The 72,089-nt window shown below is 40.7% G+C and overlaps 1 protein-coding gene across 6 annotated transcripts; it reads right to left on the reverse strand.

The window, feature by feature from the left end:
- Positions 1-42,475: 42,475 nt before the first annotated feature.
- On the reverse strand, positions 42,476-59,177 carry LOC107218267 (netrin receptor UNC5C). Of its 6 annotated transcripts, XR_006904413.1 has the most exons (13): positions 58,580-59,177; positions 55,438-55,640; positions 51,907-52,120; positions 46,992-47,288; positions 46,745-46,912; positions 46,266-46,433; positions 46,143-46,178; positions 45,777-46,074; positions 45,394-45,566; positions 44,235-45,315; positions 43,931-44,032; positions 43,295-43,698; positions 42,476-43,100 (listed from the first exon to the last, which is right to left on the reverse strand). XR_006904413.1 is itself a non-coding variant. In XM_015656092.2 (12 exons), the coding sequence occupies exons 1-12, from the start codon at positions 58,638-58,640 to the stop codon at positions 43,527-43,529; spliced, it is 2,949 nt and encodes a 982-aa protein (XP_015511578.1). In that variant the 5' UTR covers positions 58,641-59,177; the 3' UTR covers positions 42,476-43,526. The 6 variants fall into 6 exon arrangements, 4 of the variants coding, with proteins under 4 accessions (XP_015511578.1, XP_046596023.1, XP_046596032.1 ...); XM_015656092.2 differs by having other exon boundaries at positions 42,476-43,698; positions 45,777-46,050; XM_046740067.1 differs by having other exon boundaries at positions 42,476-43,698.
- Between the last annotated feature and the right edge of the window lie 12,912 nt (positions 59,178-72,089).

Below are 72,089 nucleotides of genomic sequence, written 5' to 3' on the forward strand. Positions count from 1 at the left end.
GCGGGTACATGCTTGAATCCGTGCGAAATGGTTAACGCGCCGGAATCGGTTTCATCCGATAACCTCGGGAAAACGAGGAAACGAGGCTCAAAGACAGGGAGGCACGTAAACACCCTGAAGTGCTTACTAATGGGTTGTTATTCGGATCATGCGGGCCAGTTTTCCGGTGCCTACAGCGAGTCCTGCGAAGTAAGACGTCGTTTCTATTCCCAGCGCAAAGGCCATCCTATAGAAACTTTTTCGGCATAGGGACGCCGGCCGACGCGACGTGAGGCTCGCGAAAATCGCGGGGGCGTAGCCATAACCTGAAGCGTAACCGTAACCTTATCCATGCTCGGCCTCCCCCCCCCCCCCCCCCCCCCACCCCCGGGACTATCCAACCCCAATTCCGTGCCGACCCCTTATCGAAATGGCAAATCGAAGTCGGCATAAAGAAATCCGTACCATTGAACACGGAAAGTTATGTCTTGACTGTATTAAACCGTTGACCTAGATGTATCGGAATTGTATGATATGCGCACATTCGGATCTCTTTATGGGAACCGGAGTCTACTTTGCTCGGAAAATATTCCCGTAGCTTCAAATGCATGATTAATTGTAAGAAAAGTTGTACTTCGAACAGTACTGTAGATAAATAATTAACTTCACGTCTTTGTAAAAGTAAAAGTGAAAGAATTTTCAAGTTATGCATTTTTCTTTCCTATCGTATAATAAGTTATAAAATCTTGTCGATGTCCTTGATATTTTCAGCAACTTTTTTCTCGCCACTTTCACTGCAACAAGTCACAACGGGGGTTAACGTTCTGACGAATTAACGTGAAACGTGAAAAAGGCTCTTCAACTTCAAACTCGCCGGTCAAAACTTTTATTTGAATAAAAAACATCACGTCATCGGATTCTGAATGGTTCGTTCCCCTTCCGACGGTGGTTTCGAGTTTGAACCCCTCGTCAGCACTTTACGGGTTCATCGTGCAATAACTTCATCTTTATATCTCTTTGAGATCTTGATAATTTCGCGGGTCTTTGTGACCCTGAAGACAGGGAGAGAGGGTTCCGAGTCAACCAGATTCTTTTGCGGCTTACGCAGATTATAATTACTCCATAAATTGTTTAAGTCGGTCTTAAGGAATCTCCTTAAGGGAGCTATTAGGGCTTAATGAAGGGTGTGGTGGGGTGCGCAAGATGCTTCTCAATGTTCTAGATGTACGCCTTGTACACCCTGTCCTGGTCGTTGTACGCCGGATGATAAGGTCCCATGTTATACACGAAGACTCATTTTGATGCGGATCCAGCACCCGCGGAATTGACGGTATTAAAATGAAAAAGAGGGGGAAAAAATGAAATGAAATAGCTACCAAAATTCATGAGGTACAAATTAGTATTAATTTCGTCGTAATATATTTTTATAACTCAACAGTTTGCTAGCAGTGAAAGCAACGCTCGCTGCCATAACTATTATGGCGTTTCTCGGACGGTTCGAACTACCTATGACAAAAATGGCGAGTATGCAGTTCAAAATGAAATCCAACGTCATCGCGTATATATGATCCACACGAGTTAACCACATCTCTGGCAATTAAACGTCAGAAACTATCTGGAACTTGCAGCAAAACCTAATAGCTTCGACTGAATGCTCACCATTTCCCGACTGCAAATGGCTCTATATAAATTTTGTGATAGCTGCGTCAAACTGAGAAGTTGATATGAATTTGTTCTCTCAAAGTAGCATATTGTAAACCGGTTGATCGAATGATTAGCATAACAGATGAATTTCGACTGAATCACACCCCAACCAGGTTATTTTCTAAATCTAGTTGGAATCGAACCCTAAAACGAAATCGACTGTCCTTAGATTATACAACGTCTCGCGCAGTTCGCGAACACGGTACAAATATCTGATTTGATCGGTCTGACCCAGAGCCTGAAACTGTAAATTAAGCTACAGTAGGAGAAGAGGTGGGTTGGCTTGATTGCCTTACTTTTTTCTAGGTCCTGGAAATTACGATCCGAGGTTATTACGGCGGTTCAGAAGTTGCAAACATCTCGGGTTAAGGAGCTGGTTAGCCTGCAGAAGGTGACCCAGCTTAGGTAAGCTAATCCGTTTGAGCCAAGCCATTGGTTGATTTAGCGAAACTGAAGTGTTACGTAGTTAAGGGCAATTTGACAAGTCGAACGAAGCCTAATTACGGTCCGTTGAAGAGATTGTCGGGAGTTTACGCAGGTGGCCGTCAGACGCAGCATCGAATGATCAAAGAGTCCTGGATTTTTTAATAATCCTTATATCTCCAAAGGCGATCGTGTGCACCCGGAGTATGCGTATATATACGGGCGATGAGGAAGCCGAAATGCGAAAGCTATTTACCGGGGCAGGCCGGTGAATGCGAGAAAATCAATTGGGTATGGAGGGGTGCTTTTTAACAGTAAGCCCGATCCTATTCGTCCCTTTAAGAAAAGAAGGCCTGGGACAAAAGTACCCGGAGATTAAAGCCAGGGAAAAATGCACTCTTGGCGAAATCGAATTTCTATTGTCGCTTCCTTCGTCTGCTAGCATTGGGCTCAATTATATTCTATCAAGACGAGGTGCTTCGTATACTGAAATATGCAAACGAAATTATCGGCCCTCACTAGAGTTTTCCGTTCGAAGCAAAGCGACCACCTTGAGATTTGTCGTGGAGAAACAATTAGAATCGGAAAAACGAAATTCATTTGAATCCTTTTGGTAGGTACTCTCAAATCAATTTCTTCGAGTGGAAAACCGTTTCTATCCTTGAACTGCGGCCGGTAAATCAGAACCCGAATGACTCGCAGACTCCGAGTTAAGTATGAATCAACGACTTATATTCTGTTTGGAGCGCAGAAGAGGTCACGAAGTGTGGTAAAACGGATCGTTCAATTAGAGCATAGCTTAAATTTAGACGTAGCATTAACCGCAACGCATATCTGCCTTCTTGTCGTTGCCAAGGATCCTCATGGCGTTATTGCGGCGCCTAATTCCTCTTCATATATTTCACTTGCGACCAAGAATTTTTGTATTAAACTCCCCCGCGGAGTGCTTTGAGGTGACAATTAAAATATCTCCGGCATAGTTCAGTCCGCGCGGTACGTACGACTTGGCACGCTGCTAATTGTAAGTGAACTTGAAACCCTGCCGTTGAGCATGTAGTTCAGACGGATTAGGTGGATGCACTTCAAATGTGCTAATCGGAATGTATTACTCGCATATCTTCTGCGTCATATTGCTGCAATGAGAAAATTGAGGTGTATTTTATTCAGCTAGGCTATTAATTCAAGTAGAAATTAATGTTTGAAAATATTTACAGCATTTCTACATTGAATTAACAATTGCGGACAGTACTTATTGTATTTTTTATTATATTTTAAAATATTTTTCATGCTTTTAATCCGCCAAACTCCTTGTCAGTTGAAAAAGTTTTCATTTAATAGAATGAGAATTCAGTAGTTTAAAAAGTCCGTGTGAATAAACTAACCATGGTCAAATAAGCTGTATTTATTACTGATTTTGTATTATCGTTTTTCTGAGAAAGCTTTGCCGCAACAAAGACAATCGTTGGAAAACGGCAGGAGGTTTAAAGCTGCTCTCTCAATTTTTCACCGCTCCGACAGTGTATAAATTTCTTATTCCATCTGTAGGTGTTATACATATTATTCAGTAAAAGATATATCTGACTCTGTAAGTTGTTAATGCTTTTAGAGTTGATCCTCAAAGTTCCATATTTTATTATTTATATCCTTGGTGGACAATCTCCTTTGTTTTCGTAGACTCGGTCGCACGTGAAGCTTGACTATTAATCACGCACACAGGGGGTGGCTTGGGTTTATAAAAACCCGTTTCACTTTGCTAAAAAACGTATCCAACGTAGGCTTCACAATTGAAATTACGTTTTGGTTATATTTCCATTCCCAGATAATAGATTAGGTACATCATTTTCATCTTCACTATCACTCGTGTACCGAGGTTCATTACAAACGTGTGATCACGCTGAAGTTGCATCAAATTAACTAAACGTGACTCACGATAAGACAAAGAATGGAGAAAGAAGCTTTCACTGTCGTTGATAGTGAGAAATCAGGATTCAACAGTGCTGTGTCATCAATTCGGTACCGGGGACTTGTTATATCTGCGGCTGGCAATTCAATGCGGACACGGTTTAGAACGTCAAACTGTCAAAATTTGAATAACAAATTTCCTAAGCTTCCCGCGTCGACATAAATCATAAGGCATTGAGATGTTCCAGCAGTGATATCTTGGAAATGCTGGGCAGCCTTATGTTCCTTGTTAACGTATTCCTTGCTCTTATGGGTACAATGTGTGCACACTGTATATATCCTACACCGAAATAACGTACGTATTATACTTACAAAATATATAAGCACACAAATACGTAGATATACATCATATACATGTATACGTAGATCGCGTACCTCGAAGCTGTCAAATGTATTCAAGGCACGAGGCAACTCTGATATGAATCTTGGGCTTCAAGTGTGAATAACATACTTCCACAAATTTGTGCCTCTGGAAAAGGATCCATTATACACATGTAGGTAGATGCGTTCTATTTCATACCATTCAAAGCTCGAACAGACGGAAGAAAAGATAAAGAAAACAAAAAAAAAAATAACATACGAGTATGCGATGCAAAGCAATGAAAAACTGGACAATTATACGTAATGAGATCACGTGACCTAACGGTGATAGAAAAAGGCGATTGCATTCGTGATCAGATTAGTGTAAAAAATTGCCTCATGATTTGCATAATCGCATGGAATTCGACATTTTAATTTATATGACACTCATTTATTCAAGCTCGCGATAAAAATGTAGATCTACGTTTTTTAGGCATAAAATTTAATCATCGATAAAAAACAAAAATTTTCCCCCGCACCATTTTATGTGGTGGTAAAAAATGAACACAAATTTTCCTATTTTTGTTATTCAACTGTCTCAAAGATTTTTATGACTTCTTGCATTTTTCTTTCTCATGTATTGCTCAGAAGTACAAACCACGAAAGCTTCTCACACGTATTTCAGTAAATTCAGTGAAACGTATACAATTTTGATGGGGGCCCGACATTTCACGCGAACGGATTGAAATACAGAACTTCTATACAACATTATTGATTCTCTAAAGCAACAAAACTTCCCTAATATATTTAAAATTTTTTTCGACCTGTGCAATTGCTTTGACTAGTTACAGATTTCGCGACCATCTTGAGTATTCGACTTTTTTTTAACAATACTTATTGCGATAATAGATATTTGATGATACTTCATGAAATGTAAGAAAAGTAACTTGGACTAATAGTGTAAAATGGTTCCGAGCTGCCGTAAGTCACTATTGTAGTAAAGGGCCTGAGGTTTACGCTTTCTAACAATTCTGTTGAGTTTAGTTATCGCTTGCACCTGTTTCAGGTATGAAAAAAGCTGCTATCAAACTTGCTTACAAACTAATTCAAAGCATCTGTTAATTATGATGCCGTGTCGGTGCTAATTAACGCCGGTATCGCGCGACGCTAAAGTAGAAACAAACGAAGTAGCGCGGGAAACGAGGGATGTGTAAAATGTAAGTATAACCTACCCGCGGGAAAATCGTTTTACATCCCTGAGTAATTTCACAATATGTAGTGTGTGCGTCCTGGCAGGTCGAAGAGACGGAACGTTATATGAGGCATTTCTTGGCGGAAAAGTATATTATATACATATATATATATATATATATATATATATATATATATGTATATATATATATACATATATGTATACATAATATTTACGTCATAAAGCACCTGACTGGGTGGAAATTGTGTGTCAATACCAGACATGGGTGTCGCGGCAAATAAAGGTTTCCCACACTAGCGAATGAGCCGGAGTTCTGCTGGCCATTGCCGGTAAAACATGTCAGAAGCGGCGATTGCTACGAAATGAGAAAACTACTGCAGGTGGCGGTGGGTGGTTACGTGGCTACTCGGGCAGTTACTAACCACTCCGATGCCAAACTTAAATCGGTTTTTATAGAACAGTTATTTCCGGTTCCGAATCACCCAAATCCTCCATTCATATATCTAGACACTTCGTTCTTCCTCCTCCTCGACATCTCTTCTCGCAATAACCATCAGATTCCTGCTTTCGTTGTCGCCATTCCGAAGCTGAAGGAGTCAACCGGTCGGAGAAAACATCAAAGTTCAAGGCTTCACGAATTCAAGTGACTGTGAATTCAAAAGCCTTTCAAGGAACTTCAATCGCATTGACTAATTTCAAATTAATTCACATGAACTGAAGTAACTTGACGAGATACCGAATGACTTGCAGTGACTTAACTCGGTTCCAAATAAATTTAAATTACTTCGAGTGAATTCGAGATTCTGTAAAATCACTTTGGACAGAAAGTATACTTTCCATTCGAAGTACGCTCAACCCTTCAGAGTCGAAAGTGTGGTTCTAGTGAGGGTAAAAACAGTGCAAAGCTCAACATATTCCGTAGGCTTGACTTTAAAGTAGATATCAAGAAACTTGATGTTCTACAGAATCCGTGCGTATTCCGGTGTTCTCTGTGCTGATGTGTGGAAGGATTAAGGCTCCGCTTTTAATCACTTTTAGCCACAGGGGTAACCTTGTAAAGTGTGTCTCGAAGCGGGATTACGCTGCGCAATTCAGCAACTAGCAACGTTACCACGAGAGTTAAGGGAAGTACGTACTGAGAAGGGAAATCTTGGTCGCGTGAATCACCGTGAGTCGAGCTCGAGGCGCGTCTGACATAAGACGCCGCGAGGGCGTCGCGTCGCGTCGCCGCGCCATCTTCTGACACTGTCGTAATTGCCTCGCTTGACTTACGCGGTACCAACCTACCGGTTTCTCTCTGTATATGCCTCCCTCAGACATTACGGGTTATATGTATGCAGATATGTAAATGTACGCACGTATGTTCTACATGAGTGCATGTAGCCAGGGTGCGTCGCCGGTCCCGCTTCCCGTTGTATGTACCTCCTTTGTATTGTCAACTACACGCGGATGCGATCTTGTCATTGTTTTTCACGGAAATAACCGTTCCCCTTTAACGTCACGAGGGACTTTTAGTTATTAGCTTTATGTCTCGCGTAACTTTCAGCTTTATTTTCACAACGGTGTTCTCGAGTTGTACTTGTATTATACATTTTCTCTACCAACTCTGACATACGCCCGTGGATAGTTTAGTGTATTATAGGGCACGTTATTTTCATTGAAATTATTAGGGCGTCTATGGGGGGTGATATATTGAGAGTTCTAGGTTAGAATACGGAACACTGTGGATACCCTTCTTATTTCGATGTTCCTTACGATACTTCACAGCACCCGGAATAGTCTGGTATTTTGTCCTGTTCTTAGTGTCACAAAAAAACTTCCCTATATTTGATTTTGATTACTCTAAAAGCGTTCTATTATGAAAGAATTGTTTACTAATATTGAAAATTTCGCTCTCTGGCTTATTTAAAACTATCACGATCGAACTATATTTTCGCAATCGTAATACAATATGTAACGATCGCAATGTTTAACAATTACTGAAAGAATGTAAATTCGAAAAATTGTTGATTTCGAAAAATTAACGACGGAGCCAGGAATCGAACCTGGCGTCTAGAGATGCTTGACCGGAGCCTTACTCCACGTGAATAAGAAATATTATTAGTTAAATAAAAATTTCACAATTACTGTTAGTGAGTAACAATTCGGATAGTCTACCGGTATAAACGAATATTTGTGCGTTTCTGCATATCGCCATTTTTCCCCGCGTTTTCCACTAGATAAATAGGTATGATTGTAAAATGTAAAAAAAAAAACCAGAAACGCGTTTCCATACCGATTTCTTTTTTTTTTTTTTGCCGACGCAGAGTATAGTAGTAAAATTTCATTGACAGGAAAATTCAGCGGAAGATTGATCCGTTGAGTATAATACGGGAGATATAACGCGCGGTTGCCGATCGATTCCCGTTTTCAAATCAAGGTGTTTTAGACGGGAAATTCGGAGGCGGTGACATCCCTCTGAAGAAAAGGGGCTCTCGCCTGTATACGAAGACAAAAGTGCAAGGATAATTTGTTAAACGAATCTTCGTCGCGAGCGCCCTTTCGCCCCAGGTGTACGGTGCTGGAGGGTGGCGTCGACGAGGTATTGGCGCCCGCTTTCGATTTCCCTAAACGAAGATAAATACCCGGGCGTTCAGGAGTCGCGGTCCCTCGTGTCACGTGATAAAGGTGGAGGCGACGGGGTCGCGTATTCGCGATTCCCGCGGGGAGAAAATGAAAAGAGGCCATTGGCGTGCGGGGATGGGGATGGGATGGGGAGATTTTCAACTCTGCGAATATATACCGCGACAGTCTAAGGAAACTGAACAACCCAAATGCGCACGTGCCGCGAGTTTTTCGTCCGATTAGACAGGCTAGCCAACTTTCGATACGCCCAAGCGTTTCGGGGTTACGTTCAATCAAGATGGTATTATAGGTACACTCGGGGACAATGAATCTGAGACGGCTAATTTTTGACACTAGACAATTATGTTGGCAACACAGAGAAACCTACAGCGCCATTTTCGGCCGATCGCGAAACAAACTCGATCTCAATAAACATAATATAACCCATGACCGTCGTCGACGTGTCAATCCAACAAGTCATTATCCCCGCGGTATTTTAAGACTAGATTCGACGGTCACGGGTTATGTTATGTTTATTGAGATTGAGTTTGTTTCGCGTTCGGCCGACTGTGGCGCTGCAGGTTTCTCTGTGTTGCCAACATAACTGTCTAGTGTAAACAATTGATCATCTCAGATTCATTGTCCCCAAATGTACGTGAGTAGACAGTTGAGAAAGTGGGTGACTTATGAAAATTTATACTTTGACAACGAATTGTCCAGTTCACAATTTGTTTTTTACAATAAAATCGATCAATAGGAAGAATAATTATTGACAATAACGTGAACTGTTTCGCTTGGTGAAATGTTTCCACATTTGCACGTAATTGAGTTGGTCAACCTGACAATCAGACGAAAATCACGATGTGATTCTGTCGAATTTGCCAATGAAGTGACACGATTTGGCGCATGCGTGTTCGGGTATTCAGTTTCCTGAAACTCCTACCGAACACGGAGGGTGAATTTTGTCGCGAATTGCATCGGTGGGTGGATTGACCACCCTTTTCTCGACCCAGGTGAAGAAGTCCGTATAACTTCCATATATCTCGCAGGCTCTCAAGTGGGTCTGCAGTGCGAGTACCGGATATTGGCAAGTCGAAGTGCTACTCCAACTGGCATATATAATCAACTGACTATTCGCGCACTCGCACGGACACCCACGATTCGATAAAACCGAGGGACGAGGGGACGCAGCTGCGTGATTTAGGCGGCCAGGGGAGCTTCCGACTCAGAATTGAGATATTACCACTCGCTAGTGTTCTTCGCTCCGCGCACGGATTATTTTCCAAGCTCTATCGCCGGAGCTACGCATATACTTCGTGAAAAGGGCGTGAAACCCGCTCCTATTTTATACGGTAGCGTGCTCATTGTGTGTCCGATAAATTCGCACGCACGAATTCTCACTTGATAGATACTGGTAATGAGAATTCGAAACGTAGGAAAATTTTCTTGGCATACTTTGTGCTTCGAATAAATAGATTACGGCATCTGATTTTAGGTGGCAATCATGTTGTTTTTTTTTTTTTTTTTCTTTTGGTTATTGTTTTTTAAAGATCAAACACAAAATATAACTGTTAGATAAGATTAAGTAACTGTATAAAATTACCTACCGAGGTTTCCACGTCTGTATTTATAAGACATCTTTGTTGTACTAGGAAGTACGATTAATCGTCGACTCCGATGGATTTTAAATGTAAATATATTTTTAATAAATCGATTGATCGATTCTTTGATCAATCGTCCAATTAGTATTTTACGTAAAGGGGTCCCATCACCTTCAACTTTTTGAAAATCCGATTCTAAAAACTCCACCGGACGTGTTGACCACCTACTTATATGCATAAATCATACCTCTAGAAAATATTGAATTTTAAGGGAAAAATACCGGCCTTCTAAAATTTGATTTGTTTCTACCGCACTGTGCAGTGCTCCGTATGCGTCCTTCAAGGGCACAAGCAAATCTTCACGAATATCAGCATAAATCTGAATTTCATACACACGTGCAAAAAGCAATTTGCCCTGTTTGCGAAGCTCTCGCTGACTGAGCTTTGCTGAAACGGTGTTTAGGAGGATATAATCAAAACTGTAACGAAAGCATAAACGCTATGATATGGAATATGAGTTCGCTACATGTATTTATAATGATTGCTACAGTAATACCTTTTTAATATTACACGTATTAAACATAACCATCCTAAGTAATTGTTATGACATCTGTAATGACGAAGGCAACCACCGTATATCGCTTGCTGAAAAACCCGCGCAAGACACTACAAAAGAGGCCAGAACAGCTCGGAGAAAGTCAAGATTATTTCTCGAGGACCAGAAACTTGCTGAAGCAGGACCCCAGTATGGAGCAGGAATCGCCGGTCAACTATACAACAAGGTAAGCCACAAATTTTCAATGTTTTATACTGTTGAAGCCGCGTCAAAACCTTAAACGCGTTTTTCTCGAAACGACATTTTTTGAATTTGCGGGAAATTTTACTCAACAACAGCTATTCAGTTTGATTTGAAATTTGTACCACACATTTGTAACATAATCCTTTTAATCCGTACGTAGGATTTTTTTTTTAATTTTGAGCGTTTTTGTTTGATCAATGCTTTTAAGTAGAAATTTGATGAGTAAAACAAATGTACATTTCTCCGTGATACCAAAAATCCATTTTTTACAGAAACTCCTATGTAGCGCCGTGTATTTGATCCGACTTAACAAAATATTTTTATTCTGTTGTGCTTAAGATCAACCGTGAGGCTGTTAGGATTCCCGCAGATTGGAGGTGGAAAAAAAACTTGAATGTATCTCCATCAATTATCAATATTTTTAGATGCATAAAATACATTAAGGAAGCTAAAAATATGTACTAAAAGTGTGTAAAGATAGAAATAAAAAATATGAATTAGTTTAGCTACAAAATATTCGTGAATACTGAGTTTTATTCTAGCCTCTCAGGGTGGTGTAACCTCATTATTGTTTTCACCACTAGGTAACTGAATAATAATAAAAAAAATAATAACAAAACAGCCCGCTCAATCATTGGTTTTTTCGGTTCGTAGATTAATCCATCAATTGTAAAACAAGGAATCGTAAGTGCGCGATTAATCCTTGGTAGATACAATTTTTTCGATACAATTACGAAGACTGAACAAGGTGATCCTTGCATCAGACCAAATGCTTTTTCAGCTTTCTTTAAAACTACCAGGCTAGACTCGTCACGTGGTTATTCTTAAAGATTAGAGATTTTTTGCTCCGCAGCATCATGTAGATATCGTGTAATCCGAGGAGCGGAGTGTCGAGTACAATCTGGCCACCGTGTATCTCTATTGAATTATGTAGCGGTCTGGGAAGGTGGGTGGATGAGTCGGGAGAAGAATTGGAAGAAACGGTTGAAAGTCTTCGGCAAAGGATATATATTCGAGATATCAACGTCGACGAGAACAGCTGCGCCTATACACATCTGTGTGGGTGTCGGTGAAGGTGTAGACCCATACTTTGCACTTCTGAGATGTATATTTTACCTGCAGATTACGCTAGTATTTTAGGGGGAACAGTAGGTTGTCATTTTCGGTGGTTCCCCCTTTTGTCTTCTTCCCGCGTTGTATACCGTATAATTTATGCACCCCTATAGCGCGTTCATAAACCCGAAATATTTTAAAACAAACATAAAAGCTCGGGCTGTGAAAAGCTCGCTTTATGGTAATAAGTCTATGTTGCCGTTTATATGGAACTTGGCAGGGCTTATACTAAGTGGAATCGCGTTGGGCGTATCGGTTTTTTTCACTCTACCCTCGCGTTCCTCGGTTTACGTTTGATTTTATTTTTTACTTCGTTCATCGTGTTTTTCAAAAGAGACAATGATGACTGCGGGAAGAGACCGTAAAGGGGACGAACAACGAGGAGAAAAAAAATTTGAATCTATGCCAAAAAGTTTTCACTCTTAAGGCGATGTCCTTGTCGAAATCACGGATGAATATCTACAAAACGGTACATCGAAATCGTTATTTCCGCGGCCTTGGATGTTTCTTGAGGAATAGATTCCGATGAAATCATAAAATCAGTGAAAATCGATAAACTTTTACACTGAGAGAAATTTTTAGTTCCGGTTACCGCTCAGTCCTTAACTATTTTCATTTCTTACCACAATCGAAAAACATAGTTCTAGGTACGAAATGAAAATTAGTTTTGTAGCTGTTACCAGAAAGTCAAGTATCCGTTACTATTCATTCTCATTACGATCAATAATAATAATAATAATAATAATAATAATAACAATAACAATAATAATAATAATAATAATAATAATAATAATAATAATAATAATAATAATAATAATCACTGCCGTTACCCGCCATACCCGGTAGAGTATCACTGTTACTATATTTTTTTGTGGCTGTTGCGAAAATTTAATACTTGTGCAACAATAAATTGAGGTTAAAGCCTTATTTAACTAAAAAAGTAGAGTAAACCGAACAAACTAATTTTGCGTTGCAATTACTAAAAAAGGATCCACAATAGCGCAAAATGGTTACGTGTATCTCGTTTTTCGTAATTCCAACAACATTCAAACAGTTTTTTTAACGACAGCTGTTTTACTGAATTTTTCTAGTTACTAGAACAAATGAAATGTTTCTCGGTGTATGTTGTGTGAATCGTAAAATGTCAACATGTCAATTATATCGATTGAAATCTTAGCCTAGGCATTTTTTATCTAAACAAGGGCACACCCCCATTCTACGTGCAGTTCCAAAAAGGTAGGCCACAAAACTTACCCATAATCGTAAGCAAAGCAATTACAAGTTGAGTCAGATATCCATTGCCGAGCGTTGTTTTAAGACCTCGGAAAAATATGCCTTTGTTTTCATTCCAACGGGCCAGCTTATATATAAACGACCACGTAATAAATATCATTCCGCGCAGTGCAATGTGGCCGCTGGAGGATTACGTCCGTAGCGCGAATAATGTTACTGTTTTTAATCCACGCATTGTTTCAACTTCGCTTTATACCTTTTTTTTTAGAAATAGCGAGTTGGGGGGAAAAAGGCGTCCGGTGACAATAAAATTTTCCATGGAACCAAGGCTTTTGTTATGTACGTACACGTATTATACACTCGTCGGGCAAAACGAAGTTAATAATTCTGGTCAACGGACCGCATGAATATTCCATGCTTGGATCGAGGAACAATGTTGCTACTCATGGACCATTTAAGGGGATTTCGTATCTCGGACGTAAAAAAATACAGTTTTACTACTTTCGGCATGGCCGAGATGCCTGTATACATCGAAGTTTTATGATACTTTGAATGTTCGTTTGGTAAAACATATTTAAAACTCTTTATACACCGTGGTTGCAAGTCTCCGTTATCACTTTTGGATTTTCATACCCGTTAAGCGAGTTTCCGTAATGCCTTAGATTTTTATAGCATTTTAGTAATACTGGGATTACTCGAATAGATTAGCATTGTTTTGATCAATGTGATTTCAATTCGATCTCGTGCGCTACCTTACTAGTTGTCAGTGTTTTACCATATGACACAGTTGTAGGGAAGACTGGGGCACGATGGACTCCCCAAAAATTCTGGTATTTGCTTCACAGTATACAGAATGAATACTGTCTTTGTGAATGTGACGCAAACCGAATCTGCTCGTAAGATTTTTTCTATATAATGTTAAAAATTACGTTTACACATTCATGTAAGTATAACGTATTGTGATTTCATGACAATAAATTTTGTCAAAAAATACCACAGAACAATCAGCTAAGTGCTAACAGATTTCAAACACCACGCATAGCAATTTTAGCTCTAATTTAACGACGTTATTGTCAAGTATTCCTATGTATACTATGCGAACTACTCACCAATTGCAATTTGTTGATCCTGGTCGTTCAGTTTTTTTTCGGAATCAAACTTTCATTTGACGCATGCATATTGCTTTGATAGTACAAAACATGATATTTTCAATAATCAAACTTGTAAACTTGAAAATTAGTCCAGAAGGTCAAAAGTTACCAAGTCAAGGACCTGAACAGCCAGAACTACGGAGCGCTTGTCTTGGAAGTCGAGTTTCACCAGGTAGCGGACCTGGAGCACAGGAACCACGGAGCGCTTGTCCTGGAAGTCGAGTTTCATTAGGTAGCGGACCTGAAGCGCAGAAACTACGGAGCGCTTGTCCTGGAACACTAGTTTCACCAGGTGCGTACCTGGAGCGCAGAAACCACGGAGCGCCTGTTCTGGAAGTCAAGTTTCACCAGGTAGCGTACCTTGAGCGCAGAAACTACGGAGCGCTTGACCTGGAACTCGAGTTTCACCAGGTAGCGTACCTTGACCGCAGAAACTACGGAGCGCTTGTCCTGGAACTCGAGTTTCACCAAGTGCGTACCTGGAGCTCAGAAACCACTTGGCGCCTGTTCTGGAAGTCAAGTTTCACCAGGTAGCGTACCTTGAGCGCAGAAACTATGGAGCGCTGGTCCTGGAACTCGAATTTCACCAGGTAGTGGACATGGAGCGCAGGAACCACGGAGCGCTTGTCCTGGAAGTCGAGTTTCACCAGGTAGCGTACCTTGAGCGCAGAAACTACGGAGCGCTTGACCTGGAACTCGAGTTTCACCGGTAGTGGACATGGAGCGCAGGAACCACGGAGCGCTTGTCCTGGAAGTCGAGTTTCACCAGGTAGCGTACCTTGAGCGCAGAAACTACGGAGCGCTTGACCTGGAACTCGAGTTTCACCAGGTAGCGTACCTTGACCGCAGAAACTACGGAGCGCTTGTCCTGGAACTCGAGTTTCACAAGGTGCGTACCTGGAGGTCAGAAACCACTTAGCGCCTGTTCTGGAAGTCAAGTTTCACCAGGTAGCGTACCTTGAGCGCAGAAACTATGGAGCGCTGGTCCTGGAACTCGAGTTTCACCAGGTAGTGGACATGGAGCGCAGGAACCACGGAGCGCTTGTCCTGGAAGTCGAGTTTCACCAGGTAGCGTACCTTGAGCGCAGAAACTACGGAGCGCTTGTCCTGGAACTCGAGTTTCACCAGGTAGTGGACATGGAGCGCAGGAACCACGGAGCGCTTGTCCTGGAAGTCGAGTTGCACCAGGAAGCGGACCGGAGCGCAGGATCCAGGAGTTAGAGAACCCGGTACTCGAAATCTGCGGAGCGCGATTCTCATACGTCCTCTCTACTGTGCGGTTGTTTCCAGACTGAGGAATTCGGCTAGCTGATTACTATAGATCGATGACGTCAAGAGAAAAAAAAAATTTGGGTGACGTCACTTTCTGAACATCCGAACATCCGAACATCCAAACTTTCGTTTCGAATTTTAATATTACAAGTAATTGTCAGCAGTAAATGGCTATAGAAAATTTTGATAAAATTTTTTTTGATTTCCCAAAATTCGGAAACATCTTCATCCGTTAAATTGTATTCAATACTAGCCATAGCATGTCTTTTTCCCTTCGAAAATGACTCATTGAAATTTATGTGTATAAAATTACCGACCGTGAATTGCTCGACTTCCACTAGTTTAGAACATCAACTTTGAATTATTATTTTTCAGAATTCTATAAATATTTATTCATCAAATTATACTTTTTTCAATCAACATGCAAGATTCTCTCTTCTTAAATCATGATTGGAATTACTTCGAATCTAAGTATGAATCGTGTAAAATAGTTGGCAAATAAAGAAAAAAAAAAAAAAAGAAGATATATATGAAATCGCTTGTAGATTTGTATGAAATTCCATCATCACAGTCTATTATGAGTGAATCTGTGAGCAACTAGCCTTTAAATCTTTTCCATGTGATCGATTCTGTGTTATTTGAAGAAAAAAAACTGCAGCGTGACTGTCATTGAAGTGCTTGCAGCAATTTTCTCAATTATACCCCATCCATTAATCTTATTTCGACTTGTAGTTCAAACAAGACCGGAAGTCAGTCGGTACATGAAAGAGAATCGATGCACGTATTACGCAAGTATACAAGTGAACCCGATCTTTCCCTGCGGGCAGTTTGTCTTAATCTCGAAGCGCAAGAGAGGCGGATGTGTGCGCACGGTGAAGGGATTATACTTATCGAAGAAAAGGTTTCAGGTTACGAGTGATCCGACAAATTACCCACATACATTTGAGGGTCCGTTTTATAGAAGTTCCCCAATCCGCTCGTCTCCTGCACGCGCTTTCACACACCTACGCACTTTGCGGATCGGGGAGGATGCGGGTAGAGAGAAAGAGCTCGATTACACTACGTTTCAGTTATCGGTATGCGAGGATCTTTCGAAAATTGACGGAGGCATGAGCTTCTTTTTTTTCGATTTTTTTCTCTTACAATTAGTCGTGTTTTTTTTTGTTGTTTTTTACATTTCCACGGGTTCGTTTTCTGGGCGTAAAACAAAACAGTTTATTATCTTTTAATTGAAAAACCTTTGTCGACGATCACGCTCAGGTATTATATTCTCACGTGTGTAGGCCTGCGTAACTCGGGTAAGCCGATACTAAAGGCCTACACGTGCATGATATGCATGTACGAACAGACTGCCGGTTTTCGACCCCGTGCCCAAGCTTCAATCAGGAATTTAAACCGGCTACGAGCTCCAGGTTTAACCGCAATCGGAACAAATCCGGAAATTTAATCAAAACTGAAAGGTTATTCATACTGTAGGTATGCCTTTACTTCAATTGCATTCAGGTACGTAACACGCGGATTATCCATTCTCAACTCGACGGATGACCTCCCAAATACTTTTGAATCTGCTGACCACTGAGATTGGTTTAGGGGAAAAAAGAGAATGGAAAAGAAATGGAAAAAAACACTAACCACAGGTGGTTAAACTCCGCGGATTTTCATCATTACATTCGAATGTCTGGTATTGAGCTGTTATACTTTTTTCGCTGTCTTTTAATAACTTAGATTTTTACCAAGAGAAACGAGAGAGTTCAAAGACCAACTACTTTTTAGTTTTGTAAAAAATTATAAATAATTGTGACAAATATCGATGGTGAAAGTTATACGTTCGTTAATTTTGCACAATCTGTATAAAAATACTCTGGATAATCAAGGCTCTAAAAGTTTTTACGGGTGCTGTTTTTTAATTCAAGCAAAAATGTAATATTTAAAGCTTCCGGTGGTCAGAATGCCTGAACAATTCATTAAACTCCGGAATATTTAAAACTTTCTAATAAAAAATTAATTACCCGTGAGGCCTAAGTTCGAATTTATGTTTATGTGTATAATTTTTTTAGTAAACAAAGTAGCTGCTTGTTGATTTCGTATGCATGTTGAAATAATTAATTATGTTAACTATTTGATTTCTTCTAACTGCACGTCTCAAATTTCTAATAAGCACTTTTTGCTATCTTGTTCTGTTTAGTTCAAGCTTTTGAATGAGAAAAGTTACTACTTAAATAAGTAAGTTTATATAGAATGATTATTCAAATAGTAGAGGACATTAATTGAAAATTTAGGTGCCGGATAAAATTCTTACTAGATATTAACAGAACCAATAATTTTATTCCTGAGCCATTCAGATCAAATGCTTTCAAAATTTCTCCAGAATCACCAAACATTCATCACTATGCAATATTCATTTTGATCTAAATCTGACTTTTGGTTACTGTTTCCGTTTTCACGTAGGTATATACAACAAATCTGTCTTTTTTTAAGGTGTCGATATTTTTGGGCGTAATAAGAAGATAGAAAATATCTTTTGAAGGGCTATATATATATATTCCCTTTAAGGATGTACAAGACTCAAAGCCCGGACGAAAAATTGGTTAAATCAAAAACGGAATATAACAAAGGATGAGAAAGTCTTAGTTAAGCTAACGCAGTTACACAAACTAAAAAAAATCCTCAAGACACGTGAAAAAAAGTACAAGCAGTGAGTTTTAAATGTATAAAGGATTCTAATGTATTAACAACCTTGGATAAATGACACATTTACGATTGAAGTTCGGTATCTAATCAATTTTTTCCATATCAGAAGTACTTTTTTAACGATATTTGATTTAATAAGGCCTTAGTAACGGTTCGCTTAGTCGGGTTTTTTATTCGAAGTTGTTTTTATCTGACTGTCTGATTGTGAGTATAACGACATGTAACAGATGCATCAGAATCAGCTTCGAGTGTATCTTTTAATAGAAATAAGCTGTTAAGAGAGAAAAAGAAAAAATGTAAAAAAGCGTCTCGCCGTGGCACGAATTAAGGGGTATAAATGATTAGTTGAACAAGGCAGTTTTACGACAGGGTCCATTTATCGAGGATCTCGGGGGTGGAAGCGAGTTCGTCTTGGCAGAAGTCCGGGGACATTCTTGGGCCCATCCATCTCTTGGGGGTCCCGGTATCACGTGGTCGGTCATTAAGAGAGCGAAAGCAGCGAAAGCCCGGCTAGTCAATGAGGCGGACCTCGGAAACGTGAAGTCTCGAAGAGTTATTTCCTGGTGCAGTTTTTCTATGAATAGCACCAGGCGAGTAACGTTTAGTCAGAGTTAGCTTACAACTACGGAGAAAGATCGAAAGAAACGGAGGAGAGAGAAGAAGGAACGGAGAAATGCACTAAAGAGAAAAAACCGGGCTTTCCATTTGCCCGGGGAAAAGGGCCGAAAGGTCACCGTGGCTCTGCCGATACACAGAGAGAGCTTCTCTCCTACTTTCGTATAAATGGAACAGACGCCATGCGTGTACAGCTCGGAAAATAAACGTCCCCCAGGTCTTTTGGTGGTTCAGTGATAACGGTAACGAGAAACAGTCTCACGAAGAATTTGTAGCTTTTTGTTACCACAACCATGCCCTTCGAAATTTATTGTGCAGGCATAAATAGAAAAATGATGTAATGTTTTTCGGAGTGAAAAATTTGGTGAAAATCAGTTGAGGATGAGCTTAATTGTGTTTTTAACTGATAAGAAATTCCAAAATTCACCCTAACGTTTATGCTGAATAATTTTTAGTCGCTTTTCATTATGAAATATCTGTTTTGCGTAGCTTTAGTACTTTGGAATGAATATTGAACAACACCTCGAAAATTGAAGTGAACGTCTAACTCAATGTATTACCGTTCTTAATTCATGATTGAATGTGAAATTCGAAGGCACTTGATGCATCGACAGATGTCTGAAGCAGCGTGCATTTTTAAGCGCAATTTATTATGAATTTAATAGCTTAACCCGCTAGATTATAAAGTGAAACTTTTTTTTCTCTCAGCTTTGCACGATTCTCATTTTTCATCAAGCGCTCGACAATTGCGAAGAATCTGGAATCTTTGCTTATCTATTTTTGATCAAGGCCTGATTGCGCCTTTGTAGCTAAATTACGTATGTATTTTGCGAACAAGAAAAGGTAAAATGAGAAACGAAGAAGAGAAAATTTGACAATGGGGGGAGAAACGCGTTGCGGGAATATATGCGTGTATTGAAATGTAAATTTGAACTCGGCTTGTCTGTCTGTATCATCTTGGCAGCTGCAACTGATGGCTCCTTCTGGAGTCTCGCTGCCGCAAATCCCTATCAAGATATTCCCTCATACCTTTTTTCACCACAGTGCATTCATTCCTGCCTCAGAGAATAGATATAATACCTTTTTCACCTCGCCCTGTGCGCCCGGAGTTAAAATAAAAGCCACGACAGTCTCTTCGCAGTTTTTTTCAGCGGGCGATTTTTGGCCAGACTGTAACGTGCGAAAATCTGTACATCCTGCACACGTATCTCAGCCATAAACGGAACCAAGTGCGCCGTAAGCAGCACCGTTTACACGCCATCCAGCGTTACCGACAATTCTAACAGCCGTCCGTCACGAATCTGTAGTTTTAAAAGGCTTTCATTTATATAAAAGCCCGGCTTGTTCGGTGTTAAATATGAGTTACGGCAGCTTTTAGCGCTCGCCGGCACGCTATCCATTGCGCCAAAGCGCCACCAATTTATCCCGGGTATTTGTTCTCGTCTCCGAGATCGCGCCTCAAGACCAAAGTTAATCTGACCACCATCGACCCTCTTCCTTTTTTCTTTACGATATCTCGCGCAAATCCCGGCTACCAATTGTATTCCGACCGAGTTCGCGATAGAAAACAAGCCGTTCGCGAGGAAAGAGATGCGGGCAATTCGAGTTGAGGGATAATGATGCGAGAAGGAATTCATCTGCTATGAATTTGTCAAAGATTATCTTTGCAAAATATTTAACTTTATTTTCGAAAAATATGGATAAATTAGAACATCCGGAAGACGGTAAACTGAAATTTGGTGTAGAATAACAACTTTTTAGTAAAATCCAACTAAATAGACGCAGTTTGAATATTTTTTCTGGAAAACTATAAAACTTATTTTGGTCTTAATTTATCGATTGAACGGCGGCTACCTTTGTATTATTTCTTTTTTTTTCATGATCACAAGTTATTGGATATCTTACGTAGTAAATCAGAATATTTTAGTGCAATTCGTAGCGATAGACAGAAATCGTGAAATCGAAACGAAATTATAGCATACAAGCATTGCAAGAAGATGACTGAAGCTTTCAGTTTTCAGCCCGTGCTTTAACTAATCAGATGCATGTTGCTACACAGGTAATTATAAATACGGTGTAAAGTGAGTTTGCACTACCTACCGAGTTGAGAAGTTCATTTGAAGTTCCAGGCGGAGTCATTTAAGAGAGTTAATTATATTGAGTACAAGCCTTAGAGAGTGTCGTACAAAATTAGGTTCATGTTATCTTTTGGACGCTCTGTCAAGCAGAAGAAAATTTCATTAACAGCTGGCAAAGAATTTAGATATCGGTGAGGCGATTTAGATAGGAATTGATTTTTCGACGTGTATATGTAGGGAATTTTTTAGGCCTTGATAAAGTTTCTGGTATATTTATTGTGGGATAATAAACGCGATTTACTAAATTTTCTGTATTTTTTCTGCCAACGATCACGGAACTCTTTACTATTCCCTTGAAGGTGAAAAAGAATGCCCTGTAACTTCATGAAAACCGAATGATTTATGTATCGATTTTGCGCCACTAGATTATATGGGATCAATGTGAGTTAACTTCGACAATTGGAGAGAATAAAATCAGTCTTATGAATAAAGTTTGATGTTTTCGCCGTACATTAATCAAAGGAATTTTCAAAAATACATTTTGAAGTACAGTTATTTCAATCGATCTGAAATATTTTTCCGATACTTCCGTAGTTTGAGTTGAAGATTATAGTATCTCTCTTAAAATATCAAGTCTTATAAGATTGGACAAAATACTGATGGTCAATAAAGTACAATGATTTAAAAAAAAACCCAGAGCTTAATTTATATACTTAACGATGGTTCGTCATTTCAAAAAAATCTAGGTTTACAGTGAATAATTAATTACACATGATCGAATCTTCATTTCTTCCCAATTCTCGAATTTGCGTCACTGCACAGCTATTTTGTGTCAGAATTCGTGAGTGTGAAAGTCAAGGAAACATCACGGAATCACGTAAATCTCGTCAGACTTCCTCGATAGGTCGACCAAAGCACCTGACGCTTTGGTTGCGGTGCAAATATAGGGTGTGGGTACATAGATAGTCACATCTATGTGCAAAGGCTATGAGCGAAGCCGCCAGGCCGTTACGACGTAAGCCAATGTGCCAATGGTGATCAGTTATGGAGATTACCAAGTTGTTAGGCACAGGTCTATGTTATTAGGGCTTAGTGACGGTTAAGTTTACAGCCTGCCCCAGCTAGTACGCTATTAAACACTGGCCTTAGGCATGACCACCCGGATATTGAGGACGCGGAGGAGTGCTTTATGTTTCCAACGCATTCTATCAGATCGAATTTTTCGGCTCTGATCTCGAGCCGTGCCTTTCACCCACGCTGATTCATCTTTTAGACTGAAAAAATTGATGAGTGTATTGTTCAACATTGAATGTCAGGCCGACTTGGCATTTTTTCATTTTAATGAAGCGTGAAACGATAACGGGCTTTTTCTTTACTTGCAACTTCATTGCAAAACATATTTATGTTACTTGAGAAAGGTGCCGAAGAAGCCGATATCAATTCTCTGGATTTTCCTGGCTCTTAGTCACTCTCAAAAATATAACCTGTGTAATTTTTTTTCACTAGACAACTCCGTTACCTTTGATTTTCGAATGATACATTACAACAAGTAGAATATTTTCGAAAAAATCTGGTACATTTTTTACTCTGAGCTTGTACAAGACTTTTTATGGAAAACTACGATTAGACTGGATAAAATTATTCAAGGAAGCATTGTCTTCTGATTCATTAGCACTCGACATCAATCGTATAGTGTACACCGGATTTTATGATTTCAGAATTACAAATATGACACGTAATTTCAGGGGGTTCAAGATTTTTTATGCGAATGCTAAAGATTTCACACAATTCGAATGACTCTGTGCGGTTTTAAAGATGTCACAAGGTTTCGAAAGATATAAAATGATGATATTCCAGAGCGTTCTACGAGACATCAGATGATTTTACAAGGTTTCACTGATTAGTGGATACCATCTGTAAAAGATGGTGAGCCTCTTGAGGTGAACAGAATTTGGGAATCGACTGCTCTTTAAACTTGATTTCTTTTCCCAACGTTCTTGGGTCAGAATACACAGCCGGCTATCATCGAAGCCCATGATGGAGAGGCCTAAGCCGTAATGGGAATACCTTTAATACCTTTGAAGATACCACGGCGGCGAGTGAAATTGAATTCTATATCAAATGAAAATCCGAAATATGGGGGTGGTCGGCTTACTTCACTCATGCAAGGGGCTTATCTGATTGAGTCCATGGCGGACTGCGCGAACGTTCGCGTTCGTAATTTCAAACTTGCTGACTTGCCGCAAGCACGTTGCCACGAGGATAACCATCGTTGTATTTGTATACGTCCACCGCGTATCTCGGTGGATTTGGGGAGAGAGGAGGAAGCCCTCTCTGACCATGGTTTATCGAGGTGTGCGGGTTATACTCCGTCCTAACGTTATTACGCGGGGTTCAGGCGGCTGTATATTAAACTTGGGGCTTCGTACACTTTGAGGATTTGCGGATTCCCCGAGATCCTAGAATTTTAATCGCCCCAGCTTGCTCTGACCTCAGTCTTTCACCCCCGATGACCACGCCGATCAAACGCATCAAGGGTTGGCATAAAATATCAAAAAATGATGAAATTGGCATCATGCGAGTATTTCTCGAACAAAATACTTTATTTTATACAAATATAAAAGTTATATCGCCAAAGGATAATAGAACCATTCAGAAAAATGTTTCGTATAGTAGCATCATGATTGTGTCCGCCGTACCATTTCCTGCTATCTGTGGCTTCTATCATAAAATTCTATATTCATCAATTTGACGTCATTTTCTTCAGTTTATGGCTAAAATCTGGCTTTGAGCAAGTTTTAGAGAGAAGTTTTTTTATCCTCGGTTCATTTTAATCAAATCAATTAAGCTGTACCATTCATACCGATAACCTCAGATTATACATACAGAATGTGGCTACAACTGGATGAAACGATATCAACAATTGGTACTCAGATAACCAAAACTGGTACGTTTATCCTAATACTGAAAGCCTGAAAAAAGAACGTTAAGGTGGTGTCAAAGTGTCACTTTCGAGATTCACTGTTTTTTCTCGAATCTACTGTAGTTCTGCAACAATTGCAAGGACTGGCGATTTACTTGGAGCCATTTGCGGCGGAAATGAGAACTGTCCTGGAGAGCTGAATAGAAATTGGATACAAACACGTGACGAGGATCGCCGCAAGCTGGAGGTAATTACACAGCAACGAAATAGAGTGATAAATCGTTGGAATTGTCAAACAATGGTCTTTACTTATTCGTGGCGTCTAATTCTCCTCGGTATTTAGTACAGCCGCATCCGCAGTCGCATAACCCTGGAGAACCTAGAGAATTAATTTATCGTTGACTCCAGTTATACGCGAATACCATTGCTGACAAAACGGGTGTAATTAATTTTCAGACCACGACGTTTCCGGTTTGATGCGGTGGGTAGGTAGCCATCCACCCACTCCAATTCTGTACACGTTACTCGCCTCACCACCGAATGAGACGCCAAGAGGCGAGGCTCTTGATGTCGATCCTGGTATGATGCCGGTACTTTAAGATATTAATTATCTGTCCGCGAGAAATTAGTCGGTCAGCGAATTTTGACGCTAATTGTTGTGTATCGGCGCGTACCGTCATTTGTTAGGGTTTAGTAGCTGATGCCATACCGATGCCACGCTGTAACAGCTCGTCTCTACTAACGTGTTTGGACCAAGTTTCGGAGTTCGAAATTATCCGCTCTGAACACGGCCTTGTCTCACCGATACTCACGAGCTTGAGCTTTCCGAGGAAACCTCAGCGTCTCACTGACTGAGGGACAAACAAACGCCGCGGACGGTCTCCCGCGACGTTGAATCCGACGTGACATAAGTCGCAATTAGCCGAAACTCACCTCGAGTCCAAAGGAAACACACAGACGTTCCTGTTTTTCTCATTGTCAGAGAGAAACAGAAAAAGTTTGAACAGAAAAAATCAACGAGTAGGGGACTCGAGACACGCTCGTGAAACTGTTTCTGTAAAGATCACTATTTCGGTCTGATCTTTGGAAACTTTCCTGAGAGTCATCGTCAGGAGTTTAGAGAAACTTAATTCGGTACAGTATTAGTTTGTGGAATTACTGTCAGGCCAAATTTGCTTTTTATTTTGCGCGAGTCGCCTTTGTTATGTACATGAAAATTACAGCAACAGTTTCTGGGGTCAGTAATAGACTTTTTTTTATGATGCAATTCTCACCCCTAATGGATCATCCCTAATGATTGTCCAAAATGTAGTGATGTGAAAAAAATCTCGTCATTCACGACTTGAGCCGGCAGCTTCAACTGATATTCATGAAAACTATTTCGTTGCATATTCTTGTGGTCTGGATTTAAGGTCCAGGCCATAAATGCACCGCATTCTTGATCTGAAAATTACTCGACCAATTTTAAGAGAACAAATATCGCTCCTCTTACCGTCACTGCTGACAAATCAGAGTTGTTCTCCAGAATTATGCAGGATAAAGTAAGTGTTTCTTGATCTTATCCCGAGTCGGATGCTGGATAGAGGCGATCGGAAGATATCAAGCTGTTCAATCTTATTCGGGATGCACGGAATTTAGAAGACGGGATTATCACTTGCTCAACGAGCGTTGCGTCCGTGTTTCGATCCATGAGTATGACTTTGGCTACACGAGTGTGGACCGATCCTGGCGGAGAAGATACCCGTAATCCTTGGTACCTGTAGTAAAATCTATGTTATCTCCCGCCGTTGAGACCGATCGACTTCCAATCCTTTCCGTGTCACCATCATGGCAAGGAACCGATATTTTTTGCTGAACATGAATTTCCTCAGTAACTATAGGCCCGTTAAAAGTCGCTTGCCATTATCAAACTTGCAGTGGTCAAGCAGAACGTGTGACCCACGTGGAATGTCTGCTGCGGCAGGAAACTACCGGAAAAATTTATTCCGCAGCACAGACCACTTCCAACACACCCGGTGGACAAAACGTGTCTTATCTAGACGTGGTGCAGAGTCGGAGAGGGAGATAGGAACGTAAAGACAGCCGAGAGCCGTACCCGACGGCTGAACAAAAGACAGTCGCAGTCGAGCAAACTTAAGGATGGACTGGAAGTGTGTGACATAAATACATATAAAAGCTCGCTAAGAGTCGCTTTATCCTGTCGTCGCCAGATACTAAACATGATTCATTTCCCCAGCTCGCCCGCTCCAGACGTCCAGAAAAAGCACTGAGTCTGCAGTTTTCCCCGTCTGCAGGACCTCCGCTAAATACACTTTGAGCTCCAGGTTCCTGCAGCTTCAGAGGCGGAAGGACGAATGTATGGTGTAAGCGTTTTTCGACCACGGTGCAGGGGTCTTATTTTTGCACATACCTTGCCCTTTGTGCCTTGCTTTCTCATTATTTGTTTTATCGTTATGCACCAGGCTGAACCGCTCAGCGTTTTGCGTTCAGGATTACAGAGACCGGACTCTATGAAAGAAATCTAGACATTGATCGACCGGGCAGATAGCTTGCCAAACATGTCACCTTATCGTCATAATAGAAGGCACTGCCTAAATTTGAGTTAAAATTTAAGCACTTCTTCTTATCGACTCTTCAGCATCATAATGGTACAGAGTAGTGCTTACCCGTAGATCCGAGTTATTCGGATAATCGAATATCTGAATTACTCGGATCCGTCAGTCACGAAACTTCAAATCCGGATAGTTCAAGTACCCGAATGGTTCGAGTATCCGGATAGTTAGTATATCCAGAACAATTTTTACAAAGTTTGCAAATAATTTACGTTCACACCACACGTTCAGGAAATTTGTAAAACAATATATTTTTGCAACAAAGTTTCATAAGATTGTGAGTTAGCTGTCGAATTCACACAAAGTGTATGGTAATTCGACTTTGCTGTGCAGAAATTGTAGGTACTCCTGCTCCACCTCTGCGTAGAAAATCGGTAGTAAATTCGCAAAAATTTTTAAAAGTATACATATAATGGTAGTTACAACTAACACGTAGCTGTAATACTTGTAGTACAACTATCTTAACCCTTACTTGCTACACTTCTGTAGAAGCACGTATTTGCCAGATCGGGTTGCTTCACACCTCATCAACAATAATTATTATAAAAAATAAACTATTAAACATTGTCACTTGAATTTTTTTTTAGAACATATTAAAAGTTTAAAGGATCATGTAGTTAAAATAGTCAAAAATTGAATTTACGTGTACTAGAAAAAAGCAACAGAAATTACCAAAAAAAAAGAAACGGCTATTTTTACAAAAAAATTCATAATTTTTTTTTTTAATCATCATTTTAATCTATTCAATTTTATTTAATTTAGGTAAAAAAACAAAAAACCTAACCTAACCTAACCTAACCTAACTAAACTATTCGTATTACTCGGATAGTTTAAGTATCCAAATAAATCATCTGTTCTAACTATTCGAATAGTTCGGTTAGTATGGATACCCGGGTAGTCGAGTACTCGAACTATTCGGATAGTATCGATATCCGAATTAGAAGCGTTGGATCCGGTGGTTCCGGATTGTTCGTATAATCCAAATACCCGAAAAAGTAGTAGCTCTAGTACAGAGTAATCCCTGAAAACGAAGGTGCTGGCTTTGGGGTACGAAGTATTGGCAGCATTAACCAACCACTTATTGTAATTAATGTCATGTCGAAGCTTTTTGCCACATGAAACTAAGGGATTGAAGTGTTAGCGACATTCCGTGAGCATTCTTGTACAATAGTTGGCGAAGACAAGTTCGAAGAGAGCAAAAGAAAAGAAGAACATGGTTTCTGAAGAGTCAGTTTGCCCGGAATAGAGACCCGAATGATGCCCGTACCGTTATCGTTTAATATTTCCTCAACGCGATAGTGACCATCAATTTCCTGGAGCGTGTAGGAAACATGGCGATATAAGTTGATCAATGGGATTGGTATTTCACGGGCTTTCGATTAACGTCTTTCTACGACTACGCCGTATCCATTTGTTCATTTTCAAGCAGGAAGCGAATGATTGACTTGCACTGATAGTATGAGACGTCCTGAATCTGACGTTTGCGTTATTCCTTTTTTCGTTGAAATTTTTGACGATAAAGTATGATGAAAATAAAGTATGAAGATGGTATGCTTCACTCACTCCTTTCTCAAGGGGAGATAGAAGAAACTTTTCTTCGATTATCACCGCAAAAACTAACCACGGAGGCTACGTTGCTATCATGTTCAGAACAAATCACAATGGCCATCGTGCTTCGTGGTCCTAACTTATAATAATAAGTTTTCCGCGAAAAAGTCGACCCCTTTTTGTACTCTCGTCCTCTCCGAATATTACAACAAAAAATCGGAGAGCTACAGTGATAACTGCTACACATCAATTGCAGAGTATTGGGGGCCACTGAAGACTGATAATGATCGATGGCCGAATCGCGGATGTATTTGCGGATGTTAGGAAGGAAGGGTTGGGAATTTCGATGGGAAACTTGGTTAGGCTAGGTTGGGCCAAGTTGAGAGAGGTCAGGCTAAGATGGGTTAGGTTGCACCTCTTGGCCGGCGATAGCTCTATGGGATTACCGGATAATTGGATTGAGACTGATTCCCGAGAAACCCCGATACAAAACTCGTTTACGAGGGACTACAACTTTCAGTGTTTTCTGACCGAGATATGAAAGTTTCCCGGTCCAGCCGAACGCCACTTTCCTCGAAGTATCATGCTGTAAACGACAGTGGACGACAGCGGGGGAAGATGCTTCCAAACTTATAACATGTACACGAACATCTCAACGCATACACGTATTCCGTTGGTGCAAACAGTCAATAAGACGTGGCGAACGAGGGACAGAGTCTGGACGATAAGGACTCTTGGAAGTGAGTGGGGAAACTACGGGACGAGGAAGGCGAGAAGTAATTAAGGCCGAAATTTATGACACAAGCTATAGAACACGTGAGCTAGGGTGCCAGTCTACCTATACGTTCAAGATCGTTGAGACTTATTGATTTATACCCGTAATAACGACAATATACCAAACTTCATATACGCAGAAAGCATTTCACGGCCGTTAATTCCATCGAGCTCTAGTGTTTTAGAACCAGCATTAAAACTCTTTCTCATTCATCACTGTGACGCAGCGTTGGTCAGCTGAGAATATTGCGCATTCACCTGCCCAGGTAACACGTTATTCAACTTATTGACATGGGAGATTGGCTCGGCTAAGATGCATAACTGTTCTTTTTGATGAAAGGGTACTAATGAAGCATTGGCAACGCGATTTGATCCGTGATTAATAATCATTCGTGAAAATATTGAAACAAACACATACCCAAAATATTTGCCAATCGTTTGTCCTGAATTTTGTCACCCCAAACGGCTGACCCTTCATGACCTTTTGTACGCTCACTTTAATCTCGGTTGGTGGCTTTAAGCTCGCCCAAGCCTACTCCATATTCAGTCAGCAGCACCAGGCACCGCTTCTCTCCATCCTCGTTTCTCCTATCCTTACTAACCAGCTACTATATCGTCTGCATTCGCAGGAGCGAGCGAAGGTAATGTGGTGCAGATTAACAGTAACACCGAGCCGTGCCCTGTTTAGCTGCGTTCCCTTGGAGCCACTTGAAATCCATTTGCATTTACATCGCTGTTTTAGTACAAATAAATACCAACTTGCTGCCGCAGATGTCAAGCTGTAAATTTATCCCAGAGAACATTTATGTTTTACCAGTCAATATGAGACCATTTCTGTCCTTTTTCCAATGATCGATGTTACCAGAATTACGTTAATTGGACACTGGTGGTGATAACTTAACACCATGCAGCGTTGGAGTAGAGGGTGAAAAGTAATTCCTTTCAGACGGGTTCAATTGATCATTTGGAAATTAAAACTTCATTGAAGTGGTCCACTAAGCGTACTGCTTTTCGCTACTATTTTGATGCTATGCTCTTTGGCATTATTTCCAGAAGAAAAAATTCATTCAACGCCAATACGACATCACAACCGTTGTTAGTGGATGTGCCTCTGAACCAAGCACTGACTAATCAATGCGAGCCTTGCGTTGTGCAATATTTCAAGATGGCAGTTCATGAGTTAGATACATACACAATGATTTACGTCTGCCGTTGGTTATAATAGTGATTAATTTGCTTAGCCTATGAATAGTCATGCGCGTTAATATTACGCACGAAAACGAGTGGTTAATTTCCAGCCTATAATTTTGTAAATCGGTGATTGGTTCAAAAATTTTTCATTGAACGCGGGACTCTCTAATTGCGGTGCCAACATTTTTCACATCCGAGTATATACACACACGGCCCGACCGAACAATAACAATGATAATGGCAATGTTAACAATGGGGATCTTCTGGTGAAGGATATCGGAGTTTTCTGGATTTAATTGGTTTTTGATGCAAATGCGAACGTAGAGAACGAGGATGGGATCGGAGCAAAGGCAGGGGGAGGGGGAGGATCTCTTGTATAAAGTTACCTGCGAAAAGTAAAAAAAAAACATAAAACAAAGAAACGAATTGTCTCGTGTGGTAAAACATACAAACAAGAGTAAAAAATGAATAGCATGCATCATGACTCACCGACATCGTTGATGTCCGCTGCAACATTCGCCAGTTTCAGCTCACTTCGGATACCGGAGGACCTTGATTCTGCCGTCTAGCGGTGTCCACTCCAGCCTTTCAAACACCAAGGTCTGGATAATGCATGTGGTATACTGAAGCTGAGTCCAAGGAGTCCTGCACACCGAACTTCATCCACTTTCTGTTCCAGGACCAGGACCATGACCAAGTTACTGGATCTTCTTGCGCTCTTACTTCGTTCCTCGGGAAAATGAGTTCAGACTTCTTGATTTACTTTGAATGCCACTGCACAACAGACTTCAACGATTCGTCGACAGCGCGAAAAACTATTCCTTAGTGGGAAAATTCACCTCCAGATGTTTTGAACTTGCCGAAACTCGTGGGTTCTACTGGTTCGTAGGTTCGGTACTGTTAAATACAACGCTGAACGTGTCTCGGCATGATTTGTATTTATGCACTCTGCTGCTCCGCGAGAAGTTATATTGTTAAATTTAGTCCTGCACCCTTTTGTTCGTAGCCACGTTCATTCAGGTTTCTCCCGAGCGACTGCCACTACCCACTCTCAGATAAGACATACGAACACACATGTACATACGACACACTTATTATTTTTTTTTTTTTTGTGCTTCTCCTCTTGTATCTCTAATTCACATTTCTGTTGCTTGTCTTTCACGTGTTCGTCTTTTTCGCCCAACCTCCGCCGCCCTTCGCCGCGGCTTTTGAACCTTCAGTTTCTCCATGGCTTCATCGTCTCTCAAAGTGAGTCTTCACTATCGCCGTTCCGAAAGAAACGTCCGAGCCGTATGAGTGCGAACTACCACTGCGTAGGCAACGGCGTTTATGTCCCAAGCCCCTTTTTCCAACAGGTAGTTTATCGGACGTACGGGAACAGGATGCAATCGAGTGAGGGCTGTATATGGGCCAGGGAGATAGCTCTTCCGTTATCTTTACAAGATCTCGCGGGATCCCGTATCTTAGACATGGCGCCTCTACAAGGCGACGGATCTGTCCGATGAAAGTAACAGGCCCGTTATCGCGGGGGATTCTGCTTGCAATAAATATATCGCCTCTGCATGAACGCGAAGAGGGTGGCGTGGAGCGATCGCTTTACCCCTTAAATCGCAGCCTCCCATACTCTCGCCAACGACAACCCCACATGTCGTCGACGTCGCGTGGGTGCTGGGAGTACCGAGTTTCACCGTGCGACTCGTTAAATATGGAAATTTGAAAAACAAAGAAAAAAATGAACAGGGAGATCAAATCCAATGCTGGTTGGACGGGATGGTAGAGGAAATTTTTCACTTTTTGGGCGGATTCCATATGCGGTTATTGTTTTGGCTGGAAATACAAACGAATGAAGGAGTAAATTGTAATTACATTAACAAATTGCGAGACATTGTGCGTGCAGCTTCGATTACGTTTATCCGAAAATTGCAGTGTTGGATTTCTACCGTTAGACTAAAGAGTTATTTTCTATTACTCTCTAGAGTAGGCTGGACTCTAGAGTGTTACATACATGCACGAACGCGCGGGATTTAAGACTGCTATGCAAAGTTAGCGGCAAGCTATTCTGGCCCGCCGGGACGTGCGACAGACAAATTTATAGCGTTGAAGCGATGCGACGTCAGCCACGGAGCACAGAGCGCGAATGTTTGTACTTGTACAATTTTAAAAGAGTAATCCACTTCCCTCGTCGTCTCGACCCGAGATGCGGCAGTGTCTTCTGAATTCTGTAGAGTGATAAAAATAGAGAAAATACAACAAGTCTCGAGTAGTCCGTCCGTCCGTCCCGTACCTACGTACAATGCCGGAATTCCACCTCTCGCATGCTCGGCTCTTTTGCATCCGGAAAGCAGAGGACATCTACCTACGTACATCAACGGTGAGTGCGAGTTGGGGTGAGCAATATGCAAGGGTGTAACATGCGTACATATCCTATGAGCATATCTTCCCTGTCAGATTCAAGGTGGAGTGTGAAAACGAGCATATCCGTAAAGTCTTGCGGCATGGAGGAAATTGCGAACGCCGAGCTATGGGGACGAGTAAACACGCTGTCGGTCATTCGCGGCGAACTCGCTGCCGATGGTGAGTGTTGCGAATTGAAATCGATATCTCAATTCCGCCGGGGAATCGCTTCCCACTTCACTCCTTCACGACTTGGACAACCGACCGCGCTTTCCATTTATCCCTTTTAGTACTTCCCTTCCGTCGGCGTACTCCACACCCTCTGACAACTAACGTTTCGGGAAACGGAGAAGAAAAATAAAACCGAGAAAACGGTGACGACAAAACCAACGGATACTGTACAGGTTGCGAATAAAATAGTTGATTTCAAACACTGCTAGATGGAACAGACATGATTCCAACAAGGTCAGACTGATCAACACTTTCTAAAAGTGTTTTCTTTTCCAAGTTACTGTACTGATCCAGAATTTTCTCATGTTTGGAATGGCAATCGTACGACAATATTTGACTTCCAAACTCTTCGGCCTGAGTATTTGCAACTACGATTATACGCACTGTAACCAACGGTGGTGTTAAAATTAACCAAGATTGACCGGTGTGGACTACTATAGAACAATTTTTGTACTCCGTTTGGAAATTCAAGATTAGATAGTGTTAAATTGATACCAAATTATTGTCTATAGAAGTTCACGTTGTTAAATTAAGGTAGAATATCTCTTATTATCGACTTAATTTATCTGAATCCTATATTATCGCTCTTACGAACTGTTTGTATATTCTTCCTTAATCCTTACTTGAAGTCCGTTACTCTTTGTATACAACAGAGCGTGACCTGTAGGTTTGTGGTATGAGTTTTCCTTTGAATTCCAAAATTGTTCTCACATCCGACTATGTATTTTGAAAGAAGTGATAGGTGGTTACACGATGCAGACATATTCACGGCTACACTAAGAGTATTCGGACATTTTAGAGTGCAGTAAAGGTAAAGCAGCGGAAGAAAGTGTATCTCGAGAACGATTTCGATGGGTAATCCGTTGGATTAGAAGTGCGATGGTACCGTACTGCAGGTCGTAATGGGGGGTGAAATTTTCCGAAATTTCACCAGGATACTTGACGATGCATACAAATGACGTTGATTTGCAATTCAAGGAGATTTTCTTATTTCGGGACGAAGTGATGCGCCGCATGGGTCTGCGGAGTATATTGGATTTCGATGTAAAATAAAGGTGTAGCGAAGAGAGTTTCGTTTCAAAGAGTGGGCGAAATTAATCGTGGAGTAGGTAGACATCCGCTATATGCCACTCGTGTAGGTACCGCCTTGCCTACATCACCGTCGGCATTGGTCTCCGCGGAAACAAACTCTGAAGTGGATTAATTCGGCCATTTGTTCACTGCTCGCTCCGATCGGTTGTCTACCTTCAACAGTTATCCGATACACCAAGATCATGCGGCTTCGCACGCGCTACAAATGCACGGACTCTCGTGTTTCAACAAAAATAAACTCATGATATCTATAGCCAAAAAGAAGCGAGACCAACTGAATACCCGATGCCAGTACATGATGGGTTGTCCATTTCCTTATGTTGCTCATTCAACTTTTGAAAGATTATGTGTGTAAGTAGAAACGTATCTGTGGGGATCAGAGTTTACATCGGCATTGGAATCCGTTGGCAAAATTTGTTACAAATGTACAAATCATATTGATAAAAATGACAGTTTTATTGTTAACTGATCGTGAATGAATAGCAGGAGTTTTAATTTTTGATGTTAGTGATATATGCTCAAGATTTGAAGAGTAGAATCTACTTACTGGCTTATGAATACGAAAATGATGTTAACTAACAATAAAAATTTCAGTAATTATAATTATGTGTCGAAATGACGCGTAACTCTGGAGGTTTCATCGAATGATTTTAAGTGAGTCCAAAAACACTTCCTACTTGGTGAAAACTTGACTTCGAGCACGGTTAATCATTCGCGTTCAATGCTAGGCACAATCAGTTCTCTCCAATAAACCGACGATAATTAAACACCGCATCGTAAGAAAAATTGAATTCTCGTTGGTGGGTCCGAAAATTGACAGCACAGCTTTATTTGGTTTGAAAGGTACCCAGCGATTATATCATATTTCGAGTTTGGTACGCGGCAGGAGATCAGCTTCGGTTATGGCATAAGTAAAAGAATAGACGTTGAGTATAATAAGTAAGATGAGTGCATAACTGGTAAGTAAATAAGACACTGAATAAAATATCCGCGGGGGGCAACAAATCAATCGAACTATAATGCTGAGGTATAGCAGACACATTAGAGTTATGTAATTTCATACTTACGCTGGGGCTCCGTCTATTTGTTCAAAGGTATTATATGTCTAGAAATACTGCGGACTAAGCGGCGTACGGAGCCCCGGGAAGTACTTCAAGGCGGCGGTGAAACGTGTACTCATACACACGTAAGTATTACACTGCACCGTTCCTGCGTACACCAGACAGAGATTTACGAAGGTGCGATCGAGGACCAATTTGTTAATGGTTGCCCGCGCGACTTCAGCCGGGCAAAGGTTATTTCTCGGGTCAGTCCTGTGCTGTTCGAAGATGAGGGGTGGAAATCCCGGGATATGAATCGCTGGTGTACGTCGGTGTGTGTAGACGAGATACGCGATCGGTAATCACGGTTTGATTCACCCCATCCCCAAATCGCGATCGCCTGAGTTACGGTTGACGTTGATCGTCAATCATAAGAAGCCATTATTAACAATTTATTAGAAGTTTTATGGCTCTCAGGAAGACGCGCGGCTCTCCTATGCCACAAATGTTTGTGCGTGTGCGTGTGTTAAGGAACTTCTACACGAGCATATATCGAGCAAAATTCTTTCACCGATCCGCGGAGCAGCAAAGTCGATCGGTTGCATCGCAGTCGGTGCCGATTTTCTTTATTTACCCATTTTATTGTTCGATTATTCTTTTTGGTTAAGAGCAGCTGTAATATTATGCGAACGTAGAAGTTCGTTTCAATCGTTGATTTATTGATGCTGAAAGCGTAATTAATCGACTGCACCGCGGTGAAACTCTTGTGAACGAACACGAAGCGAGTTAAAATTCCAATACCTGGGTACTTGACTTCTCAACTGATCGACGGACAGGCTATAATACATCGTATTGCGTCTCGGTGCTCACATACAATCCAATCTGGATTCACTTGATCGAACCAATCTTTCGTAAAGTGTTTTTTTTTTCGAAGCAGCTTGAAGATTCATGTAAAATTCCACCAACAAACTTTTCGAACTACTATTTTGGAAATTATGGTAAGTTTATCGTAGGTTTTGTACACTTAAAATGATGAGTTACCAGAGAGTTGAAATCACGTAGATTTTTACAAATTTGATCAGCTTTAGTTATTCATTCAACCATATCGTAGTTTAATTTTCATATTTGAAGTGAACTTTCGTGTGATGGTTCGAATTGAAAATCTGATCAAGTTATGATGAACTATTATTATTTAACGTTTATAGTTTTTACGAAATTTCAACAGTTACCAGGCTTCGAAAAAAGGTGAAAGAACCTTACGCATTGATTTGTGAATATCTTTAATTATTCAGCTTGAATGAATCAAATATAAAAACGCAAAGCGTATAAAATGTCATGTATTATTTAAAATCACACGGATCAACTGCATTATACATTTTCGAATCACGGATGATTTATGTACAGGCATAAATCATGATTTGGTTGGCGTGTCGCCGTATCTGCGTAGGCTGTTCCAAATCCGAAAATATAATCGAAGAATCGTGGGAAATATTATATCCTTTACACAAACATCGCGTCGTCACATAAAAGCTGTTCCACGGGCTGCCTCTCCAAGGTAATCTGGATATTTACGCAACGGTGGGAAATTCACTTTTATTGAATTATCGCCTGACGTCGGATATTCGACGACGGATGAAAGATAATCGCAGATTTGACTCGCGATCAACCATCTTTGATAAGAGGTATTACAGATACGCGTACCAAAATTTGCAAATTCAAAGCAGCCAAATCCTCTGTGGGACAGTTTTAAACGCGCTCAGCGACTTAGATAAGTTCCATATATACCTTCGCAAAATTGGTGATGCGGAAATCCTCTCTCAAAAAAACCTTCCTTCATTGCTTTGCACAAAAGAAAGTTGATATTAAAGTTTCATAAATTTTAAGGAGTTCGTCCCCGAGTAGATTTAATAAAAATCTCGCTATGCCGCGGTAGAAAATTATCTTTCCTCATAAAAATATGCACAATATTTTGAAAGTTTCATGATTTCGACAAGTGTTCACTAATTTTTTTGAAATTCTCGCAGTGAATTCATCAATATTATAGATACTAGTTATACTTTCCTTGATTATTACAAGAATTTTACCACCATTTCTTGGTAATTAAGTTCATTTTTCATTCAGACCGATCAGTTTAATTGATTTTCTGAACTGAAAATCCTGACTCCTTGGTTCTCGAGATAAATTTCAGTCTTCTCAGATTGAATTTTTCTTTCAATCCGACCGCTTTGCGGATGCGGAACCTCCTCAAAAGACAAGAGCATAACTATTGCAACGGTGCAATTCCGCGGCGAACCTCAACGTGGCTGCTCAATTATGCTTATTTACGTTTCGCGTTAGCGGTTGCCTGGGCCAATTGGATTGAAGGATGAACCGAGGTGCATTCTGCGGTGATGAATATCCCCTTCAGCGTGACACGTATAATGCGCGTAGTTCATTAGGGTGGTGAGTTTGTTAGATAAAGTATATACATATGTACGTATACGTATATGGCGTCTAATCCTAGCCGGATTGCAAGACTTGCTGCAGCTGGCGAAGAATCAAGCACGAGTTTAATTAAATTCGCTGTTAATTCAGAACGCGGGGCCGGAACGTACACATCGAATTTTAAATGAATTATCATTTATCGACTGCGCAATAATATGCAAATAACGATCACATAATTCAACCATACAGCCGTTATACCGACGTTCAACCTAGGATTACACCCGGCGCCACCGTCCGCTTCTATGCAAATCGAAGACACAATCAACCGGCGGCTTATAGACCCTCAAATCACTTCGATCGTCCAACGATTTATCAAAGAGGTGTTACTCCTAATGTTAATTACGTTCGTGCAGATCCTTTTGCGGACTCGTTAGCTTAGAATCAGCCACAAAGCCAAATGTTTTTTTCACAAATTATATCCTGTCAGAGATTGAAATCTGAATGCACTTACCCATTTCATTATTACCGGGTGTTCTACGCGGAATGGGTTATTAACTTGCGATTGTATTCACCAAGGCTTCAGTTTTACTACGTCTTCCTTCTCTCAAATATTCGACAAGACTGACGAACTCAGGCGCTGAACGAGAATCAGTTATTGGCTATCGCTCTGGACACATAAGAGCGTAATGTAAACATAAACAGTCTAGGTTTGACACATTGTCCTTTTATACAATAGAAATTAGTTTTTGCACATAGACCTTTGTATATATATATATATGTGCAGTATAATATATATATATACATGTATATATGAAACAAAATTTTGATGTGTTGCGGGTCTTTCTACGTTGAATGGAGAATTAGTGGTAATGTCTGACCGCAAGTCACTTGTTTCGCGTTAAAATCAAACAAGAGCTGTTATTTATACAGTTTATTAATTCAAAATAAACGACAGATTCCTGGCACTGATATTATATTTTCAGGCTTTGATGTTCGGGTTTGAAAATCCAATAAAGAGATGACCGTGGATTGACAATGACATTTTTTTTCCTCCAACATACCGCCAAATATTCAACCTGGTGTTCTGACCGCAAGGTTAACACCGAACTATGCGATAAATTTTTCTCATAAAGGGCAAAAAATTCCACAGAGCTTACGTAAAACCGTGGTAAAGGATTACGCGCGATGGCGTGGGGTGAGCTGAATTTTTTGCACCGAGTTTAGCAATTTATTTCACCCTTAAAATTGTAATTGTCAAATTTTCCGTTGTCACACAGGTAAGGATCGAGATGAATGCAGGGCCACGTATTTTGCCGGTGGGCGAACCGTTGTCTGCATATTAATAACGACAGGTTTTGTTATGCACTCACTTTTAGCAGTAAGAAACTAAGGCCATTAGCAAAAGTTGTTATTTTTCAACGTTTACATTTTTTCCTCTCTCCTCACCCCGCAAAGTGCAGATTCTGAGGCGAGAACGATGCGGCGGGACTGAACAAACGAATATAAAAATGCATAAACATGATCCTCGAGCGTGTATTTTTCGTTATCCGATTCCTGGCGATTTGAATAACAAATAAATTCTCAGGGCAGGAGTTATCAGTTCCGGTAGAAATCACCAGTCAAAAGAGTATCTCGTGTCTTCGTCTCGGTCTCCCATAAACGTGAAACGCCGTCTGGCCGTGTGGGCGTAAGTATCAGCTACGTGTAACATCTAGGCTTGATATTGCGTGCCAGGATCTCGTATCACGGCGTGTTAACGGAAGCGCACACCCAATGAAACACAACGCGCAATCTAATTTGTCAATCTGCTCGTAATTGCCTGTAGATCTTAATTCCGATTACCATCAAGGTGAGGATGATTTCTACGCTCCTTGTTCCGCAAGCTCTACTAGAACACCTGCGAGATGTTTCAATGTTGCCGAAGGGTTGGTTGTTAAAAACGACAAGTTACAACTTACAAGGAAAGTATCCAAGGTCGATCTCTCCGATTTGATTTCCTTTGTAATATGTTTTCGTAGAGTATCGACTAGGCGTTTTTTTTTTTCGTACCTGCCATTAACATTTTAAGGGGGTGAAACCACCCTCCAAAGTAAGGCATGTGAAGGGGCGATTTGGCAGTTTTTTTTTTTTTTAACTGAGAGAATTAGATTTTTCATTACTCGTTATAGGAAAACTTTTCCAGTTGGATTGGTTAAAAAATATTACGTTTCTGCGAGTGAAACTGCCAAATCACCCCTTGACATTCCTTACTTTGGAGGGTGGTTCACCCCCTTAAAGTGTTGAACGGCCGATAAAAAATACATGTCGCTTAGTTTTTAGTCTACTATAACGTATTACTAAAGAAATCAACGCGGAGAGATCGACCTGGGATACTATCGTTGTTAGTGAACCGCTATTATTTTGAGAGTTACTGTTTTATGACGGAAGAAAAACATCACAATGGAATCGAATTTAATATTACATCAGATCCGTGGTCTCATGCACAGAAAGAAAAAAAAAACATCATGGCGAAGTATGCGCGACTTTACTGAACTTGGCGTAAAATATGTATGCATTAATCAAAAAGGGTACACTTAACTTTTTGCAAAAGATAAAGAGTGCAAATCTCTCTGATCGTCGGTGGGCTGGACACTTGGTCAGAAAAAAAGGGGTAATCACTCAGAAAAGGGTGGGAAGGAATTTTATAAAATGTTAGGCAACGTTGCTGTAAAATTTCCCAGTCACGCTTGTCATCGTGTAACGGTCTTTGTCATCACGCCATTTTGGTTACTTGTTTCGCACTTTTTACTTTCAAAAGCAGCTTCCTTGTTCAACGTGGATTTTAATTAATATACTGTTTTGGGGTTTCGAGGACGGTTCGAAAAATTGCTCAATGTCAAACAGCCGCAGATTTATTAATTACGACAAAATCGCAGTGAGCTGTGTCCCTATTTTGCTGCTCAGTTACGAGCTTAAACTGTGCCAGTTATTGTGAATTTGCTAGCACGTTGTTGATGTAATAAAATGTATAACGTTATTTTCGCAACTTTGTAGCAAATGCAGTTTTTTTGCCTGAACGTTATCGTTAGTACCAAGTACACAGTATGAATTACACCCGGTACACAATCGATTTTTATTATACCTGAATGATATCCAATCGATTGAACGGGATGAAGAAAGAATAATGATACTCTTCAACGTCGTTCGGACCTTGATAAATTTGAATTCCCTTTTATTTTTTCAATATTTCCATTGAACAAGCGGATCTCAATACATATGTATTGTGTAACTGTTACACCCAAATTCAGACTAATACGGTGTGATGGACTGACACAGATTTGCAGAAAACGAAATCTTCACCCTGTTTCATGGTATTATGTCCCTGTTTGGTATTATATCAGCTCTTGCAACCAGCGAGAAGTTTTATTTGATCCCGAGGCATTGCGGAATTCTGGTTAGGGCGAACGTCGATCGGTAACCCTCCTCAAAGCGGCGTCAGTGTCAGAAGTGCAACAATGCGAACAATGCAGCAACGGACATCCATCCCTTTGGCCCTCCAACGCGGAATGACAGACGTGCCCTTAGCTTCCCCCGACGTTATACCGAGTTACCCATATCACTGGAAATTCTGGCCGTATTTGATTTATAGGGAGGCAGACGCTTCGCGTCGTCTGGTATTTTCTAATTATTTGATTTCACGCTTATAGGGGAACAGAATTTGAAAAGCCGGCACGGGGGAGTCGGGTGTTATAAACCGGCTCAAAAGATTTTCCACCAAAATTCCTAACTGATGTACGAAAGTGGAAAATTCTGCTTCTCGACTCCGATTCAAACCCCTTTTGATTCTCCGTCTTCCCCATTCCTCTCCAAGCTGAAGGAGTAATTATTCGTGTCGGAGGTGATAATTGATGAGATACTTAATTTGTTGTTTTCAAGCCTTTGTTAATTGTTATCCTGCCGCCCGAGGCGGTGACGCGAGGTTCGTTAGTAATCGTCAGCTCCTCAATTTCCGCTCATTCCACTCAACCAAAGCTCCTGGCTTCTGTTTACACGCAACGTAATTCAACCGTCCGTGCAAAAGGTATTTTTCGGAAAAAAATCCAACGATGGGAACTCAGCGACTTCAAATATCGACTAACCATAACCAACATTAGCTGTAGCTTATCGGTAGCCCAACAGTACCCATAAAAAATGTTGTATCTACACTGATGTTGCGATGAGATAATTAACTCATGGCTACATTACGGAATTATGTTTAGGAATAAAATCAAAATCCACACTGTCTGTGTCGCGCCTTGTCGATTTGGAAAAATCTATAGTCCTTGTCATAACAGAACGCGAATCTGGTTTCATAAGAAGGATCCACGTCTAGTGTAACCCCCAGAAATTCTGCAACCTAATTACGGTCAAGTCCTATGCAATTTACGTTTACATTCTCTTTCGCACGCTTACTCTGCTCAAGGTTTATTATTTTCCCTCAGCTTCCGAGAGAATTTCAGTAAAGGTCTTCTGGTTCTTTAACGAGGATTCTCCTATCTCGCGCGTCCGGGTTCAAAGGACAATTTGCCGCTCCTCTATACGTGTGGCTACGTGTCAAATGGTTGTATGACATTACCGTTTAAGTATGGTTGCAATTTCCCGTGCATACGGCTCCTGCAGATCCTGGTCAACCAGTACCGTACCTTAGAATTACCTGAAGCTTCTGTGATTAAACGGTAGGTTGTCCTTATTTCGCCCCGGTCTGTGTACGCGAGCAACGAGCATGGCACCACCTTGATGGCGGCATTCGTGGGCACAGCACAGGCAAGAGATGTACATACGAGGACGTCTATGTACCGGATCAAACTAACCAAGCCAAGGCGAAGCAAACCGAGTCGCATCTGACATATACAAATAGACATAGAGTACAGTTATATCTCTACCTGTTACAGTATGCCGGTTGTGCAGCAGAGCACTACACTAGTGGTGCGATAGCTCGGAGATCGTCCACCACCTATGGAACCCTCGGTCGTGAACCTGAACCCCGATACCACACCAGACATAATACCCATTGTTGGAGAGATCCTTGTGTCTTGATACATGACCCGATGCTTAGTTTGCAGTGGTATGTATACTATGTGCTAATGTCTGTCTGTTAATAGCATTTAAGTGCATTCAATTGCAAATGCGGGGCGAGGCGAGAGAGAGAGAGAGAGAGAGAGGGAGAGAAACCCACGTGCGTTGGCCTGTGAATCTCGACGGAATCTCTCGTATATCGTAATAGCCCTGAATCCGCGGTCACATGCTGCACGGAGCAAATATTCTCTTAATTCTCAGCCTTTGTTCTCGGACTTATCAGCATGCGGAATGCTGTCTGGTTTGTACAACTATGTTGGCGGTAATCTTAGCGATAAATCATTGCCCCCTTTCAACGTGAATAAATTATCCATATCACTATATGTATTGGTGATGTGAAACTGCATATATGTATACTGGTTTTTTCAGGCATCATGTTTTATCAGACAGACGTGGTCATGTTAATAAATGTACTTTATTCCGTCGATCCCTACCTCAAATATTCTACAATATTTGCGGTATTAATTTTTATTTACAAAATATCAATATCGTTCATTATATGATTTGTACAGCCTTGCATTCAATGCAACATTATAATTAATATAGTTGTACAGCTACTGTTTAATTGTATAATATATATATATATATGATTCTATTTTTTTTTCATCTGTTTTATTCATGCAACGAACCTAAACTAATTAGATTCGTCTTAAAATATATTGTTTCTGACAGCATTAATGATAATCATTAAAAGTGTATGTGCACACTGATTAAAAAAAAAAACGTACGAAAAGTAACATTAACGTTAATAATAATAATAATAATAATAATAATAATAATAATAATAATAATAATAATAATAATAATAGTAGGAGTTGGGTCAACGATAATTATTATTACATACAAATGCAGTCAAACGGTAAATTGGTTTTTTCAATACCGAGCTTTTCGAGCCTCTCCATATAGTATTTGCAGTCTTCTTATTGAACAGAGATTACTCGGTCGAGGTAACAGTGACAGCGATTAATCAATCAAATAAATGGACGAAACTATCACCTTCTCCGTGAGCGGGAAAATTAAACGTACACGAAGCACCTGTCTGTTCCCCGTTCAACAACGAAGATGGACGGGTCAAGGTATGATTCCCACGTTGAAAAGAGTAAAAATTCGAAACTACGTTAATACATTTCCATTTTCACGCTGTTATTCTTCGCTTACGGTTTGGGTACAGAAATTGCGAACAATTCACAAAAAATATTAAAGAAAAAATAATAATATCATAATACCAATTACCCCGAAATTATTGCAGTTGACATCGATGCTTCAATCAAGTTCAATGTTGCTGTGGATTATATGACACCTTTCGTTGCAAAACACAATCTAATCCCATTCTTGCTAAACACGTAGTTCTCGATTAGGTAACTCCTTGATCTACCACAGGAAACATGTGTTGTCCAACAGTGGTTAAGGACTTCATACCCATTTTTGGGCACGTACTTGTAGCTACGAAGTAATCGTTGAACTTTCATATCCAGGGTCCTAGGTGACTTTCGAGAACGCTGGCAGCATCTATACGCCCCATCAGTCTCAGGTGATTTAGCAAATCCGTGACAGCTGTTGCCTCGCGGTGTCTAGCCTCCCATAGATCAAGAATATGCTCGGTAGGGCTCGCCTTCGTTGCGAAGTAGTTTATGTACCTGGTGGATGTTTTTTTTCGTGGGGAACGGGGAATGAGTGGGTTCAGAAAAGTAAATACTGAAATCATTTGTGTGCGTGAATGTGAATCTGATGAACTTTGACTTATAAATTCTGGTGTGACTATAAGTTAGACTGCTTAATTATTGGTAAAAAGGTGGCGCTTATAGTACCAGAATTTACTTCAGTCACCGTAATAGATTCGCGAAGGTAGATTTGAACAGCTCAACTAACCGGTCAACTTGCAACCTCTGAGCCAACATGCGCCAATCGTTGCCCCTCCCGTTCGGCGGATCCAAGTATTGGCATAACTGTTTTCTTAAGGTTTTAGAGAACCTAAAAGTTCAATAAACTTGCTGACGTATTGTTGGACATCAAATTTCAATGATACTGACCTTAAGTTTGAGTTGAAGCTGAAGATTAAATAAATATCTTCGAGAAAGTACACCTTTCATGCATCATACAATGGTCAATGAGGCCCTGGAGAGCCCAGAAACGATTTCTTGAAAAGAATTAACTAAATGACACCAAGTCTCACCTGAAAGTTCTTATAGTTGATTCGGTGGATCGGCTAGTCCCGTGGCTGATGACAGTCATGTCGGGTTTCCTGCTCTTCTTGGCGCTTCCGAAGACAACACTCTGTTTAGAAACGTCAAAGTCAATTCTTAGAATGACGCCGTGACTGTCGAAGCCACGTTGGTAGGCGTGGAGTTTGAAGCTAAGCTCAACGTCACGGTCTATTTTTTCGATCTTGAAAGAACAGTGAAGGGTGTTCTTCGACGAGGACCAAATATGCTGAAACGGAACTTCCTGTCTGTCGGTAAATCCGCTCTCAAGGTCCTCCAAGTAGACGCAGAGCGGTGCACCACTGTCTTGGAAACAGAAAGTGCGCTTCTCGACAAGGCTGCCACCCAAACGGTATTCGAGGTCTGAGACTATCTTCAGCGTTGCTTTGGTATCCTCAACGGCGTAACACCTGATGTAGTCGCAATTCTGCGCCGCGTAGACGACCAGCCGTAGCCTCTTGACGGCGACCCCAGGTGCGATGGACGAGCTTTCTCCGGCCAAAACGTATCCTCTCAGTTCCTCAGTGACGATGAAAACCTCACCGTGGTCAAGCTGTGTGAATAGTGGTGTGTTGATGGACTCATTTCCTAGGGTGAGGACTTTCGTCCATTTCGGAAGGTTCGCCGACCTCAGTCCAGTTGGTGAAAAGCTGTTGGCTGTTGAGAGGAAGGAACTTTCCTCGGAGTCTATTGTCGCAGACCAAACACTCAGTTCCCAGTTGTTGGCTTTAAGTTCGGCGCAGTGTTCAAACTGCAGGATGACTGGCTTGTTGAAGGCAACGGTATTCGGGCCGCAAGTTATGACCCCGGAAAGCAAGGTCAAGTTTTGGGGCAGGTTCGGCCGGAATTTGTCGTCCCTTAGAACGGCGAGATAGAGATCTTCCTTCTCGCCCCGACAGACTGACGCGTCCGGTACTGACATCGACACACCGGCCTCTGAAACGACCAGAAGAGCTCCCTGCGTGCTCACCGATGCTCTGGCGATAAAATCGTTTTCGTAGTTCTGAAAGGCTGGCAGTGCCACGGTGTCCGTTGCCACGTTGTAAGTGGAATCTGCGCAGAGCATTACAGACGAAGGAATAACGATCTGCTGTGGATGAGGATTCGCGACAATTTTTGTGACTTTCTTACAGGAAGAGTAGCTGTTGATGCTGTTTTCACTGTCTGAAAAGGCCTGCTTGTCCCCTCCATCCTTCATCGATACCGAACGATTTTCCGTCGAGGCAGTGGGGGTTGGGGTCAACGACGATTTGGTCGAGGGTAGGGACATGTGTGGCACGTCATAGTGGTGCTCGGAACAGGACCTGGTCAACGACAAAGTAGGATCTAGTGGCTGGCCTCGAATTAAAGCGAAATGATATTCAGGGGAATAAATCGACGATGCTGAAGGGTGTACTTAGATCGGATATCTAAGATTGACGTCTGACCGCATGCGAATAACTTTAACCGTCAACAGGCTACTCTCGTCTATGGTTATTTTGCGAAGAAACTATATGTAACCGTACGTTCTTTACCTTTGCATTGAGAAATTCTGCTTGTTTAACGAATAATCGTAGCATCCATGCCCGCTGCCAGTAATGTTTGTGTGCCCGTTAATCATGGACTTCTTATCTTGTTCCGGAAAAAATTCCGGCTGAAAATCTGACCTCGCCATGCTGTACAATGAATTGTCTCTTTCTTTACGCTTCAGAAATCGAACGATAAAGATCGTTGTAAGTAGCAAGAATATCGTTGCTACGCTTAGGGATATCCAAAGTGCTATAGAAGTCTGCTGTTCGGCCCTGGTGGCTGAAAAAAATAAATTCCCATTGCCTACTCCAGATTTATTCCCCATCGGTGATCATGACAGTGTTCGACTTGACACATCCATTTATTCTCACCTTCTTTAAGAACTTGAGTACCACCGTATCCAACCGCTGCGTGCGTCACAATATGATTGATAATGGACAAGGTAAAAAAAAATTTCAACTCCTATAACATACCTATTTCGAAAGATGACTCACCGTTGTTGCATTGTTCACCGGAACAAACGTCCACTGTGATGTCCCTGCCTTGGCAAATTCGGCCCCCGTGACTCGGAGGCGGATTGTCGCAGGCCCTTCGTCTTATTCGAGAACAATCGGATCCACACATAGACCAAGAGGACCACGCTGACCACCTGCCATCCACCGCTGGAACAAGGTGTTCCCGTTTGAGACTCCGTTTCAATACAGAAAACGCAATGTGGTACGGGAAGCGATAACTTTCTTCGCTTGGAATAATCGCAGAGTCGTTTTTGAACAGGATTGTTGTTACGTACAACCAAATAGAACTTTGTTTACGTTAGGAAATGATATTTATAAAAATGGTTCGTGGACGTTGTCGTTTTGGTAGTACTGATGGAGCGAATCAAATGCTGCAAGTTCAAATAAGTTCAGTGAAGGTTAAAGACATCACGCAGTTCTATCATCAAACGCGTTGTCGATCTTTGATAAATATCTACCGGGACACGGTGAGTTGCAATCCGTTCTCTGCAAAGATGGACCAAGACATGGTTGGCCGCCGTTGATAGGCAACGGATTTGAACAGGATCTCGTCCTTTTCTGCGCTCCTCTGCCGCACCTGGTACTGCACTCTGACCATCCAGACCAGGTTGTCCATCCCCCATTGACTGCAATCAAGAGAACTTCGTTGACTCGACTTTTCCGAAAATCGCACTGGCAGAGACGACTCTCACTGTAGCGTCGTACCGTATACAGTCAAGCTGGCCGAATCACTGATCCTTTTTGCCGCTATATTTTCAGCAACACAAGTGTAGTTCGCCTGGTGCTGCAGTCCCGCCTGTCCCAGGAGAAGATGGCCTTCACTGGACACCAACAGGGTGTCCGCGTTTGGAGATGCTGGCGTTATTTCAAGTGGCGCACCATTTCTGAACCAGTAAACTTGGGGATAAGGCACTCCGGATGGTGGAATGCATCTCAACTCAGTTCCATGTCCAACTTCCACCGAGACGGAGTATGGCGGTGATTCAAACTGTTTTTTTAAGTCTGCAATATTTCATTTTTAAATACATACCCCGCATTAGTCGTGGAGACCTCAATAAAGTTCTAATTCTTTTGGCCTAGAGTAGTCGAATAATTAATCTATTGTTCAGTTCAACGCAAGCCTCCGTAAGTACAAGTGTGAGTACGTCACATACTATTTTACTTCTTTTCAAGGAGTTGAAGAATCCCAAAAGATCATTGACTCAATTTTGTATCCTATAAGTCAATTACTGGATGAATATAAAAGAAAAAAATTAAAAAACAATTCCGTATCAATTATTTGTTAATTGCGAGGCATAAACATACTTTTTCACTTTTCTTTAGGTAATTTTCAATTAATTTTTAACAGATTGAATTTTCATGGTGGGGTATGACGTTTAACGAATTTTTAAGCTATGTTTAGTTTGAGTTGATTTTGAAGAAGTTCTGAGGTTCCTAGACTAATCAGATCCAATCACGACTTCAGGTATGTGAATAGCGTCTTGCGCGAATCCACTTAATTATTGTGGAACCAAATCTATTTCAAGAGCCGAGTATTTCGACTAAGTCGTAAAACAATGCCAAACAATGAAGCCGAGCAGTAATTCGTCCACATGGCGGACTATTCATTCTACAACAAAACTCAGAGCTTTTGCGTTACATTCGACTAATTCGGTAAGTGAGCTTGCCAAGTTCCACAAAACGAATAGTGGTATAAAAGGTGTCGTGCATTAAGAGAATTCGAAACAAAATGGGTATAAAAAACAGAGAAAGAAGAAAACGACACTAGGGAACAGACAGACGCGGGAAGACAAGCATGCGTCCGTGGTGAGAGCAAAGACTTGAAGGGGTTAAAAGGCGTGACAATGTCGTTTTTCTCCTGACACGTCATTCGCAGTTTGCAGTCGAGGACTAAAGCGAGAGAAAAATCTTCCATACAGAATCACCGTCTGCAGGTTGGCTTCGTCTACGCAATTTTCGTGTCACTCTAGCCGTGACTAAATAAAAGACGTTCTCTTGTACCGAAGTACCTACACACACAGAGACGCGAAGCACGTACCTAGCTGCATATCCTTACAGGATATGCGCCTGAGCACAAGCACATAATAAATACATGTCCTGGAAGCTTATAAAGGGCATTCGCTTATTGTACATTTCACTGTCCTTCGCATTGTTCGGTATATTCTGTTTTGTTTTTTTTTTCTATTTTTTCTTTTTCTTTTCCTCCAACCAATCGTGGGGCGCTTTTTAATATTCGCTAAACATGAGTTACGGGCTGCAACGAGGGGTTGCCCAGCTACTGCACGCCGTCGACTTTGGCCACCGTTGACTAGCAGCGGCCAAGCACTCAGCGATATTAGGGCTACGGTAAATGGGAGCCGGTTTTTATGGAGAAAAGAGAAAAATATACCTCGGCAATCGCGTTGCCGGGGTTCTGCAGGCTCGTGACGTTCATGGCGTTCATACCCCCAACGTTCGCGTACACATACAGTCCTATAGTCGAGTATTGACTGCCTACCGTTCTGCAGTCTACATGCTCCTTTCCATATATGCTCAGCAGGTAATGCCCTGCACCAGGGATTTATGCATGAATAACGCATTATTTACTCAACGAAATCGTCCAAGAGTTATAGATATTGAGTATACATCATTTTTGCGAATATTTTAAAGCCTCTGCGTCGAAACCAGATACACTATTTGCAGTTTCGGAACTCATTCAGTGCAGTGAATAAGAGCCATGGGATTTGATCGAATACCGCCTACGAAAAATGACGAATTCCCTTTAAACTGAACAGCCCTATTTGGAGGGAAAAGCTTTAAAATGAGGTATCGGTTCGGCGGAGAGATCGTGGGATAGTGGATACGCGAGTTACTCGAAGGGCTGGGGAGATGGAAGAAGAAGCTATGGGTGATTCGAAGGAGGGAAAGGAGGGAGGGAAGGAAATAGCGGGGATTCCTGCATGTCGAAATGTGTAGCTAGGTAAATGGACGTCGTGACGATGAGGAGGGGATTTGTCTACTACCCTCCTAGAGTGAATGGGATGCGTTGATATACGCAGCTCTTTGTGCCTGAGATACTTTCTTCTCTTTTATGGAAATGAATACTATTTTTGGACTCGTATTCTTCTTCTCTTTGCCTTCTTCTTTTTTTTCATATTTTTCTTTTCGGCTTACATTGGATGGATATGAAGATGACATTCTTTTAAAATTCTTACCTGCGAATAACGCTCGTGATGAAGTCACACGGATTTCACGGGATATGTGCCTCTACCTCATTCGCAGAAAGTAACACCAACATAACCAAATGTACTTAGTCACGCTCAATTTAATTCCAACGATTGTTGCGTATCCAAGTGGTACTTAATGCGATTTAGAAGAATAGAATTACCAAATCGATTTATTCCCAAGTCGTCCCTAGAACCCTGGCAAAGCCAGGGTAAATAGCATTAGTAACGTGAGATGAAACGAACGCCTTTTAGTCTGTGTGGGATACCGAGGAACGAGTGTAGCGATAGATAGGTATACGTATAAGGCACAGTGTGTAAGTATAGATGGAAAGAAACAAACATGAAAAGAGCATGGGAGGAAATGGAAATGGACAAAGAAGGGGAAGTCCACCACGAATCTGTTTGCTTTGGATTTTCAGCTATACGGCAAATAGTTTAGAGTTCAAGTAGATACGGAGCATTTCATACCAATTCAATTAACGGCTGGCTAACAATGGCCACCAAATTTCATCCATATTTTTGTACGTATCAGTGTCTGGGCACTGAAATAAAGTTGCATTTTTGAGAGCAGAATTCTTGAAATATTCATTGAATAGCTAGCCAATGAAGTTTTATTGGGAATGTACCTGAATCAATTTAGGAATAAGATTCATCGACCCGTCTTTAAAAAATCGCGAGATCAATCCTCAGATCAGTCAGTATCATGATAGTCGAATAAAAGCTTCAGGAAGCAAATGAAGTGGAATGACAATTAATTTGACTTTAAAGGAAAATCTGCAAGCATGTTACCGAATTTTACTGTCGTTGGACAATATTAATATGAAAAATAAACAATAACTAGATTACGGTTAGCCCATATTGAACGTCAGCTACGCCGGCATGGAATGCCATGTATCGATGAAGTTGATGGCGTGGGATATTGGCTATGCAGTAACCTTGGACATATTCTTTTTCATCATGCCTGAAGCCATGCATTGAAATGAAATTAAGAAAAGCAGCGAGATAAAGTAAGAAAACGAAAAGCGGTGAAGGTTGAAAAATTTTACTGAACGTTACGGATTACTCTAACGTCACGTATCCAATTTTCATTTTGCAATATCGTTGAGCATTGGCGTTGTACAACCGGATGTTTACATTTAAATGCAAATTCAATTTCGTTTAATGTTTACAGGTAGATACGGTATTTGAATTTCAAACTGGAAAGAGAAATATTGAATTAATTTCAATTAAAATTTCTCACGGGGCTGTATGTATATATCTGCTTAACCATAAATCCGCGCTTTCAAGAAGTTATCATTGAACGCGTCGACGAATTCCGAGTTCTGGGTACCTACCCGTGTTATTTTTATTTTATTTTTTTTTACCTCATCGATAACAAAGTTATACCGTTTCAAGGAGGGTCCTGGGTTGCCCCTCGGAGGGCAGTTCAACCGCAAAACGCGACGGTTGTTAGTTTGGTACTTTTTAAACGAGTCTCAATTAAAGGGCGAGCGAAGGTATAAGGTTCAAATAAAGTTTCTCGGTTGTCAAGGAGCTGATATCACGTCATTAATAAAACATGAACTCGAGCTGATTCATTATAAGATCACAAAATATATCTACCTACCGACCGTATGAATTTCCTTGCCTTTTTGTCTTTCCTTACAACTTGTACGTATACATATACGATTCAAGGAAGAACTCTCGCTCTGCCAGACAACGGTACATGCGAATTACTTGTCAAATTACAAAAGAACAATAGTAGGTTTGTATTAAAAAGTTGTTTCTCCCAACAAGTTTTACACCGATACTCGAACGTGTTGTATTCGGTTGGGCGTAAGTAGATGTATTCAAATACTGCAGGAACCTTGTATAACGAACGGAGGAACCGAGATGTTAATTTAAGATACTACCAGGATATACGCTGCCGCGGCAACCGGCCTCATTGCGTATTCATTGCAGCCCAAGAATCGATATCTTCGCGATGGACTTTAAATTGAACTCATGCACCACATTAAAATGCGCTACTTGTAACGCTACAGTCTGTACAGAAATTGTGTCAAGTTCAGAGCGCGTTTCTCTAAAATTTTTATCTCGACTCAAGCAGCTTGTCACATTTACGTGTAAAACAAGAGCTTAAGGAAAATATAGAAGGTTTCATTTGTTTGCCATTTATAATCTGAATTACAGTAATTTTCTACGTCATTTTTGTCATCAAAATTTTTTGCAAACACATTAGACACTTGGTGACCAATTTCGGAACATTTCAATATGCGCGAGTCCGTGTATGGTTTTTACAAACACAACCAACTTTTTAAAGTCTCTTAAATAATCAAAGTTTGCGAGAGATACGTCGAATTGTTTTCTGCACAAGGTTTCCGATATTTTATTGTTGTTAAGTAAGAATTCGGCGATTCAAGGTGTGATGTACTCACAGGCAACGTCGACAGTGGCACTTTGGCTTTTGATCTCTCCCGGTCCAGACCAGGCGACGCACTCGCACTTGAACTTCTCCTTGCCAAAGTATTCTTCAACCTGGTTTCTGGTTACGTTCAGCTCCGCCTCGACGATGCGGGTGCCGGTGTGAGGATCGACGAACCCCTGGTGCTGGGAGCCATCGATTCGAACACCGTTGCACCGGAAATATACCTGCAGCCAGAAAGTGTGTTTGCGAAAAGCTCAGCAAAGCTGATCCCGCGAACGTGACGATATAAAGTTAGCGGGAAATGCTACGTTGACATTGGAATGCGCCCAACAGCGATGCACTCCACGTTTCTACATGGTTCCAGGTTACACGGAGAATCCTGGATATCTCGGAAAAATCTCCGATATTTTTAGCGATCGTAAAATTTCAGCCGCTGAGTCGACAACGGTTTTTTATTGGCTTTGAAGCAGTTGCTGTCAATCCCGTTACACAGGGACTTTGAAGCGAATTACTAAATATTGCGTGAATACGTTCTGCACAATTTTACAACGCCTCTGAACGATACTGTTTCTGGTTTTGTTGATAAAATTGTAATGTCTAGGAAGCCAGATGTAAAATCGGTGGATAAATGTTTGGTAAAGTATTGAATATGGAATGTCGTAAAAATGTTAGACAAGGAGACGATTCAATTCGTATTAACAACGCTTGGAATTACGATTTGAAAAAATACTGAATCTTAATTAAATATTTCGCACAGTAAATTTCACCGATCCGGAGATCGACAGGTGACTTTTTGATTTTAATATCCATGCTGGATTTTTGATATTACAGTTTTTGTTTTCATGGTGGAAGATCTCACAACGCATCTCGATTATAGCATTCTCAATTTAGCACAGTATTGTGTATATTCAGTTCGACGTGATGTTGGAGTGAGTTATCCGGCTTAGATTATCACAGTCCGAACTAATGAGAAATTCATCCGTTCGTAAACAGAAGAAAAGTGGGTCCATACAAATGGAACATCGCCGCGGTAAGACATTCGGGAATCACAAAGGAAATTGGGATATCTACTAATTTCCTGTGCCCATCACGATCAAAGAAACAGCACTCATTACGGCTCTCAAGGTCTCTCCTTGGAAATTGCAGACTCTGCCTGAAGTGAACGGTCGTTAATTAACGCGATGGTTTATTTTTGAACACTGAACGGACGGTTGGAATTATTTTTCTCTTCTTGCTTATCTCGGTTATTTTGTCGGTTTTTTTGCAAGGGTGAAACGGTGAAATGTCACTGACAAGTTTTCGCCCAGAGAAAACTAGGAAGTTGGAAAAAATCGCAAGATTTATTTTTATCTTACACAGATAAGCGACATTAAAATGAGCGATAATTAAACGACAAGAAAATACACGCAGGCTGCACGAGGCTTCGTGGTTATAATGGAAGTTAAGGAATTCGCCTGGCGTTGTCGGATTTCGTGGCAAAAATTTTGAAGGTCCTGAACGCGTTGCCTTGCAGCTTACTCTGAAAACAAGCCAGACCGCAAAAACCGCGAGCATCAAAGCCCTACAAAAGCTCGCAAACCCGTTATTACCGAAACTATGCCTCAAGGTTTATTACCTTGCCCATATTTTATATCCTGCGTGCCGAAATTGATGTCTCCTGCTGCGTCGCATGTCAGCCGCAAGTGGTAAGCAATATCGGGGAAGCACCCCTTGCCCCTCACTGGATATTGTCATTTACATACTGTGAAGCGGAATCGATATTGCCCAAATAATAGCCATAACAAACCGGAATACAATTGGAAAACGATAAAATTTTTCGCTTCACAAAATTTTGCCTTATCGATTTGCGAATAAAGACGGCAGTCATATGAAAAAGAGGTTGAGTCAATATTTTAAAAAATTATTTTATTTAATTTTAATTCTTAGCACATCATTATAGAGCACCGTAAGACTTGAGTTTCTCAAGAAATGAATTCAATTTACGTGGATTAGAGTCAGTCGATTTCATTCAATAAAAAATTGATAAAAATTGGATTAGAGTTTCTGGTAAGGGCGCATCCATAAAGGACGTCGGCAAATTTTTGCGAATTTTTGGCCCACCCCCCCTCCCACCGTGTCGCAGTTGGTCACAATATTCGAACCCCTCCCCCCTACGAAACGTCCGATGGTCACAATAGTAGACCCCCTCTTAATTCTTTAAAGTCGCAAGTGACGTGAAAAAAATACTATAAAAATTATGTATCAAAAATTCTTTTATATAAACATGAAAAATTATTCCATGAGAAGAAAGAACAAAATTCTTTATACGATTTAGGGGGGGGGGGGGGGGGGGGGGGGGGGGGGGCTCCACGCTTCATTTCAACTTGGTGAAAATGAAATCGCATCGGAAATCCCAGACGAGCGATTGTTGGTAATGTTTCAATTATCATATCGACGAATATTCAGGTCCGAATATAACAAATTATAGGAGAAGTTGCATTTTTTCGAAATAAGACAAATATTTTTAAAACAGCACTTCTTCCACAATTTTTTATACACTGATCTAAATATTTTTTTATACAACGAGAAAAGCATTTTGAACAATCTCTCGTTTGTGATTGTTGATACGATTTTCTTTCGTTCAATAAAAAAATAAAACATGTTTTTTCCTCTTTTAAGCGAGGAGCCCCCCCCCCCCCCCCCCCCCTCCCCCCCCTTAAGGTGACGAAATACTTTGAGGTCTTTCTGACCACCCGGCAGACTCTTGAAGAAATCTATTAAAGAGTATTCAAAGAACTTACCTTTCTTACTAGTGCAGTTGAATGAAAAATAATGTTCAAATTATTTATCTACCCATTTTCAATAAAATATGCTAAAAAACAATTGTGAAAAAATATCGCGACAAAATTAAAGCATCGTTTTATGTTCAAATATGGAAAACGGGTTTTTTTTTGGTCGGGTTGGTCGCAAATAGTCACATTTCGTGAACCCCTCCTCCCCCTATAAGCGCGGACATCCTTTATGGATGCCCCCTAAGGGCCTGCAGGTTTTACTACACTGAGAGAAATTTTTAATTCCGGTTACCGCTTTTTTTATCACGATCGAAAAATTTAGTTCTAGGTACAAAATGAAAATTAGTTGTCTAGCTGTTACCACAAAGTCTAATACCCATTAGTATTTTTTCTCATTACGATCACTGTTACTATATTTTCTTGTAACTGTTGCGAAAATTTAATGCTTGTGCAACAATAAATTGACGTTGAAGCCTTATTTAACTAAAAAAGTACAGTGAACCTCACAAACTGATTTTGCGTTGCCATTACCAAAAACGGATCGACAATGGCGGAAAATGATTACGTGTACCTAATTTTTCGGAATTCTAACAATATTCAAACAGTTTTTTAAACGATACCTGTTTTACTAAATTTTTCTAGTTACTGTAACAAACGAAATTTTTCTCAGTGTAAGACTTCTATCGGACTTTAAGTTCGTTAATACATATATATATACGTGTCGAGAAACGATTTCTATATATAAATATACACATGAGAATCGCACTGACCTGAAGCGCATTCGCAGCTTGACATTTTAGGGTTGCTGGTTTTCCTTTAACGACGTAGGAATCCAAAGGTTCGATAAGAAATACGGGAAGCGATGCACCGGGAATCAATTCCGTGTCAGTGGCTATCGTCGCTGGATTCTCGTAATCCTCAAGAGGATAATTATCCTCGTCGTCCTCCTCGGCGTCGTCATCTTCCTTGGAACCTGAAACAACCCGTAACGAACGATTTCAAATACCGGTTTGTACTCTGGTTATGATTCTCAGAAGCAAATACATGTGCGGGTCTCAAGTCCCTAGAAATCTGACCTCAAAGCTCGAGTCTTAGATTTTGAATTACGTTTTACCATAAAAATAGAAGATAACTAAACATGATCGACTCGTCCAATTGTCTATATCAGAAGTTTTTCATGCTGAATACCAATTTGGTAAGAAAAATCTTTACACTTTAATAAAATAATATTGTTGAAAGAAGTTGTTCTTAAGCGAATGAAAAATTTCAGAAAAATCTAAAGCCTAATTGAATTTGGATTTGGCATTAAGAATCCCGTCTAGTAAAAGTAGGATTGCTTAATATTGATTTGTTTATATTCAATTTAGACGAAAATGCGAATTGGTTCAAAGATTCTTTTCCTGCAGACTTGCATAAGACATTAAATGAAAAGGTCTACGAATCAATGTATATTCTATACAAGATCCGCGAAAGGCGGTTTAAAATGATCATACTGAAATTAGTAACGTTATCGTGACGACTTACGCTGAGGAAATATTGTTATTTCACGATTCTGGAATTGTCTGAAATTCAGTAAACCGTAATAAAAACAAGACACGCTCATATTTCGAAATGCTCGTTCCTTAAAAATGATTGGAAAATTAAAAAAATAGTGGTTTTCTCTCCAATGTATCGTTACGATAACGTTACTAACTTCAACCTTGTATAAAATTCGTCTGTCTCTTAGGCGAAAAATAACCGAGCCGAAGTCAAAGTTAGTTGGAATAATTCTCTCGCACGAACAGGTTTAACTAGTACGAATCGAGCGGATCGAGGGTTTACTTTGCAGACTGACGTAAGACGTAACACCGGGAGCTTAGCGAGCCTGAAAGCATCGTTAGCTCGAGGGAAAGTTGCATCAGTCGTCACGTAGGTAATTCCGTTCATCATTCGAATATATTTAGGCGCCAGAAATGAGCAGTTGGAAAATGACACACCGAGGCCATAAACTCTGTTCAACGACGAGGAAGCTCTACTTTATGTCAGGAATCCATCAGCGCAGCGATGCACTCAGGATTCCATTTCCGACCGGCTCGACGCAACGCGTCGCTTCTCGTTTGGAAATCCGCTCAGTTTTACCCATGGGCTTAAAGCCCATCCCTGGTCAATGTCGGCTTGCGGACAACCGCTTGCAGGACTGCTTTAATTCCGAACCCGCAACCGTCCCTCACCTATATTTCGGAAATCCCGTTGCCGTGCAGGTGTTCAATTACGTTGGGCGATCCCAGCTTGCGGGCAAAGCTCAGAGGCTACGTGCGACAAATAATGATTGCAGCAGGGAGGGGAAAATTGCTACATATGCTTGAAAAATAACAAGCGTCCTCAGGCTGAAGAAAAATCGAAGATGAGATGAAAGTTTGCGACGTTTTGCACCGCTTCACCAGCTGTCACTAATCTTCAGTGAAATCGATACAGTGCACCTACAGGAAAATTTCAATAAAGAATATTATCTCACTATGATTCCGAAGTTTTGAAATGAAATACGTGATGTTTTTGAAAATTGCTCTTGATTATCTTAAGGCGAGAAAATTCGCTGAAACTGAAAAAAATAAGTTAGATTCGAATGATAAAATCAATTTTATAACCGTCGATGGTGTTTCAACCTAGTATTTTACATGACAATCCTTAATTGTGAATACAACTTGAATGTAATTTAGTTGCTACTCTGTGTTTAAAGTTTTTTCGAAATCCAGCTGGTATTTGAGAAATTTTAATTTGATCCTCGGGGGGTAATTAAAAACTCAATTCGAAAACTCCTGATATTAACTTTTTTTCTCGACGAAAAGAACGTAACGGCCACGTATCTGCTCTTTCCTGTGAAAGAGGAAGTAAAGATTCGAAGCTAATAACACGTTTTCTTGCCCGATGTTAATTGCGGCGTGATCCCTTAGCCCTATAATTACGTATATCGGATGCATGCATGTACAACACAACCGCCTGGACTGCGGTGTCAGTTAACCCTGCGTATTTTTGTCCTAACTAAAAATACTCCCCCACCTCACTACCGCGGTAAAAGGTAGGGGTTAAAGGGTGGAGGGCAAAGGGTGGAGAGTGAGTGAAGAACGAAGGGTGAATGCAGCGGCGTTCGTTGCTAGCCGTCTCTCTGATATTTGGCAATTATTTTCGAATTAGTGGCTCGTACGTCACGGTTTTAAACCCCGACCAAGCCTAGGTAAGATCATTAATTTATTTAAGTAGGAGTTAAAAGAAGCCACCCGTCAGTCATGCCTCGATTATCGTTCTGATATTTCGAAGGGGTTCAACATCTTCGCTCAAGCTCCTCATGCACTTCCTTACTCCTCGCTAAGTGATCATTTGATTAATGTTCTTCAACCCCTGACCCGAACGCTCTCAGGGTTATTCAAAAAGATGGAAAGCAGGCAAAAAATAAGAGAGAAATAACCAGTGCTAATTTCTGACCCCTGTAAGTGTCAATATTAGTTCTTTTATTCTTCGTTCGGGGTCTCTAAAAATTTCTAAACGAATTCCGCAGGTTAGTTTGAATTTTGACCTCTCTTTGAAATTCAAATCATGACGCCAATTTTTGTATCCCATCTCTAACGCCAGAGGCTTTCAGCGTGTAGCGCCGCGTCAAGACATGAAAAAAGAAAGAACATAACGGTGCGTAAATTCGCGTGAGCGGCTTACGGAGATTTTCTCTTGACGTTTTGAGGTCGTGTTTTCTTAAACGCGGCTGTACACAAGCGATCGGATATTCGCAGCCGTCAAAAATGTTGACATTTTGTCACATTAACCGTGTATAAGAGCTTATTGCGAAAGCTCAGAGGCTCACTGAAAGCGTGACAAGAATTATGGTAATTGTGCGGAATTATGTGGTGTATAGGTATGTACATTATGTATAACACCGCTTACTTTCGAGAGTGAAGGCAATTTGAAGGAGTGCCAACAGCACGATGCTTATTTTCAACTCCATCACTTCATGGCATTTTTAATTTATTATTATCATTATTAATCTTATTATTCTTGTTATTATTACTATAACTCAGATGTATTTCACATATAAAACTGTTGGTAACGAAACCACCACGCGACAACCGTAACGTCGCGTGTCGGGTAGTAGCATGCGGTGCTACGATACCGAGGTGTTAATTAACACGGTAGTTAAGATCGCGGAGTCGACGGAATTAAAGCTCGACCCAACATCGAGTGTCGAGATCAATCATGGCATGGAATTTTTTTCTCGTTGAGAGATGAAAAAAACTATAATAAAAACGACAAAATTCTGTTAAAATCAGTATCGGCCGATCTTCCCGAAGACGTATATTTCGTCACGCAAGCTCATAGCTTATCCGTATTTCACAGTGCAGCGGATGCGCCAACATCAATTCCTTCCGGGACGTCACATTCGGACGATCGCCCGAGCTTTCGTTTTGACGAATTCAGCGAAGCTCCCTTGACGGGGAAACGCCGGACCACCAAAGACGCGAGAGAACGAAGCGGCGAAGCTCGCGGGTCGGCACGCGGTGAGCGACTGAGCTGCGCTGCTGCCCGCTTCGCTATAGATGCACGACTCACCCCTTGAGAGGTGATACGGTGGTGGGTATGTGTGTATACGTTTGCTCGCGTACGAATGCGCCAGCATTTGGTTCGCACTTCCGTCGATCGGGGATGAATGAGCCAATAAAAATCTCCCCGGGAGAATTTCGTTTCCTTGCGAATCCGAAATTTTAGCAGATTTTTAATTTTTCGTAATTTCGTGCGCGGTCTTAAGTGGGATTTCCATCCTGTGGGTCTGGTTCAGTATTTTCTGAGTCATTTGGTTTGTCACGCGAATATTTGTTACTCATTTTGCCGAACGAAGAAAGTGTTTTTATTCCCGACTCAACCCGAATGTTCACTTTTTTGACCTGACAAGCGGGACGAAAGCAGCATATTATTCCCTCTTAAATTTTTTCGCTAATCTGAGAGAAATATGATATTTACGAAAAATTTGAGATAATCTTTCGCTGATTACTTTTTCAGTTGTCTCGATTTTCGTTTTTATAACGAGTGCCGACGGTTCGCCGGCTCGCTTCGCCCGGGCAGTAAACCTATTCGTGGGAATAGTCTCCGACTTTATTCCCTTGTGACATAATATACTATTTCCATCAAACGTTGCAGTAATTTGTCGTTGAAAAACTTTGATTTTCAGTACAATGACACGATCCGTGGTTTGAATAAAAGGGACAGCCTTCTTGATCAAGTTGGTTGAATAGAAATCGATACACACTTTTTTTTTTATCTTATTACGCATTAGTCATGTATTACGTATCTATTAAGATATTATATTTGTTATAAGCCGTGAAAATTTCTTTGAAAATACAAAAATGCATGAAGCTAGAATTGTGAACAAGTACTCAGGCGCCGATGCTTCGTTTCGAGTAGCCTAAAAATGCTTGGAAATCAGATTCAAAATCAGCATAGTAGATCTTGTCAATTTTCCTCTACGATAACTCATTTGAATTACAAGCGTCGTTCCATATTTAATTTTATAACATTGCGCCGATATTAATTATGAACAAAAAATGGCAGTATTAAATTGGCTGCTGAAAAGAAAATTGTAAATTTGTAAAAATTGGTCTTCTAATTGTAAATGAAATTATCCATTGCAGCGTGAATCGAATATAGCTGATAGATCTTTAACCATCTGAAAGCTATTTGAACTGTAGCATCGCTATCCTTAGGATTTTTCTGTAATTCTAATATTTTCAATTTTATATTTTTAAAGACATTTTTGCAGCTTACGAATATATATATAATTTCATACATACTCAGTGCACTACTACGTTGTATTAAAAATGGTAAATAGTATTGATTTCCAACCAACTAACCTTATTTTGGATTTTTTCTCTTCCCCGCGGCGGCTTTTGCGGGCTTATTAAGAGGTCGGACTGTATTAGGGCTGCGTTTTTTTTTTTTTGACAGGGCTATTTCTGTACTAATGCAGGTGATTATTGCCGCGCTAAGTTATCAACTTCATTAACGACATGATGCAAAAAAAAAAAAAAATTATCGCTCAATCATGAATTTATTTTAAATATTTCTTTCCATTCCTTGAACAAAAATTATGATCCTTTCGACCCAATTCCCAATTCCACCAATTCTACCTATACCTGTTTCTTTTACAGGATTCCCAATTCGATTCAATTGATCCTGATTTTTTTTAATTCTTTTGAAAAAGAATTCGAGAGGTCTATGGAATCATTTTCTGTGCCAACATAGTGAAAACACAATGCCACGATTAAACACAGATGAAAAATCTCGTAACACTCGATGAATTCAGAAGAAAAGCATGTTCTTAAGCGTGATGCATAATTTCCGATCCCACAACGGTGGGAAATGTTCGAGTCATCGAAACCTCGAAACGGATGTGCTGCATCTAGTAAACTAAGTGGGTACTACTGTTTCAAGATAATAAAATATTCAATCGAAATATTCGAAGGCGAGGGTTTGTTATCGTGCAAAAAAAAAAAAAGAAAAAACTCAAGTGTGGTACAAGAGGAGAGAGTTGTATATGTTCGGAGGCAATAAAGAAGTCTTAATGGCCAAGATGTACAAGCGAATGCACTTAGACTTACCCTTGCTTAGTGCAAAAACGACAGATCCGAGTTGCGTTTCACATGCCGGGAATCTTGACCCGAGTCTCAAGGTTCACGGTTCGGTTTACCTGCGGCCTGTTATGCACTCGGTGGCGAAGTGTTTAATCCAAGCCGTTTACCTGGCGGGTGAAATAGCCGGAAATTTAAGATAACGTCGACGCGCCTGCAAAGTGCGATGCACCTGTCGTTATTAGAATCCTGCGGGAATTCGTTTAAGTGCAATCCGGATATTCGGGGACAGGCTGCAAGGATCGACGACTGTGTATCTATAATGAAAGCTGTCCATTATCGCGGGGGGGAGGATTTTCTATTGCCGGTTTAACTCAAGGAATCTTGTAATTTCGAGAAATTCAATTCTACAGTTTAATTAGGGACGCTAGATCCTATATATTTTCTCTGGCCATTGTTTCTCAGCAGTGATGTAGCCTGCGGGATAAGGAGGTAAAACATTTCTACGCATTCTTGGAATAGTTGGTTCTTACATCGGGGATTGGTTAACAGTTAAATGCTGAATACAGACAAAGTACGGGCAAACTTTTTGTCTCACAAACGCCGAGAGAATGAAAGCGGCATTCGAACCTTCGTACCTTAGGATGTTTAATAATATACGAAAGGAAAGATAAAAAAGGTTGAGAGGATTACTACTTTTTCGAAAATATGGACTCGATCCAAGCCGACCCAACGTCCCCGTCCATCCTCCCGGACCGGAAACCCAATAATATCAAACGAATCACAGATTTGATATGCTGCCTTTTGTTTTATTCTATCCTGTTCTGGAATTCATGGGGTAATATTAGGAATCTGTTACCCTTGAAATTGAAAAAAGGCAACAAACGAAATCGTATGATATGTACAATATTCATCGCAAATTTTGGGACTACTTTCATTACAGGATATGTTCGTAATTATACCAAAGTATTCCTAACGTATTCCTTTGTTCAAATTTCCATGTCTGTGTGCTCTCATTGATGCATAAAATTTTTTAACATGAAATTCATTGAAGAATCAGTTTTTTACTTACGGAAAATCTGATAGTGACTTTCAATGCCGAAATTATTCTTCCTAATCACATTTTTTTCTAATTTTCCTTGCATCGCGAAATCGAAAATTGTGAAATCTAAGAACTTCACGAGATTATAAAATACAATGTGTGGTTGTGTCGGAAAATTTAAATTGAATATTATATACATTCGACATTACTATTAATGCATCAGTTAATGAAATCAAAATTAATATTTGTCAACCAGTTCGATCGCACAAAAAAAAAAAAAAAAAATCACACACACCGGCGGCTCTAATTATTTACAATTTTTACAAAATACGAGTATAATTTTATAAAATACGTAATGAATTACCGAATTAGTAATACGACCAACGAAAATATAAATTGCTTTAGTTCCAGGAAGTTTTACTCGAATAAAGTGAAGAGTTGATATAAACCATTGATATTGTTTATTCAAGAAAATTTGTCGATGGTTGAACTAAGTTAAAATTTTATCGTACGAGTTTATACGTGGAATTTATTGTGTCATACTTTAGAAAGAATTGGCATTAGGTACGAAATGTGAAATAAAGTAAAAGTAATACATTCACACTAAAAAATTTGTACAATTGCTGCTGATGTTTTTAACATCTTTGCGTGCAACTACGCTGCATCGTGTAAGTTATTACTATAAGGGTTCTCACGGATGCCGCGCTAATGGAAGCTGACAAGATGGTCGGGACCGGAAGTAACCCCTTGAATTGGTTTGCAAGGACTGGCGGTCTCCACCTGGAGTTCGGTTGATGGAAGAAAAAAGAACTGGCTAAATAGTATCGAATTTCAGGTACGGAGGCTGGTTTGTTTATGTACAAAAGAGACCGTGTGGGAATTTATTAAGTTTCTATGAACTAATCTGTGACCCATTTAATGGGTAACTTGATACCCGGTTGGGTGGAGGGGTTCGATTTAGGCAGGCATATTTCCATTATAAACGAGCTCCAACGTTACGCAATAAGGGCTGTACACCTTTTCTCGTACTTCCGAACTGGCCGCATTATTTGACTTCTGATTTCAGTTGAATTATGGTTCGTCGAATATTACGATACTTCTACCCATACGATTTTTTGAAGATCAAATTTCTAGAGGCAAGGTAACAAAATCGAATAGGGGTCATATTTTTGACCAAACAAAAGGTATAATAAAACTATTGAATGTATGAATAGAAAATTATTGCAACTTGAAACGTGAAAAATAATCAAGTACGAAATATTGTTGTAATGATTCTGGAATTTATAAGATCTATTTCTTAAATTAACACAGGATTAAAATTTTTTAGAATACAGAAACAGTAAAGTAGGTTACGTTCACAAAGAATTATAGTAGTCAAAATCGAATTCATGATGAACGTTAAATGAAAACTTATGTACGTCAATAACAGAAGTACCAAACAATAAAATTCCGATGAAAGATGAAAATTGCAGAACATTCCAGAAAAGTCTTGACAAAATTATCATATTCAGTTATCTACAACAGTAAAGAATTGTACACATGCATTTCACCTAACAGTACTCATTTGATAAACGTTGAAATTTGTCAGTTCTCGCGTAAATGGATCACATTTTTTTTTTAAATTTTCGCAATTTATCAAATGATGCGACTTTGTAGCTTCTTTGTAGCGACTTTGCTTCTGTTTTTGTGGTGTTGAAGTTTCCGTTTTTTTACTTATTCGGACGGAATTTTATTTCCCTAGTTTCTACCACTTTCAGATATAATCTATTCACAATATTTCAAAGTCTCCAATAAACGTCCAAATACATGTTAAAATTTGTCTAATCTACAGTTTCCAAACTTGTTACTTCCGCGTGATAGAGCCATTCAATGAATCGTAATCAAAATCATAAGCCTTCGCCATTTTGCTACGTTGAAATTTGAATAATCAGTAAAATTCGTAACGCGATAAAACCGCGGCGTCGTTAAGCTCGTTGTGCATTATTGCCCGTGCATATAAAGAGATGACGATCACTTTAACACGATTCCGGATCGAGCATCGAATCGTTATGCCGTTGTCGAATATACGACTGGTAGATTCACCCGTCAATGCAGCATGGATATAAATTGTGTAACTAATGATAAGCGGGATTGCGTTTCAGCCAGATAAATGGATCGTGAATAAATTAACAGGCTGCGATGACTCAACAACGTCACCTTCGGAAACACGTGAATTTGCTATTTGTCAACACTTTCATTGTGTCCGGACGAAGCCTGAAGTACCGTGGTTCGAGCGAAAGAATCGGGAGGCTCTTACAGGTACATTCAATTTGTAAAAGGTGTGCATCATTTGGGTGTCCGTTCAGGGGTAGCTGGGAAAGCATCAACCTCCAAGATCGGGACAATAAGATGATTTGTGCATCCCCGGTACGCCGAGACAACTGGCACAAATGGAAGGTTGTAAAGCATATATACGGAGATCTTAATCTGGATATATTGTTGGGAGCATCGGTCCATCGAACATTGATTTATGCCGATAGCGAGGCATCGCAGATGTTATCTTGTTCCGTTATGGGCCGAAGCCCCGGGACTCGGGCTTAAAAGCTTCGTTGTAAACACACACCTTTCTGTTTCGCAGCGCGGGTCTTGTGTTACCGACGAAAGCGTGTCAGTTAGGCCCACGCTTTCTGGATCTCGAGGCACTCCGTCGACGTTTCTCTCATGGCTATTCCCTCCTTCTTTAATCTTCCTCCCGTTACTATACCACAAATATTTATTCGAGGTAACCTTTGCACTTAAATTCTTGACCCCTTCAAGTATTGTTATAGGACTCAGTTCCTTCGCCTTAAATTCGCGCCCCAAAAACTAATGCCACAGCCACTCAATGTTCTGGGATAGCTAACCCGATTCTGAGATGCCTTTTCGATCCTCGATTCATCCAATGCTTGGATTTTCAATATACAGAGTCAGAAAAAATCCACAAAATCTAAAAATAGGAGAAGCTTAGTTGATCAATGGAACCCGCCCATCCATAACGAATCTGTTGTCAAAAATGACTTACTCCGAATGCCGGCTGGTGTCTAAAAGACTTCTGATTTCACTTTTCTACTCAATGAAACGCTTCTCACTTTTCCGGGAAATCGTGAATACCAATATCTGATTGTGAGCATTGCTCGTCATCATTGCCGTCATTTCGATTGCCATACAATGCCAATACCGAATCATCGAACCTTGGCTTCGATATCAATATCGACGTTGCTTCAATGTGGTCCGCATGATCACTTGACTGATTCTCTGATGGGCGTCGCCTCTAGTTCAACCAAGCTCCACCTATTCTCGGAGTTCGTACTGAATCACCTTTACACGACGAGTATATCTCTGGATTATCTTTCACATCTAAATTTCCGTCCGTCAATGCGGTTTTCAAGGTTTGGAAGAGCATAATAAATTCCCGTTTGACGTGGATGGTGTTTGTACACAGTTTGACGCCTGGTTCCTCCCAGCTGTTGCGATGATCGGTGCAAGTCAATAAAATCTCCGAAGTGACCGGAGTCCACTTTCACTTTCTCATCTTTTCTTTATGGCTATTCCTCGGCGACTTCTTAGGTTTGAACCGAACAAAAATGCAATCAAATTCTCCGACTGAATTCGAGTGTGAGAATTGCTCAGCGGCATTCCACTTATGCTGAGCTCGCGGTGATTCTGATAAGATTGTACGTGAGTGTCGCGTAGACTGGGTCAAGTGATCACCGGGCGTGGAATAAGAAAACAACGAAAGGTGAGCGGGGGATGAGCCTGGAAGAAAAATGTGTTGGTTTGTTGGTTTGAAATTTCGAAAATTAAAAAATTCCTTCTCCCTGGCTCTCAGAGTCATGCATCTTGGTCCTTTTACTTTAGTTTCTCTCATTCCTCGAGTGAAAATTGTCCGCTTCTATCCTTCTACGTTACTCAACATTCCGATCAACTCTGCGGTCTGGCTCGTGGCCAGCGGGTGAGCCGCGATACAGAGCCTGAAACGTGAACTTTGATAGAAGTTAACAAGCCAGAGATAGCCGGAGATACTGCGGAAAAAGAGCAGCAAATAAAACGACACTCATTGACAGCGTAAATTATAGAGGCACGCGAGAGTGGGTTGAGATTGTTTTTTATTATTTTTATTTTTTCTGAGGAGTTAGTGATCGGGAGGTAAGCAGAGAGTCGAGAAACGCGAGAGAAATAATGGCGTAATGACCTAAGAGCAAATCAATGGGTAGGCACGGAAAATGTAGCGTGTCAAGCGGGTATAAAGCCGGTGTCTTACTATTGTGCGTTCTCTTATATTCCGTGAGAGTCTGAAGAAAATCCGTTTTCTTTGAGAAGACAAGAGCTCTAATTGCCGTAACTTGGCGTGAAACTGAAGCTTGCCGGCAATCTACACCCGATGTTGGTTTCTCGGACCATTAGCCACGAACGCTAACCGCCCAACTCGCCTTTCCATTGTTCCTGGAACAAATTAGTCGACGGGAAGAGCTGGTGACTGTTGTTCAGATTTCAGACAACTCCTTCTGAACACCCGACAGAATTATACCGTTGCGCCCAATGAGCTAGGTGCACGCAAAAGTCACCTGAACAAGCAGTATACACGTAGAACTTCGCTAATCCCCCAGCGGAAATTGTACACTTGAACGGCGTGTGCAAATTGATGTATGCTTATTATCATCAGCCGGAGTTTTTCAAACAAGGGAGAAGAAGTAGATTCAACACTTGTCCGACTTGTCACCCAGTCGTTGGATTCAAGATGGCTTTGGTGAAGATCAAGTCACAGTCTACAGGCGAAGTGTAGTGCAACTTTTCTCTGGACGACCCTCTAGGATGAAATTAGAAGATTAAGATTTGCGTCCTCGTCTAAGTTTAACCCAGCAAACCCAACTCGTTCTCACTTTTGTCCAGAGACTTATACACGACGCTATGTCACAACTTATTCAGACTTTCGTTAGTATTCTAGAACCTTTCTTGGACTGAGTTACTAACGGGTAGAGTTGGTCCCCTGGTGCCTTACAGACTTTATACTTGTCATGCACAGAGATTATGTTTGAATATAATGAATCTGTATCAAGCATACTCATGCAAGAAGAATGAACTGCAAATCGTTAGCGAGGGTTTTCGTGTCGTGATGAATTCATATACGCAGGGTTAGAATGTGTATATGTACAACAAAACTGGCAAACGTCGATAATGTTTTCGAGTTTCTTTACACTTTCAGAAGTATCGACAGAAAGCATCCAATGTGAAGAAAGTTATATTGACCCAATTTATGGCACGTAAAATGCCGAGTGGCTTAAAGACATCATTCCTAGATTTATTATTTTTCGAAATCAAATGGGATCGAATAAAGGTACCACCGAAATTATTCTCAGTGAGGGAAGAAACGTACGATGCCCGATATCCGAGGATCCGAATAGTGAAAGGATTGTGTCGAACCCATCAATTCAGCCTCCACTAAACCGAAATATATAGCTGTTAAATATTCTACCGGCAGGTACGCAGCTGTTGTTTTCGTTGACGAGAGGCGCAGCGGTAACTCAGCATTTACGGTATATCTTCCACCGAGCGTCTGGTCTCTTTATCGCGGGAAATTTGCCGTTTTCCCCGAATGCTCCCCGAGCCTCGGCTCTGTCACTCGATTCCGAAATGCGATGAGGATTATTAATTCAAGCGGCACTAAGAGTTCCTGCAGGGGAAGCGAGCGTTCCTACAGTGCCGCGAGCCCTTCATCTTCCAAGGGTCCCAAACGGCGTCGGGACGCCCACGAGGCGTCGTCGTGTTCCGTATGGATGGATCTTGGAACGCCACGGATTGCCAACACCACGCCGCTCTGAAAATATGCAATAAGCAAGTTTTCGTCGATAGGTATCAGCCGCCCTTTTATTCACCGGGCCGATAAAGTTGCCTCCTGCATTATTCATCGCCGGTACGTATATCATAGAGACAAATTTTTCAAACAAACCGAAATACGAGAGCCCAAGATACCGCCGTTGGAACCACGATAGTGTCGTTTGATCAACGCTTTGTCTACTTCTCGAGTACTTTGGATGCGCGAGCCGAGCTATTCTCAAAAGAAAGAAAACAACGACGAAAGTGTTTATCGCAAGCAATACCCACCGGACAAATGGTCTGAAGAGGCTCTACATAACTCCTCGAATGGACAGGACTGTCTCTTAGCGAGGCGCCTGCCTCGAGTCTCGAACGATTGTCCGAGAACCCCCAAAACAGGAGGGTAGTGAAATTTGAAAGAGTTTAGTTCACCACCAGAATATCCGTCTATTTACTTGGTTCGCAAAAGTAATCGGTGCGGCAATTTAGCGCCTTAGCATCAATGCATGATATATGTTGGGTAGAACGGAAAAGGGTGGTTCTACCCAGGCTTGTGAGAGCCGTTCGGTACCAACGTTCTCACTCTCCTCCCTTCTCCTCCCTCTTCCCGTTTTCTCACGTTAGGATTAAGGAAATCGAAGAGGATTTCTGTTTCCGTGTGTTATCTCTTCTTACAGTAAGAATCGCGGGAAGTAAGAAGGATCAGGAGAAAAGGTACAACGCGCCAACGTGTGTTTTCAAACTTCTTTTGGCATGCTCGGAACTTCTTACGCTAAACTCTTTATGTTTGATGCTTACGAAGGAACCTTACTAATATTAAGTTGCGATACTTAAGTAAGCCTTGAACTTTTTCCTTGATGAAAAATTTGATTATTTTGTTACGGATTAGAGGGAAGGTATTGACAAGCGGCTGTCAATATATTTTTACACCCACCCGAGGTGTCGTTTCGGGTACTTTGGCGTCCGGTCATTGCTCTCGAGTCAAGGTATGGAGGAAGGAGTAAGAACTAATCTAAGGACGGTTTACGATCGAGTGTATAAGAGCTTTATTGAAATAGTGACGAATTTAAATGTATAGTTGAACGAAGTGAATTCTTTGAATGTTGGAATTTGGGTATATTTGATGGAGGATGGAATAGAAGTTGAGTAAACGGACGTTGGAATAGCAGTAAGCTTGAAACAAAGAATACGAGTGCATGAAAGGTGCGAGAATCCGGAATAGTGGGGAATAGAATTAGCGGAGTGAGGGTGAAAGCAGGTGACGTGCGGCTGGATAGAAATAGGAGGACAGGATGAAGAGTATAATGTTACTGTGAGGAATGTGGAACAGTCAGCAGGTAGAGTCAAGAGATGGTCGAAGAAGATGGGGAAATCGTTTAGCGGAACGCTGGACATAACAATTGAATCCAGAAATTTGTCGTTGGAAATTTGAATGAAATGAGATCGCGGAACACAGACTCTGCATTATATGAAGGGTTCACTGCCAGAGTAGCTTAATCCAAATTGTTGATAAGGCTCACTTTAACTATCCTAAGTCATTTAAAATATGCCTTATCGGCAATGCTGGTTAGGCTACTCTGGCACAGAATCTTTCATATGAGTATAACATATTGTGTCAGATAGTTATTAAAGCACACGATGTGAGGAAATACAAAAAATTTGTATGAAATCCAATTTTCAGGGTCTTTTGCGTATGTATCTTATTACCAAGTTGGTCTCTGAAATAGATGATTTGTAGTAACAGATTCAAGGCGGCTGACTAAACTTCAACAGAAGAAGCTGATTGATAAAAATGTAAATTCCCAAAATTCCCGTATGAATTATATACCACCTGCTACTTTGAGTTCGCAGATTCAAGCTCAGATATGATGTCATCAAAAACTCCAGTAACTTGTAACAACAAATTTCTATAAAAATATCACTCTACAACTCACTGATTTCGTAACTACGATTTTTCACACGCAATCTCAAATTCCGTAATTTCATCGTCAGTATCAAAATTTTCAGCGATCATAAGAACTTCGAGGAATTGATCGTTCTCGTAAAAATTTCAAAATTCTTCGAAATTCCTAGTACAATATTGAATACCCTGTGTTTATGTTCTAATTTCAAGCTTTAATTCATAAGCAACGATGCAAAAAAACCTTTAGATCAACGAATGGAATATTCTATTCAATACTTTGCATGATATAAAAAAAAAGGCGAAACAATGGCTTTGAAGTACATAACTGAAGCTTTCACTTTTGGTGAGGTTCTCTTCTCTTCCCTCAGCACCACCTTTGCTTATATATTCTCTGACACCCCGTGGCTATACGTGTATAAATTCACTTCCTGAACCTGGCCAATTCCTTTATCGACCTCTCGCCGAGTCTCCGACGGTGTTACAGGCGCGCGGTTGATTTGGCGGCGGCATGGCGGCATCAGAAATATCTCTGCGGGTTGAATTTTCGCGATGCGCCAAACCCCGGCGGGCTTTGCCCAAAGAGACCTGACAATACGTCGTTACGGGAGGCAAGCTGGCGTCGGCCTGATTCCTCCCACTCTGGAACGAGAAACCCTGGAGTGGATAATCGTTTTAGGGTTCCAGGGCGCAGGGCATTACCGCTTTTGTGGACGAGCCGATGTTTGAGCGTTCATCACGTCTCTCGGGCAATCAGCTCGATTCATAATCAACGCTTATATACTTCGGGATCAATTATTAAGGCTGCATTGTTTCCATAGGGATCATTCCGACGCACTCGGTCTGCTTCATCCCTATCCCTGCATATCCGTGCAACCTCCGACGACCTGAAACCTCGCCGAGCGATGGAAGCCATAACGGAGCTGAAGTGCGTCTTGATATAAATTGGATCACGCGACGAAGACACCGTCCTGGATCACGCCTCTTACTTTTTTCCGTAAGTATGCATGAGCCTTCTGATGAATGCACCTGGTTTATACGGACGTACGCATCGAAGACACCAATGATTTGACATTTCGATTGGGGCGACAATCACCGAAACGATATCGTTTGTCACATACGATAGATTTTTGTGTGGTAAACAAGATATTTACATGGGGGAAAACCCGGCGCGAGATGTAGAATATTTATCCGCCAAACCGTGGCGGGCTAAGTAATTACAGAACCGTTTGAGGTGCGGCAACTGAATACAGATATTATGCAGATGTCGGAATAATATTCGCCACACGTTCGCTCGGGTCAATATTGAGCTAAGCCGGATCGTAATTCATGCGAAAGACGATCCGCTGCAGGCGCTAGACGCCAGGCAAAACCGGAAACGTTACAGAAATTCGATTTCGTCACAAACTGAAGTCGCATATGTTGTTCCAACAGTTTTCCGAGAATTTTAAGCTTCGGAAAATTACTGTGTAGAAAATAACGAAGAATATTTATATCTATGGAGAACGTGAAATGTTACATGTTCGTTTAATGTTTGAGGAGGAGAAGCACAAATTAGCAGGGCAAGTTTGAAGAAAAATTATTTTGAATTAAGGAGGTTGGTTGCTCAAAAATAAATGTATAACTTTAACTACGAGACTGTCATATATTGACTATTTATCAAATTCGCGAGCTACGAGAATCTCTGAAAACTGAAGGATATAAAATAAAATCATAATAAATGCTTAGTTTTCGTGTTCTATTCCAAATTTTCTAAAGTGATTCGAAATCAAGTATACTCGTTTGATTTTATTGTATGATGGATCGAAGTTTTATTATGAACACTAGTTTCTAAAAATCAATTAAATAAATGTCCGTCATCATGCATACCGTATCGTTAAATATCAAATTTCACGACATGGCACCGATATTAATTATGATCAACAAATGACAATAGTCAATTGACTATTGAAAAAATATCCATTTCAGTGACTAACAATTAGTAAAAAATGGCCTCCTGAGTAAGATGAGCAATCGCAAACTGAAATCGAAAGATTGAAGGTACTGGATTTCTAACCTGTA

The sequence above is a fragment of the Neodiprion lecontei genome, chromosome 1, assembly GCF_021901455.1.
Source record: "Neodiprion lecontei isolate iyNeoLeco1 chromosome 1, iyNeoLeco1.1, whole genome shotgun sequence".
NCBI classification, from domain to species: domain Eukaryota; kingdom Metazoa; phylum Arthropoda; class Insecta; order Hymenoptera; family Diprionidae; genus Neodiprion; species Neodiprion lecontei.

What these genes read in the sequence shown, in the direction of transcription:
- LOC107218267 (XM_046740067.1), bottom strand. Translation starts at nt 58,640, where the DNA reads ATGGAGTTGAAAATAAGCATCGTGCTGTTGGCACTCCTTCAAATTGCC. An exon ending in AATTGCCTTCACTCTCGAAA is followed by an intron (nt 55,641 to 58,579) that starts GTAAGCGGTGTT and finishes GGGTTGTTTCAG; the next exon opens with GTTCCAAGGAAGATGACGAC. An exon ending in CAGAGGTTGCAAGTTGACCG is followed by an intron (nt 43,699 to 43,930) that starts GTTAGTTGAGCT and finishes AACATCCACCAG; the next exon opens with GTACATAAACTACTTCGCAA.